The sequence below is a fragment of the Setaria viridis genome, chromosome 4 (genome assembly GCF_005286985.2).
Source record: "Setaria viridis chromosome 4, Setaria_viridis_v4.0, whole genome shotgun sequence".
In the NCBI taxonomy this organism is placed as follows: Eukaryota; Viridiplantae; Streptophyta; class Magnoliopsida; order Poales; family Poaceae; genus Setaria; species Setaria viridis.
The window spans coordinates 25485748-25539464 of NC_048266.2; the positions used below are offsets into that span (position 1 = coordinate 25485748).

Below are 53717 nucleotides of genomic sequence, written 5' to 3' on the forward strand. Positions count from 1 at the left end.
ATAATAAATCGGCCAGACTGGTCAAAGGTTCCGCCCTCAAGGCGATGTCTCCTTGCATCGGCTATATGAACACGGGTCAATAGGAATCGGTCATAACGACTCGAGACGCTATATCATCGGCTACGCGTCCACCCATATGCTAGGATAGTATCTCTTCAAATACCTTCCATTGAAAGCTCTTGTAAACTCTTCTCCTTCGATAGTCTCTAATATGTACGCATTTCCCGGAGCGCATCGGCCGATTCTATGTGGCCCTTCCCAATTAAGTGACCATTTACCGAATTTGGGATCTTTATACCCTATCGGCAGCACCAGCTTCCATACCAAGTCTCCTTGGGAGAATTGCTTGACCTTGATCTTCTTGTCGTACCACCTGGCCACCCTTTTCTTATTTTCTTCGATGCTGATCAAGGCCCTTAATCGCTGACCCGCCAAATTGTCGAGCTCCCCCTTCATGATGAGGGAATAATCATCGGCTGTCAACTGATCTTGAAGTAACATGCGTCTGGACCCCATTATTAATTCCCAAGGCAATACTGCCTCATGACCGTATACTAACTGATAAGGAGATATTTTAGTAGCTCCATGGCAGGCCATCCTGTAGGCCCATAAAGATTCAGTCAAGGATGCATGTCACCTTTTGGGCTGCTCCTCTATCTTCCTTTTGATTAACTTGATTATCCCCTTATTGGATGATTCGGCCTGACCATTGGCTTGGGCATAATATGGAGAAGAATTCAACAATTTAATTCCCATATCAGCGGTGAACTCTTCAAACTCTCCCGAAGTAAACATTATTCCCTGATCAGTTGTGATGGTTTGAGGGATACCAAACCGATAAACAATATGGTCTCTCACAAAATTGATCATAGCGGTCGATGTCACATTCTTTAGGGTAACTGCCTCCACCCACTTGGTAAAATAGTCAGTAGCTACCAATATGAACTTGTGTCCTTTGCTTGACGGAGGATAAATCTGTTCGATGAGATCTATTCCCCAACCTCTAAACGGTCATGGCTTAATTATTGGATTCATAGCTGAGGCTGGTGCACATTGCACGTTGCCAAACTTCTGGCAATCCTGACACCCTTTATAATATTTAAAGCAATCCTTGAGTATCATCAGCCAGTAATAACCATTGTTCCTGATCATCCACTTCATTTTGTGAGCTGACTGATGAGCCCCACATATGCCTTCATGAATTTCTCCCATCAGAACCTTCGCTTCTTCCGTTCCAAGGGATTTGAGCAGAACCCCATCAATCGTCTGGTAAAACAAATCATCTTCATGTAACACATATTTCATGGCCTGAAAACGTATTCGCCAATCCACTTTCTTTGACGGATCTTTTAAGTAATCGGCGATCTCCTTTCGCCAATCGTCGGCTGCAAGCTCAAGAGTCATGGCACCTTGAATCGGCCGATACCCAGAAGCATGTTGGGCAAGCCTGTTGGCCTCTTCATTGTAATTTCTGGGAATATGCTCAATAACCCAGACTTGAATTCTTTTAACAACCGGAGGCAATCTTTGTAGTAAATCCTTAAGACATCATCTTTGCATTCAGATTTCCCCGTTAATTGATCGACAATGAGCATGGAATCCCCAAAATTCTCCACTGCATTGGCTTTGATCTCTCTCAATAATTGGATCCCCTTTAGGACAGCCCGGTATTCTGTCTAATTATTGGTGGTGGACGCCTCTATCGGCAGAGAGAAATCATAACTTGCCCCCTGAGGTGATATGAGGACGATGCCAATTCCTGATCCGGCCCCACATGAATAACCGTCGAAGTACAATGTCCATGGAGCTGGCTCGACAACGGCGATTTCCGGTCCACAATGTTGGGCCACAAAATCAGCCATAACTTGACCCTTGACAGCTTTGGCCAATTCGTACTTCAGGTCGAACTCTGATAGAGCTAGAATCCATTTTCCAATTCTTCCTTTCAAAATTGGTAATGACAGCATGTACTTTACCACATCATCTTTGCACACGACTATGCACTCCGCCGATAACAGGTAGTGCATGAGTTTGGTACATGAGAAATACAAACAAAGGCATAGCCGTTCCACTAGGGAATATCTAGTCTCAGCGTCTAGGAGCCTTCTGCTGACATAATAGATTACCCTTTCTTTTCCTTCGAATTCTTGTACCAGCGCCGACCCAATAGCTTGATCGTCGGCTGACACGTATAGTTTGAATGGCTTGTCAGCTTGTGGTGGAACCAAGACGGGCGGCGAGACCAAGTACTGCTTGATGTCATCCAACGCCTATTGCTGTTCTTCACCCCACATGAATTCTTGGTCAGGTTTTAACTTCAACAAAGGGGTGCAGGCTTGAATACGTCCGGACAAGTTGGATATGAACCTCCGGATGAAGTTAACCTTGCCGATTAGGGACTGTAGCTCGGTTTTGTTCTGCGGGGCTACAACTTTATTGATAGTGGCTATAATCTTCCGGTTGACTTCTATCCCGCGCTCATGGACCATGAATCCTAGAAATTGTCCAGCCGAAACACCGAAGGTCATTTTCAATCCATGCTTCCTTGTGCACTCCAATACTTCTCGCAAATCGGCCGGATGCTCCTGATGTCCTCTTGACTTAACCACGACGTCATCGATGTAAATCTCTACCAGGACACCAATAAGATTGTGGAAAATATAATTCATAGCTCGTTGATATGTAGCTCCAGCATTTTTTAAACCGAAGGTCATCACCACCCACTCAAATAAACCGAGGTGGCCTGGACACCTGAAAGCCGTCTTTGAAATGTCTTCTTCGGCCATTAATATCTGATTGTACCCAGCACTACCGTCCATGAAACTGATGACTTTGTGTCCTACGACGACGTCTATCAAAACATCGGCTGTTGGCATTGGGTACCCATCCATCGGCGTAGCCTGATTAAGATTCCTGAAGTCAATGCACATGCGCAGCTTTCCATTTTTCTTGTATACGCGTACAATATTGGAAATCCACTCGGCTTGATGACACTGCCGAATAAATCCTACTTCAATCAATCTTGTAATCTCGGTCTTTATATCAGGTAGGATTTTAGGGTTGCACCGTCTTGCGGGTTGCTGATACGGCTGATATCCTAGTTTTATAGGCAACTGGTGCTCGACAATGGACCGGTCTAGACCAGGCATCTCATGGTATTCCCAAGCAAAACAATCTTTAAACTCCTGTAATAAACTTGTCAATTCATACTTATACTTGGGGTCTAAACTAGCGCTAATATACGTCGGCCTTGGCTTGCTGCCATCTCCTAAGTCCACCATTTCCAATGAATCGGCCGACGTAAATCCACACGCAAGCTTCCCGTCTTCTCGGACGAACTGATCCATCTAGTCTGATTATTCAGAGCCGACTGCTTGGATCGGTTGTAGGCCAAAATCGGACACCCTTAGGAAATCGGTGTCCCAGGTTCTGCCAGATATGCACCTGACGTGTTCGCAACTCCATTGTTGCGCATCGGCCGCGACAGCACTGTAGGCAGAATCGGCGGTGACTATCTCGATATTATCACCGACCCTCTGGACGAGACATTGGTGCATTGTGGACAGAACGCAGCAATTCACGTGTATCCAGTCTCACCCGAGTAACATGTTGTAGGACCTTTTGCTGTTAATAACAAAGAAAGTAGTGGTTAGAGTCTTACTGCCGATGGTGAGGTCGACGCAGAGTGCTCCTCGGGCTGGGCACACGTTGTGCCTTCAAAATCCTTGAGCATCATGTCCGTCTTGATCAGATCCTCATCACCTTTGCCCAGTTTCCAGAATATAGCATACAACATGATATTGACCGCAGCGCCTCCATCTAGCAATAGTCTAGTATTTGGTCATCCATTGACGTGTCCTTTGAGGAACAAAGCTTTGAGATGTTGTCGTTTTTCATCCTCCAATTTCTCAAAAGTGACTGTCATTGGCTCCAAAGTCAATTGTGCCATTCGCTCCCCTGTTTCCATTGCATCGTCCCAATCAGCGGGAGCCATGAACTCCATCGGCAAGATGAACACCATGCTGACGTCAGCTGCCGACTCCTGATTGTCGTCTTCTTCATCAGTTTTTCTTCTGGGGTGCCAGACTCGAGACCTGTCATCCTTCTTATCCGTCGTCTACCTCTGTTCTTCTTCTTGTTGTTCCCATTGGCGCAGACGTTGGATTCTTCGTTTATGGCATTTGGTCAGGCCGTCCGGGCATCATCTGGGGTTCACTGGTTTGACTGGCGGTTTTGCACGCTCTCAGTCTGGTTCTCATCCTAGGGGGTTTTTGTCAGGTATTCTAGCATCGGCCATCTTCTCCAGCCGATCATGTGCGCTGGTCCTGCCCCCCAGTCGATCGCACTGGTCAACTCTGCCCCCCGGCCGATCATACTGTTCAACTCTGCCCCCAGCCGATCACGCACCAAAACACGTTGATCCTCTTGTTCGTGCCAGAATCTACTGATCGGCTCTGATCCTCGATCCCTGGAGCGTGACCTCTTAAACGGGCGACCGCTGTGATACTGACCGTTGCACTCGGGGCAATTATCGACGGATGGTAACCTGAGGTTGTTTTCCTAGCAGTGGATGAAGAACGGGCACCGCCAGTGTTCTTCGTGTCGGCGCATCATCTCTTCGTGGCGTCTTGAGCTTTCTTGCTGCTGCTGATACTTGCTGAGTAAGTATTGGGAGGTGATAGGTCTACGCGATCTCTCTAATATTTCGCCCTCGTCTTTGATTCGTCCTTTTCCTTTGACATCCCCGACCGTGGCCTGATTTCTAAGGTCCACGGTGCCGCTTCTCTTAGCCGATTCTGACGTCAGCACCTTGGTCTGGGGCACGTTCCTTCCCGCATCAACCATGTTAGTAGGGAAAGAATGCTGATCAATCTTCATTGGCTTTACTGGCTTTGTCGGAACTTCGAACTTGAGTCTGCCTTGCTCAATGGCCGATTGTATCTGCTGTCGGAAGATCTTGCACTCGTTCATGTCGTGGGACGTGGCATTGTGCCATTTGCAATACTTCATCTTTTCGAGCTGCTCCGCCGATGGAATCGTGTGATAAGGTGAAAGCTTGATCTGCCCCTCTTGGATAAGTAAATCGAAGATTTTGTCAGCCTTTGACGTGTCAAAACCGAATGCTTCTGGTTCTTTCTTTCCAAACGGGCACGATATCAGCTTTTTCCCTTTTACCCATTCTGCTAGACCGATTTCCGCTTCTTCCTTCGATTCAGACCCCTCCAAGTATGCCATCTTTTTCTGAAAATTCCTCCGTTGGTCGAAAGGGCGCACCTTTTGACCAAACAGTCGGTGGACGATCTGAATTAAGCTTTCAAAATCCTGGGAGGCGTACTTCTCTTTGATGTGTGGCAAGAGACCTTGGAAGGCGATATCAGCCAGCTGAGCGTCAGTCAGGACTAGGGTGTAGCACTTATTCCTAATCTCTCGGAACCTTTGTACGTAACTCGTCACTGGTTCGTCGCTCCTCTGCCTGAGGCTAGTCAGATCTGAGAGCTTCATCTCGTGGACTCCCGTGTAGAAGTACTTATGGAACTGCTTCTCCAGATCGGCCCAAGTGACGATGGAATTGAGCGGCAGCGTAGTGAACTACTGGAAGGCCGATCCGGATAGGGATGACGAGAATAATCGCACTCGCAGAGCATCTTGTGTAGCGGCTTCCCCACACTGGATAATGAATCTATTCATGTGCTCCACAGTTGATGTACCAATAGGGAAATGGCAATAGGTCGTAGGCAGGCGGGTATGGCGTCTTGTACGTATAGGTTTGCACCTTTGGTTTCAACCCGAATTGATCTTGAATTACTTCTGCTATCCTTGCGGTCCAATCCACCTGCTGCTGATGTATGACCGGTTGAGGAATCGGTACATGCTGCTGGACCGGTGGTGCCATGGTCGGATGATGGATCAAAGCGTGCTGCAGATTTTACGGTTGCGTAGTCGGTTGAGCAACCGATAGTTGATGGCGTAGGGAATCTGTCATTCCATCGTATAGTATCATCAGCGTCGTACCCCTGAATGTTTCTGCAGTGTCTGCCCCCCTGCCGATTTCTAACAAAGCCGGCTGATATTGTGGGACCATCGGCCGAGTAGCCAGTTGGAATGATGCTTGGACCGGAGACTTCCTGTAACTGGTTAACTGATCCGGCCCGACTATCGTTGCTGGTGCCCCTTAAGGTACTGAGTTTGAAGGCAGCGATTGCACGGAGGAAATTTGAGCAGGCTGAAACGGCGCTTGCGATTGGTAGCATGGCGCGCTGTTGTAACCTAGGGGCATTGAAGCGTTGTTTCCTCTATGTTGCGTTGGTATCGGCTGAGGTGCCGAGTGAGATGTGCTTGGTGACGCTGAGGAGCCTCTGATTGGAGCTACGATGGGCGGGGCGTACGCTGGTCCCTGATACCCCTGAGCTACTCCGTTGACCAAGGAACTGATGACGGCGTTGTATACCGTGTTGGTCATTACTGAGGATTGGTCGATCATAGCCTGGTAAACAGACTGTTGAATTATGTCAGACATCTTTCCTGAGTCCTCAGTGATGGTGATGTGGCGGGGAGTTGGAAGAGGAGCTTTCTTGACGGTCTCCCCGCTTCTGGTACGACTAAAGGATTGCAAGCATGTCTTCCTGTACTCTTCTAGGTGTTTTGCAAATTCTTCCTTCTGGTCGTCCTTGAGATCTGCTACAGTAACTTCGATGACGTTGTCTTCGGCAATCTCAGCAGCCTTCGACATGCTGGATGTTGTTTCCGTCCCTCTGGGCGTGCCAAAAGTGTGTTGGGGCTAAAAATCGACCGATGATCCTCAGCGTCGGACACACGACCCAGGAGAATCTGCTTAGCTCCTGTTCAGGTTATCGCCCTAGTACGGTTCGCGCGGCGTGCCAGCCAATCTGACCTGTTGATTGAGAAGGAAATAAAAGTATTAAATTCCAGGGGTTCCAATCGGCTAGAATTCCGATCTGTCTTCAAAGGTGTATCGGTGAATCGGCCGATTCACTGTAGTGGTAACCAGCTATGGAACAGCCGATACCGCGTAGCATTTTTAAAGAAAAGCTACCTGAGCAAACTAAACAATGCTAGAGAGACAACACTTGGAATAGATCTAATCGGCTGTATGATAATAGAAAAGGAAAGGAATAAAAGCCGAAAATTCGTATCTCAAGCTGGATAACTGGTGATAAAAACTAAAATAACAGGTAGAACCTACGATCTAGTTATTATTGATAACTAGTGAATAAATCTAAACGAAACAACAGCGATGCGCCCAAAGTTAAAGCTTAGATATTACTCGGTAAACGGAACTTACAGAATTGGTCGGAGATCGTGTCGATGCAGCCCTGTCAACCCGTACGAACTCGTGAAAGAAAAAGTATTTTGGCGAAGTCGCCAACTTGAAAGTAAAGTACGATGGAAAAGTAGATTGGTTGTATTGATTGATATGTGTTCTTTACAAACCTCTAGAGGTGGCTATTTATAACCTGTTACAACTGATTTCCTAACCGACTAGGATCTATCTCTAATTTTAAATAATAAAAATGAATATTTACAAATACAACTTGTATCGGAGTTGGTTATCATATCCCACGGGCCAACCTTCTTCTTTAGCTAATCTTTTCTCCGGCCCACTTTTAGACCCATACTGGCTAAGCCGCTCGCAATCGGCCAATCCTTGCTGACCCCATTGTCAATCGGCCAAAACACTGTAGCTTCAATCGGCCGATTCCCAATCGTAGTTTTAAGCTTGCCGCATCGGCCAATCTTTTGCTCCTTTGATGCCGATTCAAAACACGTGTCGAAATCCGGCGTCAATAGCTTCACTCTGGTACAGGTCCTGTAAATCGCCGCGCGTGGTGTGCGCGGGCGTGCCAGTCAGTTTGACCATTCAACTGACAAGGTGAAGATGATCCTTCTAAAGTTCGAGGCAACCAGCCGATCGGACCGATGTGATCCTGGCACCAGCAATGATAATGGTGTAGCAAAATAAAGCATGATGAATAAATATATTAGCTATGAAGTCGATTCCAGTATCTTGATGAGCGTGAGTGGTTCATCAGCTATCTAGCCAATTTAATATAATTTAGCAACAACCATCCGCTACAAAGCCGATAGGAAACGGAGCCTAACATGCTAACAGTCAATTGCTTGGTGTAAACAGATACATAGACTCATCAAGTCTTCCCTATTATCCTTAACAGTGGGGTTCGATCGGGTCGATGGCAACCATAATAAAGATAATAGATTAAACCTTCAAAGTAAATAAATCTATCTATACTTCAACAGAGTCCTGGAAGCATGACTTGTGCATTAAAGCACATGCGATCGGCTGAACAGCCGATGCAGGCTACCGGCTAGAAAGCCGATAGGAGACAAAGCGCTGCTAAGCTCTTGCTCCATCATAGCTAAAGCCACAAGCCGATGAGATCTAAACCAACATCACCACCAATATTTCTAGGTGAAACCACAGCGATGCGCCCGGTAGTTGCAGCCTAGAAACACTCAGCAGGAGGTCAGTCTAAACCCCGCCAGCCGATAAATCTAATCACAACGGAACTTAATTCCGACGACACTCAAGGGGTAACCAAGATTAAGATGCAACAGGATATTAAGCGATGTGTCGTCTATGATGAACCGATCTAAAGCTAATTAAAGCAAACTGAGCGGCAAGATGATAGAACAGATAAATATCAGTCGATGCAAGCTTAATCAAGGCAGAATAACTGTTGAATACCGTGGATTGAAACAGAAGTGATGCGCCGTAAGTCAAAGATCCAAGATACTCGATAACTGGTAGATAAAACTAGACGAAACCACAGCGATGCGCTCGGTGGTAAAAGCCTAGAACACCTGGTGATGGGAACTTGCAGCTTGCCGGAGATCAAAGTCGATGCAGCCCAACTTACTAGAAGGAACTCATCGAAAAGAAAAATCTACATTACTCCTACTCCTAATGCGATGTCGTGAAGCTGAAAAGGTAGATGTGTGGTATTGATCGAGAGATGAAAATTACAATGACCAGGGGTACATATTTATACCCTAGACTAATAACTCGTGGCTGAGCCGTACACAAACTTGCCTAACACTAAATATCTAAAAAGAAAATATTAAGATACATGGACTCTAGTTCCCTTTCAATAGAATCCTTCCCGATGAAGCTTCTATCTCGTCCCTTGTATTTGTCTTGGGCCAAGGCAAGGATCGGGAAATATTTTATTCCCAATTAGCCGAAATACTACCACGTAACTATTCCAAAATTCCCTTGAAGGAATCCGACTCTCATAAGGAGAATATGCTGACATCATGATCCCGCGTGCTGCTTTATCCTTAATTATCTTTCCTTGCTTAATTTAATCAATCCGGCCACCCTGCAGTCTGATGTAATTTTCCAATATATGTGTGCATGCAAGTAATCTTCATGACGTATGCAGCCACTATCTCCCCGCATGTCTCTGCAAGTCTGTACGCCATACTTGCATGCCTCTGGAAAAGTAAATAAAATCATCGGCTTGGTTCATCTCGCTGCCAGTGATCCCCAAAAATGTACCTCAGCAGCCGATCATTTTTCTTTACTCTGAACCATCTGGATTTGACCAAAATTCGGTGTCAACAGTACAACAATTTATTTAGCTCATATTTGTAAATGACTAAACTATGAATAAATTATATTTTTTCTCACAATTTATTTAGCTCATATTTGTAAAGAGCTAAACTATGAAATTAATCTCTCCATTATTCCTCTAACCTTATTGATCAATTTGTTTAAATAATACGAAACATAGCATCCAATCCATTGTAGTTCAAACATATATAACATATGCATATAAATGAAAAATTTCTCCATTATAGCTTACTCTAAAAATCACATATTATTCTACCTCTAAAGTATAAAACCTAGTATACTAACCATGTAACAAGGGAGGATGAAGTTTCTAACCTTTAGAGCACGTCAATGAGTGAAATCGCCTTGGAAGGATGAAGCTCGAGCTGTGGTGGGTGGCTCGGGCATGAGGAAGAAGAAGCCGGATTTACATGATGGACGTTAGTACCGGGTGGAGGCTTCACCCCTTTACTATCGGGTGAAGCCTCCACCCGGTACTAAAGGGAGTCATGGGGCTCCCGGGGACTAGTCGTTAGGCCCGGTACTAATGCTCACATTAGTATCGGATCCAATTGCAAACCGGTACTAATGCAGTGGATGAAATATATACAAAATTACATTAACAAAAAATACCACAACATGTTACAAATAAAGAAACTAATAGAAGTGACGGTCGTTCATATATGTCTAAGGTTACGTATATCATTTAAGTGTTACTAGCAGAAATGCCCGTGCGTTGCTACGGGTCATTACTTGCTGTCACGTTATTATACGTTTGTTCGTACCATTTTTGAACTTTGAACAAGAATTTTCATTTGCAAGACCTGCGCTCTCTGTGCCCAATGTTGCCCATCAAGCTTAGCACAAATAAATAATCGAAAACAATCAATGGAGTATTTTTCAGACATAAGGAAGTAATTTTCCCAATAAAAACTTTTTGTCACTTTAATTACCATCAGGGACACTTTTCTTGTCTATCTTTACATATTTCCCATCAATGCTCTTCTTCCCTAACAGCAAGCAGACAACAAGGAAATCCATATGTTTCCGAGTACAGCAATCAAGGCATACCATTTAGAAAGTGTGTTTTTTTTGTTTGCAGGAGAATCACCTATTTGAAACAGAAATAATAAATGTCAACAACAGTTATCCCACACATTCACAAAACCGGCATGAGGAATGCTCAGAAAACTTACAAAAAGCTGAGGCGAGGAAGACTTGCAATCGTTGCAGGAATTCTGTCCCTCTACAAGTTGCTCGACAAGTACTTATTTGGTGAGGACCTCTGAATACACTATATTCTTCGTGTATCTATCGGTTGTGTCTTTTTGATTCACCTCTTTCTTATCTGACATGTCGCTTTTGCTCTTCCTTTTTTTCTTTTTCTTATTTTTCTCTGACGGCTTGATTTTGTTGTCCTGCTTCTGGTTCTCATCTTCATCATCATTTTCAGCTGTTAGTATCTTTATGTTCTTGGCCGTTGTTGCTCTAGAAAGCGCGACATATAATTGACCGTGAGAGAAAACCGGTTCAGGCAGGTAGATGCCTACATTTGGTATTGTCTGTCCTTGTGCTTTGTTTATTGTCATTGCGAAACTTAGTCTGACAGGAAATTGTTTCCTCTTAAAACGGAATGGGAACATCTCATCATCAGAGGGGCATAGCGGGATTCGAGGCAAGAAAACTCGTGTCCCATAATGTTGTCCTAGTACAATCTCTGCATCGATTGCATTTTTCTGGAATCCTCGTACCACCAACCTTGTGCCATTGCATAGTCCATTAGCTGGGTCGATATTTCTAAGTAGTATTATTGGACAGTTAACCTTGAGGTTCAGCATATGTGGTGGTAGTCCATTTGGGGTTAGTGTGTTTAGGAATTCCGGGGGATAGTAGTTATGGGGGTCATCTTCTACAGTATCAAAGCTGTGATAGACCATCTCTTCTCCTTGGAATCGTTCAATCATTTTCAGATTAATGCGGTCTACACAGTCATTACGCGTGGATAAAATGGCTCTTGATGTGATGTAATTTGGATCCTCTAGGCAAGCGCTGTTCATTTGATAGACGCTGTCGATGAGTCTATCAAGTCCGGAATCATCCATCGTGCGTGGAATACATATATTTTTGGGCAGACGTATCTCGCCTTTATTGTTTGTCTCCTCAGTGCCATTGCCGATGCGCAGTAGGTATTCTGCAAACCATGGGTCATTTTGAGCCCTCATGTTGCGCACAAGCTTCATGTGACGCATGCAATTCCAGAGTTCAGATCTGCGTAGTGAGGCATCTACTATTTGTGATCCTGTACCCTTTCGTACAACCGGTAGAACTTGTCTAAAATCTCCCCCAAATACCACTGTTTTCCCACCGAATGGAAGATTTGGTATATCCATTATGTCACGCATGCTTTTGTCCAGTGCCTCTATTGCCTGCCTCTTAGTCATCGATGCTTCATCCCAAATGATTAGCGATGTTGCCTGAAGTAGCTTGGCTGTCCCACTTTGTTTTGTGAATGAACAAATAGCCCCATCATCTATCCTTAGTGGTATCTTGAACCTTGAGTGCGCTGTCCTTCCTCCGGGCATTATGGAAGCTGCGACACCAGAGGTTGCTGTTGCTAAAGCTATTTTTCCTTGTCCACGGACTGTTGCAAGCAATGCCCTGTATAGAAAAGTTTTCCCCATTCCTCCCGGTCCATCTACGAAGAATAGCCCTCCTCCATCACGGTCAACTGCTGTTAGAATTTCATTGTAGGCGGCCTTTTGCTCATCATTTAGGTGTTTAGGCAATTCCATGTCCTCAGGGTCCACCTCGATGTTGGATTCCTCGGTGATCTCCCTAGGTGTATTGTCTTTTGTGTCATTTTGCTCATCGATCTCTGGAAGAGGAAATGATCGTATGTCTTTTCCCATCGATTGCAGCATATCCCTAATATTTATTAATACCATCTGTTCGACCGTTCTTGCATTTTTGCAGTTTCGTCGATAGTCTTCCGACATTGCCTCGATGTGATTGTTCCATAGTGCACGGATGTCGTGGGGCTCACAAAACACAAGAATCGTCACAAATAGCCTTCGTAGCAAGGATGGCATCCGAAATAACTCTGCTTCCGTCAGGCAATCATCTAACGTGTTGTCTGCCTCAATGAGGCCCCTTCTCTCTGCAGCTTCACGAAATGATGGCAATATTTGGCCATCAATTGTTCGTAGCTCTTCGTAGCAGGTTGTGCCTTTCACATGGTTCAGGAGAACTCGAAGATAGTATCTTTCTCCTTCGGCTGGATGTGCTGAGACGATCCTCCCAACCTGGTACAACGTTTTCCTTTTCCTCTGTTGCCAAAACTTCCCCTGGGTTTGCCAAGTATAATGTTCTAGAAAATCACGGTACAGGATGCCTCGTGCTTTTTCGTGTGTCCTGTTAGCTTCGAAGTATGCCGTTAGCATTGACTTCTCAACACCTTCGCGGTTGATTACTTCCGTGATTTCTTTTTTTCCATGGTATGAAACCATGTGCATGTTTGGAAGATGAAGCTGCAATTGCATGACTGGAGGATTTGTCTTGCTTAGTTCAAAGCCATATATCCTCCATAGTGCCTCTGGTGGTGTCACCCATCTCGCGTCTCTGTATTGTCTAATCTCATCGATATCTTCTTTTTCACTTGTCCCATTTACACATATAGACGTGCGGTCATGTCCCTTGTAGATGTATTTGTATAGGTATTTGACAGCTTTTATGCTTGAGCATACCTCGACATTTATGTGGCAATTGAACATTTGCAGGAGGTAAGGGTTGTAAGGAACTACCCACCTGTTATCTAGTTTGTGCCCTTGGACTATTTCATTATGGCCGTCATCTCGTCGCCTGTATAATGGGTAAGAATCCTTGCCTTGAATGGTAGTAGCGTTAAATTGCCTTGGATAATAGTTCTTGCATGATTTTCGATTCTTCGTGCATGGACAGTTCTTATTCAATGTACCGCAAGGTCCATGCATCATATGTTTGATAACCATCTTGTACAACTCTGGGTACTTTTGTTTGTTTGGGAGCTCCGCCGAGATTAGTCTATCATATTGCTCTGGACAAGTTAGCTTATATTTTCTGGTCATTATAAGCAAGAAATGAGCGTGCGGTAGACCTCTCTTTTGGAACTCTACAACATAGGTATAGGCCTTCACCTTGCCTAGGATGTGCTCTTCTAACAACTGCTTTTTCATTTCTTCTAGTTTTGCTCTGAAAACACGAACAACAAGATCAGGGCGATCTTGTGGTGTTTGACCAAACTCAAGTTCATTCGTGATCTCTTCCCAGTTGGGATTGCATGTCATCGTGAGGAATATGTCTGGTTTCCCATATTTTCTAACTAAAGCCATGGCGTCTAGGTACCGACGGATCTTGTCTCGAGGACCCCCAATAAATGATGATGAAAGCACTGTCCGTTTGCCGACCGCATCTCCCCTGTCTTGTCCCGCATGAATGCTATCTAGAAGGCCTTGGTATAGATCCGCCCTTATCTCTTTCTGATGATTCCATATGAAGTCCAGTCGTGAGCTCTCAATCTTGATGTATGTATCCACGGCGAATTGTTGGAAAAGCCGTCCGCCGTATAGTATTGGGTTAAATATGTTGTGTCGCACATGAAATTTATAGCAGTAGTATTCTCTCATGGTTACCCACATTCTACCACTTGAATCTGTGTTGGACATATAAAATTGATTGTTAGTGGCATAGGCAATTATTTCATTAGTATATGTAATTATGAAGACTAATATTTGAAATAGTTACCTGGATCATTGTTTTTGTTATTTTGATTAGCACGAGCTTTCTTCACATCTTCTGTAGTAATTCCAACCTTTGGGATATCGGCATGCCATCCCAATTCACCTCTTGGAAAGAAAAAAGGATAAGACAATGGATCATAGCATCCAGTGTATGATCAGATTCCTTGTATTTCGTTGTTGTTCCCATGTAGTATTACATTTCTGTCAAAAGTATTCCTCCGTTCATTTACTTCAATCCAAACTACAGCCACCTCAGATGTGATTGGTGCATTGTATGTCCTCTGGTCCAATCTTTGGTCAAGGTTCAATATCACTCGGTACTCCTCAAGGTTTTCTTCCTATCCCAAACTCCTAAATTGTTCAGAGTATGGATTGTTGCGTAGAGTATTGGTTATAATGAGTAATACATGTTTGTCTTGCTCGTACATTTCCTTGCGGCAATAGCGGTAATGATGCTCTAGGGTTGGATCGTCATCATAGAAGTAGAGTTCTAGATGCTTAGGATTTGAACCATCTTTTGCAAATGAGCGTATGTTGTGATAGATCTGACCATGTGCTCGAAAGGTGTAAATACCGCTGTTTCTCATGGTAGTTGTATCTCTATCGAGGCGACAGTACAAAGAAGTAAATGAGAAGTGGCCATTGAAAAACCTTATATTTTTTCGAAAATGTATTGCATCAGAGTCATTGCTCGTCCATAGTCTCATGAGCTGATGTGGTGTCTCAAGATTTGCAAGTTTGATCTGTCCTTTTTGACAGCACAGCCCCTCAGGTTCGTGGTGAAATTTTTTTGCGTCGCAATATTTGCAATTTTCAACAGGTTTCAGCATGTGTGTGTTGTCTGGTATGTTACTATAGACGATGTCATATGGATCATTGATGTTTGAATCCTCAGGAACGGTTGACTCATTTTCCTTTATTTCTACCTCCATATCTTCCCATTCTGTTGTGATTTGTAGGATGAAAGAAATTAGAGAAGTACTCACATTGTGATGTGAAAATATTTTAACGTGTTTATCATACCTTGACCAGAAATGATGTTATCCTCCTCATCGGTGTCTTCTTCATATACAACTCCATCGTCACCTGCATAGAATTATGTGAATTATATGATGTTTTCCATTGCATGATGAGAATATAAATTTAGTATATATCCTTACCATATGGTTCATCATCAATGAATGATTGATTTGGTTCTTCTCCATCCTTGCTGGCTGGACACATTGAATAGGGGATATCTGTCCATGAAAGATTGTTAACATTGTAAAAATTGATGCATGTTTTATCTGATTGTGAGAGTCATATATGCAATTGGGAGTATTACCTTCCTTCATGTTTGTTGGCTGTTTTAGAGATTCTAGATCATCTATGACTTTGGTGTTCGTAGAACAGTCTTCATCTGGTAGAGCAGGAGTTTTTTCCATTGTTCTAGCTGTGAAGTTTTCGTTACGATTTGCAGGGTTCTCCATTGCAATTGATTTTTTGCTTAGAGTGTCACGTCGTCGTGCACGATTAGCAGAAACTTGTTCTAACTTTGCTGTCTTTTGGTTTGGTTGCATGTTTGCATATCTTTCCCTCTCATGCATGCATTTTTCTGTATTTTTTGTTGCTTTTCTTGATCATTCACCTGTGAGCATTTTTTTTGGATCTGAGTTGAATTTGTACTTGTTCTTTTTTGTTGATGATAGGCTTCACGATGTTTTTTGAGTTTTTCCTACTTTTCTTGATCAGTCATCCGTGCATACCTATCTCTATCTCTTTTCCTTCTCTGCTCTTTGGGATCCAAGAGTTGCGATGGTGATTCAGTAGATAGGTTCCAACTTCCAAGTGACATGGATCCAAACCATGGGCTATGCAGCCAAGGAATTTCTCTGCATCTGGTCCTCCTTTGTTTACGTGACTTGTGTCTCAAGATCCTCCAATCCAGGGTTATTTCTTCCCACCTTTTAAGTGAAGGAAATGTTTACGTACCTTTTGTGGAAGTAGAGTAAGAAGCTTGCGGCACGTGTTGGTGTTGATGGAGGTGATCTCTGCGCGTGTTGCTGAGCAGTTTCTCGATGGCGAGGAGGTCCTGGGCTCCTGGCCACAACCCTGCAGCTATTTATACAGGCAATAACGCAACCTCGATTTCTATCCGAGTCGGCCTCGATTCCTATCCGGTTCGGTAGCGAACTCTCTTGGCAGTCTGGCCCCGAGTCAGCTTCGATTCCGAGGACTCAGGGTCGGGCGAGGTGGAGTTCCACCCTCAAGGGGTCGGGCGCATCCGACCCCGGGACCAAGGGGTCGGGCGCATCCGACCCCGGGACCAAGGGTCGGGCGAGGCGGAGTTCCACCCTCAAGGGGTCGGGCGCATCTGACTCCGGGACCAAGGGTCGGGCGAGGCGGAGTTCCATCTTCAAAGGGGATGTTCCTAGTAACCTCATCAATTATGTAGCAGTTGATGATTTATGCAAAAATTCAGAGAGAGCAAATAGCTTGACAGAATTTATAAAATTCAGAGAGGGCAAATAGCTTGACAGAATTTAGAGGCCAAATAGCTTCGTATTAACTAAATGGGTAAAGTGAGACAAACATACTTGAATAAATAGTTAAGTCTACTGAAGGCCAATTAGCTTCGTATTAACTAAATGGGTAAAGTGAGACAAACATACTTTAAAAAATAGTTAAGTCTACTGAATCTAACAGGTCGTAAGAAATGTTCAATTCTATCATCTCCGAGACAATACATTAGGATATTGGACCACGCAAGGTCTAGCCATGTGTGACATGCTAAACAAGCATACGATCTGACAACAGTCATGAGAGTAATATGTTTGTTGTATTTGTTTATCAAAATTTTCAGTGCACTGTTTTGGTTCATTTAATTTCCCAGAGTAAGGTAAAGCGAGCTTTCGTTTTTCTCATCTCATCTCCCTTGTGTTGGAGCTATTCCCAGAGTTTTGGTCGAAACCATCATCAACCTTTGGTTTAACCCAAGGAATAAAGCAAAGCCTCTTCGACAAGCAGAGCTTGAAAGCCATGGCAGGAGGGATTTTAACATTATTCTCGCGAGATCCAGATCGCGCTCATCATTGCGACTGAAGGCTAAAGTACCCCAATTAGGTTTATGGGGTTATGATGGGCCATGACCCATGATTACAGTACCGGATAGGGCTTTTCTTGAAATAGTTTCTAACTAACAAAACACTCCTATATAACTTCTTGACGGCAAGGACGGCAACATGTGCGGCGCTTGGGCGACGGCGAGGCAACGCATCAACATATTATGAAGCGAATCTAACATATTACAAATGAGCGAATAATAACTATTCCTACAAACAAAAAGGTCCAATGGTAATAATAAAACCGTTTTAATATGATCTCATACATTCTCTGTGCTTGCATAACTATTTCTAACTTTGAGTAGCATTGATACACCTAAGAAAGTCTCGAACACCAGCAGGCATATTGTCTTCACATTCATTCTCCTTGTAAGTTAATAGTTGTGCCATAAATTGCTTTCTTAGATTGTAGCCATCCTGTACATGCATATATGTATGCAAACAATGAATAATTAGCGTCATATAAGTGTGTAAATAATAAATAGTAATATTTCAAGTTCTCATGACACTGACCTTTAAAACTGGCAACTGTAGTTCTTCATCTTTCCATATGCACATGAAGAGAGAAACAAGATAACCGGATAGTTCTCTGATAAGATAAGAACATCAGTGATTATTCTAATACATATATTTTCATAATATGTTGAACACTGAAGACAGAACTACTTTTGTTTAAACAGATGTGCAGCTTTTGGGTAGAGAATATAACCAATCGTACAATAAACCGAAGAGTTACTACATATGTCCACCAAAACAAGCATTTAATTTCCTTTTTGTCTGAGAAGTAAACAAACTAATTCTGGTTACACGCTATAAGAATGCTTACCTGTTTTCGATCGGAACATCAGATAAGATTATTTGACACCATAGGAAAACATCCTCATTCCATCTAGATCCACGGCATACTTTTGACATGGCTTTTGGTAAAAATTCAGCAATACATAAAAGTTTCTTCACATATCTTGCATTTGGGTTGTATTTGTAAACAGGGTGAAGTGGAGTAGGGTCTAAAATATAGACGGTTCTTGTATCTTGGTTTAGTATTAGCAGAATAAAGGTTTTGTTGAATTGTACTATTGGTATAAGAATCTGCAAAATGGTAGTTGTTAGAGCAAGAGCATTAAAATCTACAAGACGGCTAGTAGCTATAATCGCAAGAACTGTGCTTATAGGTTGTGCTTATAGGTATAGGGAAGTGATGTCTTACCAATTTGCATCTTGAAACACTATAATTAACACCAGGCCAGCTACTAACGGTTTCTGCGAGTTGTTCCACGTCTATCTTTTTACGGAAGTTTGGGTGTCGTCCAAAATTAGTAATTATCTATAAAATAAATAAGAGGTTACAAACCTGAGGGAAAAAAATATTTAGATTACGATTATAAGAACATACCCAAAACCGCATGTCTAGATAATGCTTTGATATTGTTCCTTTGGTTTTGTTCATCATTTGGATGTCATCAAACATGAATTTTTGAATAACCAAATTGAAACAATCACGGTCCATGGGCAGATCTTCCTTCAGTATTTCTTGCAGCTTCCTGAGAGTCAAGCTAATGGAATATGGCTTGGAGTTTCGCACCCATACTTTTCTGCATTAAGACAAAAAGTTTGCTTTACACAGTCCAGACAAAGAAAAAATTGTCTTATTGAAAGTATAGATATCCATTATACTAATAACAAAACATACAAAACAAAACAGAACATGACAGGAGGAACAATACACCAGAAACCTTGCAACATGATATATGGGAACACATACACAAATAACCATGAAATAGTTAACCTAGAAATTTTTTTTGCTAAAAGCTCCCTGATAGTTAGAGCTGTTATATCGTCAGCTACTCAACTTCATTATACCACATGCAATGGGGCAGATCTGACTGGAAAGGTAAATCAAGGATCCAGTTCAGATTGCTATATAGTAGTCAGTAACTCAACCTCATTATGGCACATGTTATGTAGTCCTCTTGTTAAAGTCAGACATCTATAAAGCATATAAATTTCTTCACTCACGTATCATCTGCCAATAGGAAGCTACTTTGCAAACCAGAACACAAGTCCACTCTAAATCCTCCTGTTTGTTTCACAACGTGTGCTGTACCTGAAAACCTACCTAAATGCCACAGGTATGCAAAACCCTAGACAATAAACAGAGATGTTGTAGATTGTATTCTGCTATTAATAAAAAAATACACAGTAGTAATTAGAAGGTTCTTACTCCAATGTCTCTGGACAATTAATTGATTTGATGTAGTCACAAAGGCCGCCAACTAACTCATGTACACTGATCTTAGAAAGAACAGACATTAATGATTGGTATTTTGTTTCCTCTGATAATGAATCTGATGCCTTGGGTTCTTTTTGGCCATCTGAACTTCCCAACAATGAGATATTTTGAGGAGTTGTTTGTGCTGTGTTTGTTTTCCAACATAATAGTATACCTGCTAACTTGAACCTAAAATGATTAATATCTTCCTGCATGGTAGCAATCATTATTAGAACTTGTAAAAAATTAGCATGAAATTGACTTTATGTTATTCCATAAGATAAAAAACAAAAACCTGTGTAATAGGATGAGATAGTGAATCTCCAGTCCAGTATTCCATAAACTTAAGCATGAACAGTCCACAAGATGAGCTGCATGGTTATAAAATACTGAGTACTCCAAACAAGAAAATAAATAATCTTATATATGTTAGCATATTTTTTTGGAACATACCCATCTTTCTGCATTGGCTCTTGTAGTTGTTCTGTGATTATCCAGGAAATAACCTGGAGGTCTTTCCAGTTATGACTAATCAAGTTTTGTTGCCTTCCAATTATGTTCAAATGATATTGTAGTCCTTGTAGCTGTTAAATTATTAATATTAGTAAAAATGCATTTAAGTGTAGGATCAAGTATGAATGCTGTAGAAACTGACCGTATCAGCAAGGTCACCTCGGTTGAAGTCCCAACACAACGAGTCAAGTACTTGTATTTCACACTTCTGTGTGTTAATAATAGCCAAATACCAATGTTTTTCTTTGATTTTATTGGAATAAGAATCTAAAATGAAGAATTGAATTAGTACCAGACATGAACAGTTAACAATTAAAATCTATCAAGCTTAGAACATGTCAACTAAAGAGATAGAAATTACCATTTCATGCTTAAGATAGTTTCTCACAATCTTTGTGATATGGTTACCATCTTCACCTACTCCAATCTTGCCATCCCTTTTTACCATTACAGAAATAAAGGGATTCTCAAAGTAAAATTTAACATCATTCCTACTTTCTAAATGGGCTTGATCCTTTATGCAACATAGATACGACGCTGATGACCTACAAAGATTCAAATAACAAACCTTTATTACATAAGAAAAAAATATTGATCGAAGAGCATTCACTTGTAAGTAGTTACTTACATCATCATTTAGGAATTTTTCTGAATCTAGCAAGCATGACAATTGAGCTTGTCTGACAAAGATGTCATCTATCTTCACAAGTATATCATCTTTCAAAGATGTTTCTATTGTTATTTGACCACAGTAGTCCAGGTCGGTCATTTCATAATCTGCAAATATTCAAAAAATTTAACGTGATGTTAAAAGTTAAAAACAACAACACAGTGAATAAAAATTTCATAGAAACATACCTTGTGGGAGATAGTCATATGTTTGATCAACTTTGTATTGTTCATGTTGATCTTGATGCTTCTCGTCATCTAATAGAATTCTTCTGTCATTATCTGATTCAAAGTCAATCCATTCAGAACATGCCACTTTCTCGGCAACAATTGAATCAATAGTGTAAGAATCTTTTTCCTGAAAAAAAACCTAAAATTGTCAAATCATTAACCAATCCACTAAATTAAATGAACAGCAAAAACACTAACCGGAGATGATGATGCTAGGGTGGTTGGTGATGGAGGTGATAGTGATATGTCAAGATCATTCATCTGTTCAGATTTTTCTTCCTTCAAGGGCCGAGCATCTAAATCATAAACATTGCTTGATTCAATGTTATCACATGATGATGCTAGGGAGGTTGATGATGGAGGCGATGGTGATAAATAGCAATCATTCAACTGTTCACATTTTGCTTTCTTTAAGGGTCGAGTATCAAAACCATTAGCATTGCTTGATTCAATGTTATGAGAATCCATTTTTTGCAAAAGCAGTAAAATTGAAATTTCTCTATTCAGTAATAATATGGGATGTTCCTTTTATGACTAACCACAAACTGAAGAAATGCAATATGTTAAAATAGAGATGCAAGTAGTTGAATAACATAATTATATTGAAAACTACAGCATCTAGCCCAGCAGAAAATTCAGAGAGGGCAAATAGCTTGATAGAATTTAGAGGCCAAATACCTTCATATTAAGTAAATGCTTACGTACCTTTTGTGGAAGTAGAGTAAGAAGCCGAACACGCTAGGGCACACGAGCTGTTGGCGTCGATGGAGGTGATCTATGAGCGTGTTGCAGAGTAGTTTCTCGACGGCGAGGAGGACCTGGGCTCCTGGCAGTCTGCCACAAACACGTCAAAGATGCCCAACCCCGCAGCTATGTATACAGGCAAGAACGCAACCTCGATTCCGATCCAAGTCGGCCCCGATTCCGATCCGGTTCGGCAGCGAACTCTCCTGGCAGTCTGGCCCCGACTCAGCCTCGATTCCGATCCGAATCGGAAGCGAGCTCTCGTGGCAGTCTAGCCTCCACTCCAATCGCTGCCCGCTTCGCTGCCACCTCGAGGATGCGCTGGCCATTACCGGGTCCACACGGTCGGCGTCGCGTGGGTCCCTGAAGATGATGATGGCGTCGATGTCGGAGGACGGCGGAAGGTCGTCGGTGGACATGGGGTGGAGGGCGAAGGTGGGAAACGGCCGCAGGCCCCGGATCTGGACGGAACGGCGGCGGGATGTCGACGGAGGATGATGGCGTCGATGTCAGAGGACGGGGGGAGGTCGTCGATGGACATGGAGAGGAGGGCGAAGGTAGGAACCGACCGCAGGCCCCGGATCCGGACGGAGCGGCGGCGGGAAGTCGACGAAGGATGATGACGTCGATGTCGGAGGATGGCGGGAGGTCGTCGGTGGACATGGGGTGGAGGCCCGGACGGAGCGGCGGCGGCTAGATCCCCAGAGGGAGGGCGGCGGAGGAAGGGGAGGGGAACAAGGGAGCTGGGTGGAGGGCCAGACGGAGCGGCGGCGTCTAGATCCCCCGAGGGACGGGACCCGAGCTGGACGGAGTGCGGCGGATCTCGATCCCCCGAGGGAGGGGAGCGGAACGAGGGAGCGGAACTCTTTTCGCTTTAATCCCTCGTTTTCCTATTTTTTCCACTCGAGCCCCCTATACTCAGAATTGGATTGCGGGTTGATATCACGAAATGTCAGGGTTTTTTTTGAAAAATAGCCCAACGGACGAAAAATCCAGGCAGAAACATTACTTACTTTAATAATAGGTAAAGATACACGGGATTGGACGGAGCTGGATGAAATGAGACCCGACAGGTTTAAATTATTGGAAACAATATGCACCCCGTATGTAAAAAAAAAAAACTCTTTCATCCACCATCAGTAAGTTCTTGCCATTTCATAAAAATGTTGTTTAATGAAAATGAAATTCCCATTAAAATTTGGCTTATTAACACATTACAGAAATAATAGTTAACATCATAAGTAATAACAAGAAATTGGAACAAAGTCATTTTTTTACAATTGGTTTGCTACAGCTTTTATTGACTTAAATCGAATTGTGCATGTAAGCCAATCCATTCGATTGCATTTGCCTCCGTATATATCATCAATAGTTGACCTTACTGCAGGTGAGTCTCACCTCCACCGGCTTCCCCGGTGGTGGTGGAATTTTGCCCATTTTGACCATGGCCTTGGCGAAGTCCTTCGCGAACGCCTCGCCATCCATGCTGTACCTCTCCACCAGATGGTCCAGCGGGCCACCGCAGCCGTAGAGCTCCTGGTCGGAGGTGAGAAGGCCGCGCCGTGCGATCAGGTCCTTGTAGTAGGCGTTGTCAAACCTCATCGGCGTCTGCTCGTCGAACGGCGCCATGGCGTCGTCGCCGCCGGCCTGGCACGTCTGCCGGCGGATCTCCGCGAACGAGGGGTCGATGTCGTCGGCGCCGCCCTGGCCGTCGTAGCCGTAGACGCGTTCCCTGTAGTGGAGGCACCGCGCCGTGCCGACGCTGTGGGCGCCGGAGAGAGCGACCAGGTCCTTGGCGTCGAGGCCGTACCTCTCGAACAGCTGGACGAGGGCGGTGAGGTTGTCCTTCGGGCTGGGGAGCTCCGTCATGGCCGCGTACTTGTCGGCGGCGCGCGAGTCCTTGCGGCCGAGCTGCACGTTCCATGCCGGGCCGCCGAGCAGGGCGACGGCGTCCCGGGAGGCCAGGGCGAGGATGTCGGCGCAGGAGACGGTGGCCGGGCAGGAGTGCTCGAGGTGGGACTTGATCTCGTCGATCACGTCGAAGCCGCGGAGCGAGTCGTTGGGCTCGGCGGCCTTCTCGCTCTCGAAGAAGTGCCTGCCGTCGTCGTCCAGGAGGACCGAGGCGTCGCATCCCTGTCATGTATTCGTGGCCGACAAATTAATATGGTAACATAGCCGCGATGCAGTCACGAGCTAGCTAGAGATTAGATTAGTTGAAAAAGATCAGTGAAGAAGTAGAGACAACGTACGTTGACGAAGCAGTCGTGGAAGAAGAGGCGGAGCACTGCGGGGGCAATCGCCTGGTCGGCGGCGACCCTGGACGCCATCACGAACTGGACGATGCTCTGCACGCTGGGGCAGGACTTGTCGTAGTAGCTGACGGAGAGACGGTGGTCACCGTTGGCGACGGTGCACGAGAGAAGCACTGCAGACAGGATCAGCGGAGCAAGCCAAGAAGCTATCCTCGACGGCGACATGACTGTCGATGTGCCGGCACCGAGCTCTACGAGCAAAGAACGACGAGCCGCGACGGCCGGTGATGTATGTATTCTTTTAGTGTGGGATAATCTGAAGCAGGCGTGGAAGGTGATGAGTATGCAGGTTGAGGTTGCAGTGGATGAGTGCGAATGTAGGATGATGAGGCCTGATTATATACAGAGAGGTTAGGCATGCGCTGCAGATTCCCGGCTGCCTTGGTGTGCATACCGGCTCCCGCGCTCGTATGAGCGTGTGCACGCGCGATCGTGCGGCAGGTGTTGGAACGGTCTCTGGTCTAGCCTTCTCTCGTGCTTCGTGGCGACGTGGTCTAGATGATGAGGGGAACGAAAGAGATTATTGCCACAAGCGTAGGAGAGAAACACGGACGTACTACCTGCTACTTGTGGATGCTTTTGCCTGAAATACTCTCACATTGCACGTCAAGTGGTCTAAAAGGGTTGAGAAGACCCATTGTTTAGCTGGAATCATTCGCTGACTTCCGGTATCATATATGACCGTGTCATACAGGAGATACAACGTACTTGTGTGAGTATTAGCACAGGTCGATTTGCCCTGCAACGAACATTGAACAACGTACTTTGAATATACAGTACCGTTTGCCTACTGTGATGGTGACTGACATCTGCTTGTTTCCGTGAACTCTCTTTCTCAACTAACCATTGTTTATATCTAACGCTCCAGATAAATGCAACTAAAAAAAAGTATCTTGTGTCCATTTCCGCAACATGCAACATGAGCGTATGCATCTTTTTTTTATTTACATAAAGGAATATTTATTAAAAAATTAATGTTTCGGCCCCTACAATAATAAGCTGATACATGCACATAGCCATTGCAACGAAAATGAAATTTCACTGTGCACAGCACTGTGTAAGACGCCGAGACGCGTCTTTAGACACATAGGAGATGCATTTTTTTAGCGTCTCCAAATTTTCATCTCTTATGTGAAACTTATTGGAGACGTTGAAAATCCGCGTGTCCCATGACTCTCAGCAAAGATGCATTTTTGGTAAACTCACGTCTCCAATAACCCTCATTGGAGACGCGGATTGAGAAAAGGCATCTGCAATGAGGGTCATTGGATACGCGGATTGGTAAAACACTTCTCCAATGGCTCTCATTGACGACGCATTTTGCCAACTAGTGTCTCCCATAGACTTCGGCGGGCATGGAATCCTATCCATAGAGAGGAGAGGAAGACAAAAGAGAGAGAGAGGGAGATGAGAGAGAGAACGAGGCAAGGTAGGACACGGTTGAGAGGTGAGCCCATCCGGACATGAGTGCGTGAGCTTATAATTTTTCGGATCCATGTTCACTCATAGGAGATGCGTTTCATCCCCACAATTCTCCAATTATGGCACCTGCTATTGGAGTGTGGCAGAACCGTCCAAATTAAACCGGCTCAAGTGCCCTAACTATCCTCTTAATCGTTAATCTGGTCATTATGCACTTAGAACGACATAATCTTATGCACTTAAAATGACATAATCTGACAGCCTGTCGGGTAAATCTCGATTCACAACCACTGAATATCTCGATCGAAATGATACACCACGAGTCTCACGCGAAGGTGAGCAGAGATAATACAAACATCACTGAGTTACATAAGTTAAGATACAACACTTGTCTTTTACAAATTGGGTTCAAATACAAAAATGATACAGAGCTTTTAAACACAGAGCGAAGAGAAAATTGAAACTAGAATATATTAAGATAGACGGAAAACTAGAATGACGCCGAGTAGAGGACAACACATCGAGCCCACCGATATGCCATCAAAGAGAAGCAACACCATCTGAAATAGGGTCACAAACAACAACCCTGAGTCTACTAATACTCAACAAGACTTACCCGACTATCTTATATACTAGCTGACTCCTAGCATGCAAGGCTTTGTGGCTGCTGGGTTTGTTTTGCAAAAAAAGTCAATTTTACTCCCCTCAGCTACCTACTTTGTCCACTTAACCCCCTAAGCAAAATTTAGGCTCACTTTACTCCCTTGAACTATTTTATTTTATCCAATCTACCCCCTAATTAGATTTGTCTTTTTTGTTTCTTCATAAGAAAATTGAGTTTTAATTTCAGATTTTGCCAGTTGGATTATAACACGATGCTCTACGTTAGAAAAATACATTAGCAATTTTTCACGATTACTTTTTATACAGTTTTATATATCTAAGGTTAATTTCGTATTAAATATTCCTAACCTATGAAAATAACCATGAAAATATTTTAGTATAATTTTTTAACATAAGACATCATGTTTTTATTTGCTCACAAAATTTGAACTCAAAATTTAGCCTGTAGACAGAGAAACAAAAAAGAGAAATTTAATTAGTCAATAGATTGGACCAAATGAAATAGTTAGGGGAGTAAAGTGAGCCTAAATTTTGTTCAAAGGGTTATACGGACAAAGCTGATAAGTAAGGGGAGTAAAATGGACTTCTTCCTTGTTTTGCCAAAGAGCAACTAATTGTGTGTCCTTACTTTTATTTTAGCCAAGTTCTAAATGAGATAAACTATTCTCTAGATCTGCGTAATCACAACATTCTGTGTAGAAAAATAATTGTTTAGATAAACAATATCCATTATCAACATTATCATGTTCTACTTCTTTACTACAATGAGACAGAAAGATCAAGGTTCTCATATTCGCAAGTCATGGCGAATCAATTCGATTTTGTCTCATGCAAGGTAAACCTAATCACATGGCACATGCACCAAAAAGGCCACATGCATCAATCCATTCCCAGCTTCACCCTCGAATGTCTAAATTGACCCGCCAAACCATGGACAGCTTTGGCCCTACGTAAGACCTCCAAGTGCACCTATGCTTCGAGGTCACACCAACTGCCAGAGGTGGTGGGTAGGAGTACACACCCTGTAGCGACCCAAGTACTAATTAAGCTTACTGTTCCAACTACCACCTATTCCCAGCATGTGAATTAGTATTGTTCAATCCCCGATCAGTGTGCCACAACATTACGGTTCTCAAATGGCACAGACGGGGCAACCATCAATACAACAACATTATGATCATTCAACAAATCCGGCCCCTTCCGGTCTCCAATCATTTCCATGGTAACCATTTTTCCAAGATCCATAATCAGTGTCGACAGATCCTACTCTTGCGAGTGATATGAAATCACTCAACTTCTATCGGTCCTAATTAGCATGGCAGTTCTACGAACCTACACAAACTAGTATAAAGCAGGGAAACCTAGGGAGCATGCATCTATGGTTTCATACAACTTCTAGAAACGTAAATGCACAATACTTAAGTAAAACATTGAATAGTTTTTGAAAGTAAAGCTAATGCTCTGGGGCTTGCCTTTCAAACGGGAAAGTTAGTGCCTAACTAGGCCTTGGACCCTTCCGACCTTGGGCTAGGTCTTTGGTCTCAACCACCACTCCTACTTCAGCCTTGGCTTCGGGATCAACGGCTTTGCACTCCGGCACTTCATTCTATAGAATGAATGAAGTGCATGCGCGCATTAGAAATGATGCTACATGTGCAAATGCTCATGCAATTTATGAAAACTGGTAGACACATTCAAAATAAATTTTGCATATAACAAACAAGCTAATAACAGTAAACAACAACATAGGATTATTTAGAAAGATCATTCAATTGTTTAACTGATTAGCAATCATGGAAAAGCAACATCAAAATCACGGATTGAGTAAAAAATATGAATTAAATTGTACTGACATAGGGAAACAATAAAAGATCATGAGAGTTAGATTTACATTGAAATCAATTTTCAATATTCAAATACAATTTAAACAAGTTAAGCTACTATTAAACATATTAAATCATAAAAGGCATGTAACTAATCAAGAAAAATATGGATAGGATTTTTAAGAGATTCTACATAGAAGACTTAGTCTAACAAAACTGGTTTCATTATTTTATGACAGTTCTTCTAATTAATATGCAAATAGGAAGATTCATCTAGCAAACATGAACTAATTCTAAAACAGTATGAACAGTACAGTTTTCACGAGTTCAAGTTCCAGATTTAGTTCATGCATGACACCAGTAAACTAACGAAACTAGTTTAACCATTTTTGGAGCAGTATATGCTTTAATAAGCATTTAACAAGGTTAGCACATAATAAATCCTACAGCCAGATCTACAACATTTACATGCTCAAAGTCATTTTTGTATGAATCTAGACTTCACCAGGAAACTAACCGGAATTAAGTTTATATTAGTATAATGTTTTTGAGAGTTTATGTGGATTTCAAAAATTCACAGATGATTTCAAAGATAAATAGCAAACTAACTTTGCAATGAGACCCTTGGAAACATCTTTCTTTAACAGATATACCCTTTCTAATTTCACAGAACAGCCCTTAGATCTTCCGCTTACCCCCCTAGAAGAATTCCCACTTTGCACTTAAACCCAAACTGTTCCAGATAACCCCTGTCCTTTCTTTTCTTTCACACATCTGCCCTCCCCCCTTCATCTTCCTCCAGCCGCGCTCATGTGCACATGGCGAGCGGCAGCAACGCGGCACCATCGGCTCGGAGGCTTCACCTCCTACTCCGTTGACTACCCCGCAGGCTCCCCTACGTCTAGGCACATCTCCTCCCCTACTTCTTACTCCAAAACCCTAACCCTTCTACTATGAATTCATGGGACTTGAGCTTGCTCATAACTGAGAGCATGGTAATTCAAAGTGATTTATCCTTGCAAGGGTGTACTCTTTACCCACACGGCTCGAGGACCTTGCGGCTCGCACACCCAGCCAAAGATACACAAGGGGGTACTCATGCCAACCCTTTCCAAACTGCCCCGAACTATGAGGGTAACACGCCTAGCTTGTGTGGACGACGACCTAGTTCCACCGGGGACACCCCTAGGTTCCACTACATAGTCTGAGGACCACACATCTAGGGTTGTGCCTCATAGAGTGAGACAAGTAAGGTATTAGGCTTATTCATCCCTGTCAGATTTAGTGACCGGTGGTCCACCTAGGGCATGCCCAAGTGGTAGATTTGTAGGTGGGGGAGACCGCGAGACCAAGAACTTGAATGGTAACGCAGAGGCGTAGGGTTTAGACAGGTTCGGGCCTCCAGAGAGTAATACCCTACATCCTGTGCTATAGTGGATTGTATTGCTGGTATAGTATGCGGAGAGTTGAGATGCCCTCGGGAGGTGTCCCTAGCCGCTTTATATAGGCTGACGACCTAGGGTTACAATCGGGTAGGATCTAATCCTAGTCAGTTGTTACATGGAAAGTAACCTGAGTCGGTTTATAACAAGTATCCCATGATATTCGACTGAATCTGTTCGCCCGACCTCCGGACTTGTTCGCCCGAGCCCACTGGTCAAGGCCGACCATTATCCTGGTTGGTGGGGACCCGTGGGTACCCTTATTCCTCAAGCCCCTGAGCGATGTGGAGTTGAACAGGAACTTGACAGATGCGTAATGAAGCTTGTAAAATACTCAGCTGAAGGTATGATATCATCATAGTGATGGAGAGACTGCGCAGTGCTCAAAACAAGAAGCAAAATTGAAGCTTCTACAGGTGTTGGCGCTAAAATCGGTCGATGACCTTCAGCGTCGGACACACGACCCGGGAGAATCTGCTTAGCTCCTGTTCGGGTGATCGCCCTGGTGCAGTTCTCGCGGCGTGCCAGTCAATCTGACGTGTTGATTGACAAGGAAAGAAGCGTATTAAATCCCATGGGTTTCGATCGGCTAAGGTTTCCGATCTATCTCGAAAAGCGTATCAGCGAATCGGCCGATTTGCTATGAAGATAACCGGCTATAGAACAGCCGACGATCACACAACGATTGTAAGGAATCTATTGGAGCAGACTAGACAACGCTACGAAGCAACACTTGAAATAGATCTAATTAGCTGTATAATGATAAATGAAAATAACGGTGATAAAGCCGACAGTTCAAATTCCAAGCTAGATAACTGGTGATAAAACTAAAATAATAGATGAAACCTATAGTTCTAGTAAATATCCATAACTGGTGAATAAATCTAAACGAAATGACAGTGATGCGCCCGAAGTTAAATCTTAGATATTACTCGATAAACGGAACTTATAGAATCGGCCAGAGATCGTGTCGATGCAGCCCCGCCAACCCGTACGAACTCGTGACAGAAAAGATGTATTGGCGAAGTCGCTGACTTGAAAGTAAAGTACGATGAAAAAGTAGGTTATTTGTATTGATTGATGTGTCCTTTACAAATCTCCAAAGATAGCTATTTATAGCATGTTACAACTGATTTCCTAACCGACTAGGATCTATCTCTAATTTTAAACGAAAGCGAATATTTACGAACACAACTCGTATCGGAGTTGGTTATCATACTCCCACGGGCCAATCTTTCTTTATCCTCTTTTTTTGGCCCACCTTAAGCCCATATTGGCCCAAACACTCCAGCCTTCCAATCGGTCGACCCCCACCAACTCCGTCTGTCAATCGCTCGAAACACTGTAGCACCAATCGGTCGATTCCGAACTGTAGCACCAATCGTTCGATTCCCAATCGTAACCTTTTAATCCGCCGCATCGGCCAATCCTTCCCTTTCTTGACGCCGATCAAAACATGTCAAAATCTGGTGTCAACACATGCCCCCCAGTTTCGGAGTAAAACATGACTTTTTCTTCGAAATTCTTTTCTAACCTCTTCTCCGAAACAAACGCGGCAAAAATCTCCTTCTGCTTCGCAGTCTTCTACCTGATGATTGCAATCTTTTCGAACTGGGTGCCTGAGACAACCGCTCCCCCGAAATTCGTGTAGACGGCACGGTAAAAATCCCGCCTTTAACCCTTCTCTCGGACCGTCTTTAAATACTGGCGTCCGTGCTGCTTCTCCTCCACGAGCTCAGTAACTTCCTCCCCGGCGAATCACTTTCCTTCTCCCAGCACCCTTTTGGCTTCCAATCATATTCTCCGGCGATCCTCCCTTTGTCTGCATTCCGCCTCATCCCCTCAATGGCGGCACCATCAGCAACTCCACCGGCAACGGAGGCTCCGCCGGCAGTTCCATCAGCGACAACGGTTCCATCGGTGACCTCATCAGCAACGATGAGCTTCATCCCAGAGGTAAGCATCCGAAACTTTTCTCTTTTACTTTTTACCGCCCACGCATCTTTTAGATCCATTCTTAGTTCTTTCCTTTCTACCTTTTTTAGGCGGTCAGACACCAGATCACCATCCGCCTTTTCGAAGCTCCTGGTCTCATCTGCTTAGGCCCTATGGGGAACCCAGACCCAATTGACCTAATTAATCTAGAAACCCATAGAATCCCTTTTAAGCAATCACCTATGGATTTGAACCATTGGTCAGGCACTTTTAGATCTTGGCCGAATGAAACCCCTGGCTGGAAAGAGTGGTACCAAAGAATGGCCAACTCCAAGAGAGTTCAATGGGATGAGTTAAAAATCGGCCAGTGCATCAATCTATCTCTGTCCCTGATGGAGAAAAATGAACCCTTGGTGATAGCAGCCTCCTACTTCTATCTGACGCGCTTAATGCGTTTCTCTTCGGGCACGGACCCATGACCCCAACTCTGGCCGATGTTCTGATTCTGACCGGCCTCGATATTTCCTCCCCCGATTCACCCTTCAACTATCTTATCAAACCGACCCATCAGTTGGAAACGAAAGGAATTGGTGGGTGGAAAGGTTATATCAACAAAAATATGAGGATCGGGACGGTTTTAGAAAGAGAATACGCAGCCTTCTTGATGATCTGGCTAGAGAAGCATCTTTTCTGCGGCAGAGCAGTCAGCCCCTCTTCCAACACACAAGCTCTGGCCGAAGCCCTGTCAAGAGGATCTAGTGTCCCTCTAGGGAAACACCTGCTAGGATTGGCCTATCACATGATGCACCAGATCAATGTCAAACTATCAAAGGGAGAGCCGATTGGTAATCCTGGTGGTCCCTGGTGGTTCATCACCCTCTGGCTCAACTTGTACATGAGCAAGGTCTCCCAGCAGCAGATAGAGACCAAGACATTCCCCAACATTGAGTCAGAGGAAAACCCCACCGTACGACACCGATGCACCTCTTTCGGCGAAGCAGCATCAGCTTTCCCTGGTTGCCAGTTCACCGCCACCCAAACAGCCGAGTATTTCAGATGCTTTTACAACGGCTTTAGTGAAGAAACTACCAGTTGGTACCTGTACCAGAGAACAGAGCCACTTTTTGTGCTTCCCTTCTCTTATGACTCGACGTCCAACTCTTTCGACAACGATCTCACGGACACCTTGATCAAGCCAGGGACCTTACCAGCGAACTTCTTCTCTGGGAAGGATTCCCCAATTTATGAGTTTTACAACCCATCAGTTGTAGCACGGCAGTTTGGCCTCGGTCAGCTGCCGATTCAGGTTTACTTTGCCGACCGCGCAAAATTCCGGGACGAGCTCACCAAGGGTCTCGACTGTAATCGGCTGTGCAATCTAGTGCTAGACTCCAGTACCATTGATCTAAATAATTGGATAGTGGCCCATTTTGCTGTCCAACAATTCAAACTATGGTGGGCAGAATGGAAGCAGCACCTCTTTTGTGCATCCCCTGCAACATATTGCAATGATCTGGACCCTGACAACATCGATCCAAACGCAGCGGTAGATGCTCTCTTCTCAGCCGATTTCAATATCATTTCCTTTTATGTTACAAATTTACCGCTAATTCTTATTTTGTCTTTTACAGTCCGAAAGTCGACTTCCTCCAATGCGCAGCTGGAGTGGTAGGCCGATAGAGAATAGCTACCCATACACACCATTCCCACTCATCGGCTATCATGCCCCATCCATCGAAGACATCACCACCGGCCGATCGAGACAGACGTCAAAGAAAACCTCTTCAAAGAAAACGAGTCGCCTAGTGCGCGCCCGTATAGAACCGGCTGATCAGTCGGCGGCGGCATCGACTGAATCTTTAGCTGCGCTGACTCTGCCAATCATTGAGGAAGTCGATCCCCAGGCTGCTACAGAAGCTGGAGCTGCTGCCGCATCATTGCTGGTAGAAGCCGTTCAGGTAACTTCGTATACCTCACATCCTTCTAAGTATTCTATCGATATTAAATTCTTCTTTCTGTCAGGCTGCGCAAATCGCCGCAGTGCAATCTCCGCAGCAATCGGCTACATTCAAGGCAGAAACCGAAACGCCAGCAATTCTTCCCACCGAGGTAGAGAGTCTTTTAACTCAATTTTTTGATACTTAACCAAAAGCTAACCGATTTTGATGCAGGCTACCCTAGGCACATCGATTGTACCTTTCCAACAACCATCGGCCGGGCGACTCACAGAGGTATGGTAGTCATTATATATCATCAGACTTAATCATTTGCATTATACTTATAAAAATCTGTTTTCCGTACCTTTCCAGAAGGCTGGCCCGAGCAGGGCATCGATAATCGTTGAATCTTCTTCCTCTGATGAACCAGTCGCGCTAGCTCCCAAGATGAGGGTAGCACTCCCGCCAGCGCAAGCAGAAGAAATCCGCTTCAAAGAGGTATGAGACCTGTCACCCAAATCATCCGATTTCCTATTACCGTCGGCTAATCTATATTTTTTATTATTTTTTATTCTTTCGCAGGAGCAGGACACCCCCAACAACAGTCTTTTTTCCTTTGCGGTTGCACTTTCTGATGACGAAGAGGTCGCCTCGCGCCAAATCACACTGAGCTCGATCCCTAATGACGTCCGTGCCAAGCTTGAGAGCATACGGACCCTCCTGCAAGACGACATCAGCCGACTAGTGGAAGACGCCTTGCCAATTCGGCAACTTCTCAGTGAAATCAAAGGCCGAGTTCCAGAAGAGGTGGAAGAGGCTTTGGCACCCGCCACATACATCAAATCAATGCGGATTCCAGTGTTCAGGGCCTTACGCCACATGGCCGATCGCGCCAAACTAGCAAAAGCCCGCGAGGAGGAAGATTCCTACAAACATCGAGCCCAAGAGGTGCATCAACGAATCAGTTTCCTTGAAAGCTCTCGCCCAGATATAGTTGGTGCCATAGACCGCCTCAAACAGCGAAGGGTAGAGCTTGCCAAGGAGATGGAACAGGTGACCAAAGCCATAGCCGTTGAAGACAACAGACTCCAAGACCTCCCCTCTGTCATCGCCGAGCTGAAGCAAGATAGGCAGAGCCTGGCCCACGAAGCAATCAAGCTCCATCGCCACATGCCAAAAGTCCCTGGATCGGCCGATGATGACCAAAGGACCTTAGACTCAGCCGATCAGGTTAGGCAGCGAGCAATCACAGCTATTAATGCCCTCCTCGGGTAAATTGTAAAAGCACTTAATGCTTTGTAAAAACATTAATGTCCTTTTGCCGACGTGCGGATTCAAACTTGGACCATCCTGTTTGTTAGCCTTTCATTTATTAATCCTTTACTCCGATAGGACACGTCTTACCAACCCCTCATCCTTCTCCTTCTATAAATATGAGACCCCGTATTGTTTCTAAAGGCATTCGCATCGCCCGTCTTCTTTTTCGTCTAGCGCCCTGATTTCCATACCCCTAGACTAGACGTCGAGATGTCTTCTTCGTCTTCTTCCTTCTCCGTCAATCAGGTATGAAATCTCCCTTTGTTCCTCCGCCTGTTATTTCAATCAATCTAACGTTGGTTGGTTGTTTGCTACCTTTTCAGCCGAAACTCCTTAGCCCCAGTCTGGAACGGGCGATCGAGGTCATGCATTCCGACGAACCGTTGTCGCAAGTGGATATAGATCTGATTAGGGCTCAACACGAAGAACTTAAAGATCATATCCCCGCTGACATTCAGAAGATTCTGGACCATATGGACGCCAACTGCTCCAGGCGGCCGCCAACTGAAAGGAGTCATCCACTCCCTCGCCTAGTCACCCTCGAGGATACCACGGCAGGGACATCTCAACCGCCTCTCGACAGGAGCCACCCACTTCCTCGTCAAGTCGAGGTTGAAGCCGCCATGGAGGATCTGAAGGAAAAGAGCATCCGCCTCTTGATAGAACTAGGCTGGATCGAGAGGGAGATTAAGGAAAAGCATGGTCAATGAATGTGTTGGTACTTTTTGTTCTAAGGGTGACTCGTACCGTGTCAACCATGTACCCTGTTGTTTGTACCGAATAATAAATCAGCCAAGCTAATCGAATGTTTCGTCCTTAAGGCGAAGCTATCTTTGCATCGGCTATATCAACAGGAGCCAATAGGAGTTGGCCACATCGTCTTGATGTACCCTGTCGTCAGTTATGCATCCACCCATATACTAGGATAGTATCTCTTCAGATATCTTCTGTTCAAGGCTCTTGTGAATTCCTCTCCTTCGATGGTTTCTAGTATATATGCGTTTCCCGGAGCGCATCGGCCAATTTTATATGGCCCTTCCCAAGTGGGCAACCACTTACCGAATTTGGGATCCTTAGACCTTATCGGCAGCACCAACTTCCATACCAAATCTCCTTGGGAGAATTGTTTGACCTTTACCTTCTTGTCGTACCACCTGGCCACCCTTTTCTTGTTTTCTACAATGCTGATCAGGGCCCTTAATCGCTGACCCACCAAATCGTTGAGCTCTCCCTTCATGAGGAGGGAATAGTCATCGGCTGTCAACTGATCTTGAAGCAATGTACGCCTAGACCCCGTCCTTAATTCCCAAGGTAATACTGCCTCGTGACCATACACCAACTGATACGAAGATATTTTAGTGGCCCCGTGGCAGACCATCCTGTAAGCCCATAAAGATTCAGTTAAGGATAGGTGCCACTTCTTGGGTGTTTTTCTATCTTCCTCTTGATCAGCTTAATTATCCCCTTATTGGACGATTCGGCCTGACCGTTAGCTTGAGCATAATACGGGGAAGAATTCAACAATTTAATTCCCATATCGACGGTGAACTCTTTGAACTCCCCTGAAGTAAACATCGTCCTTTGATCAGTTGTGATGGTTTGAGGGATACCGAACCGATAAACAATATGGTCTCTTTTAAAAGTTGGAGGCAATCTTCGTAGTAAATCCTCAAGATGTCATCTTTGCATTCAGATCTCCCCATTAATTGATCCACGATGAGCATGGAATCCCCAAAAATTTCCACAGCATCGGCTTTGATCTATCTCAACAATTTAATGCCCTTTAGGACAGCTCGGTATTCCGCCTGATTATTGGTCGCGGATGCTTCTATCGGCAGAGAGAAATTATAACTTGCCCCACGAAGCGATATGAGGACGATGACGATTCCTGACCGGGCCCCACATGAAGAACCATTGAAGTATAGAGTCCATGGAACTGGTTTAACGACAGTGACTTCCGGTCCGCAATGCTGGGCCACGAAATTGGCCATGACTTGACCCTTGATAGCTTTGTCCGATTTGTACCTTAGGTCAAACTCTGACAGAGCTAGGATCCACTTTCCTATCCGTCCTTTCAAAATTGGCAGTGATAGCATGTACTTTACTACGTCATCCTTGCACACGACTCTGCACTCTGCCGATAACAGGTAGTGCCTGAGTTTGGTACATGAGAAATACAGACACAGGCACAACCGCTCTACCGGGGAATATCTTGTTTCAGCGTCCAAGAGTCTCCTGCTGACATAATATATTACTCATTCTTTTCCTTCAAACTCCTGTACCAGCGCCGATCCGATAGCCCGTTCATCGGCCGATAAGTATAGTCTAAAAGGCTTGTTAGCCTGTGGCGGGACTAATACAGGTGGCGAAACCAGATATTGCTTGATGTCTTCCAACGCTTTTCACTGTTCCTCTCCCCACATGAATTCCTGATCAGGTTTCAACTTCAACAAAGGAGTGAAAGCTTGAATACGCCCGGACAAGTTGGATATGAATCTTCTGATAAAGTTGACCTTGCCGATTAGGGGCTGCAGCTCAGTTTTATTCTGCAAGGCTACAACCTTGTTTATGGCAGCTATGATCTTCTGGTTGACTTCTATTCCGCGCTCATGGACCCTGAATCCTAGGAATTGTTCGGCCGACACACCGAATGCACACTTGTTCAGGTTCAGTTTGAACCCATGCTTCGTTGTGCACTCCAACACTTCTCGCAAATCGGCCAGATGTTCCTGATGCCCTTTTGACTTGACCACGACATCACCGATGTAGATTTCCACCAGTGCACCAATAAGCTTGTGAAAAAATATAATTCATAGCCCGTTGATATGTAGCGCCAGCGTTCTTTAATCCAAAGGTCATTACTACCCACTCGAATAAACTGAGGTGGCCCAGACACCTAAAAGCCGTTTTCGAAATGTCTTCTTCGGCCATTAATATGTGATTGTACCCAGCATTACCATCCATGAAACTGATGACTTTATGTCCTGTGGCAGCATCTATCCAAACATCGGCTGTCGGCATTGGATACCCATCCATCGGCGTAGCCTGATTAAGGTTCCTGAAGTCAATGCACACGTGCAGCTTTTCATTTTTCTTGTATACAGGTACGATATTACAAATCCACTCGGCATAACGGCACTGCCGAATAAATCCTGCTTCAATCAATCTTGTAATTTCGGCCTTTATATCAAGTAGAATTTTAGTGTTGCACCGTCGTGCGGGCTGCTGATACGGCCGATATCATGGTTTTATATGCAACCGGTGTTCGACAATGGACCGGTCTAGACCAGGCATCTCATGATATTCCCAAGCAAAACAATCTTTAAATTCTTTCAATAAATTTGTCAATTTACATTTGTACTCGGGATCCAAGCTAGCACTAATATACGACCGACGTAAATCTGTGCCCAAGCTTCCCATCTTCCCGGACGAACTGATCCATCTAATCTGAATCTTCAGAGCCGACTGCTCGGATCGGCTGTAGGCCAAAATCGGACACTTTTAGGAAATCGGTGTCCCAGGTTCTACCGGATATGCATTTGACGTGTTCGCAGCTCCGCTGTTGCGCGTCGGCCGCAGCAACACTGTAGGCGGAATCGGTGGTGACTATCTCGATGTTGTCGCTGACCCACTGTACAAGGCATTGGTGCATTGTAGACGGGACGCAGCAATTCACGTGTATCCAATTGCGATCGAGCAACATATTGTAGGACCCTTTGCCATTAATAATAAAGAAAGTAGTGGGAAGGGTCTTACTGCCGATGGTGAGGTCGACGCAGAGTGCTCCGCGGGTGGGGGACACGTTGCCTTCGAAATCCTTGAGCATCATGTCCATCTTGGTCAGATCTTCATCACTTTTGCCCAACTTTCGGAACATAGCATATGGCATGATATTGACTGCGGTGCCTCCATCGACCAGTAGCCTAGTGACAGGTCGTCCGTTGACGTGTCCTTTGAGGAACAGAGCTTTGAGATGTTGTCGTTTTTCATCCTCCGGTTTCTCAAAAGTGTCTATCATTAACTCCAAAGCCAATTGCGCCATCTGCTCTTCCATCCTTGTTGTGTCGTCCCGATCGGCGGGAGCCATGAATTCCATCGGCAAGATGAACACCATGCTGACGTCAGCTGCTAATTCCTGATTGTCGCCTTCCTCATGGTTGTTTCTTTTGGGGTGCCAGACTCGAGACCTGTCGTCTTTCTTATCCACCATCTGCCTCTACTCTTCTTCTTATTGTTCCCATTGGCGTAGACGTTGGATCCTTCATTTTTGAGATTTGGTCAATCCATCAGGGAACCACCTGGGGTTCACCAGTTTGGCCGGCGGTTTGGCGCGCTCCCAGTCTGGTACCCGTCCTAGGGGGTTTTCATCTGACACCCTAGCATCGACCATCTCCTCTAGCCGATCGTGTGCGCTGGCTCTGCTCCCCAGTCGCTTGTGCTGGTCAATCCTGCCCCCCGGCCGATGATACTGTTCAAGTCTGCCCCTTGGCCGATCATACTGGTCAACCGTGCCCCCCAGCCGATCATGCACTGAAGGGCACCGATCCTCTTGTTCGCACCAGTCTCTGTTGATCGGCTCTGGTCCTCTGTCTCTGGAGCGTGACCTCTTGAACGGGCGATTGTCGCGATATGGACCGCTGCATTCAGGGCAATTATCGGCTGATGGTAATCTAAGGTTATTTTCCCAGCAGTGGAGGAAGAACGGGCATCGCCAGTGATCTTCGTATCGGCGTACCATCTCTTCGCGGTATCTCGAACTTTCCTGCTGCCGCTGATATTTGTTGAGCAAGAATTGGGAGGTGATAGGTCTACACGGTCTCTCCGATCCTTCGCCCTCATCTTCAACCCGTCTTTTCCCTTTGACATCTTCAACCGTAGCTTGATTTCTGGGGTCCACGGCGCCGCTTCTTTTAGCTGATTCCGACATCAGCACCTTGGTTTGAAGCGCGTTTCTTCCCGTGTCAACCATGTTAGTAGGGAAAGGATGCTGATCAATCTTCATCGGCTTTACTAGCTTCGTCATGACTTCGAATTTGAGTCTGCCTTGCTCAATGGCCGATTGTATCTGCTGACGGAAGATTTTGCATTCATTTGTGTCGTGAGATGTGGCATTGTGCCACTTGCAATATTTCATCTTTTTGAGCTGCTCGGTCGATGGAATGGTGTGGTAAGGTGAGAGCTTGATCTGCCCTTCTTGGAGAAGTAAATCGAAGATCTTGTCGGCCTTTGATGTGTCAAAACCGAACGCTTCTGGTTCTTTCTTTCTGAACGGGCATGATATCGGCTTTTTCCCTTTTACCCATTCTGCTAGGCCAATTTCTGCTTCCTCTTCAGATTCAGATCCTTCCAAGTATGCCACTTTCTTCTAAAAATTCCTCCGCTGGTCGAAAGGGTGTACTTCTTGACCGGCCAAATGGTGGACAATTTGACTCAAGCTGTCAAACTCCTGGGAGGCATACTTTTCCTTGATGTGTGGCAGGAGACCCTGGAAGGCGATATCGGCCAGCTGAGCGTCAGTCAGAACTAAGGTGTAGCATTTGTTTCTGACCTCTCTGAACCTCTGCACGTAATTGGTTACTGGTTCGTCGCTCCTCTACCTGATGCTGGTCAAATATGAAAGCTTCATCTCGTGGACTCCCGCGTAGAAGTACTTGTGGAATTGCTTCTCTAAATCAGCCCATGTGACGAAGGAATTGGGTGGTAGCGTAGTGACCACTGGAAGGCCGATGTAGATAGGGACGATGAGAATAAACGTACACGTAGAGCATCTTGTGTGGCTGCCTCTCCACACTGAATGATAAATCTCTTTACGTGTTCCACAGTTGAGGTGTCATCTAGCCCCGAAAACTTGGTGAAGTCGGGAACCTTGTACCGATGGGGAAACGGCAGCAGATCGTAGGCAGGTGGGTATGGCGTTTTGTATGTATAGGTCTGTACTTTTGGCTTCAACCCAAATTGATCTTGAATCACCTCTTTAATCCTTGCTGTCCAATCCACTTGCTGCTGATGAACGATTGGTTGAGGGATCAGCACATGCTGATGGATCGGTGGCGGGATGGCCGAGTGATGGATCAAAGTGTGTGGCGAATTTTGCGGCAACGTGGCCGGCTGAGCAGCTGACAGTTGGTGGCATAGCAAATCTGCCATCCCATCGTATAGCATCATCGGTGCCACGCTTCTGAGTGCTTCTGCAGCATCTGCCCCCCTGCCAACTTCTGACGAGGCCGGTTGATATTGTGGGACCGTCGGCCGGATGGCCGATTGGAACAGTGCTTGGGTCGGAGAGTTTCCATAACCGGTTGATTGGTCCAAACCAGCTGCCGTTGCTGGTGCCCCCTAAGGGACTGAGTTTGAGGGCACGGAGGAAAGGTAAGCAGGCTGAGCCGGCACTTGCGTTTGAAAGCATGGCGCGCCGTTGTATCGTGGAGGCATTGAGGTGTTGTATCCTCCATGTTGTGTCGGTATCGGCTGAGGAGCCGAGTGAGATGTGCCTGGTAAGCTTCTGACTGGAGTTACGATAGGTGGGGCATACACTGGCCCCTGATATCCTTGAGCCACTCCGCTGACCAGGTAGCTGATGATGGCATTGTATACCGTGTTGGTCATCACTGAGGATTGGTCGATGAAAGCCTGGTAAACGGACTGTTGAATCATATCGGACATCTTGCCCGAGTCCTCAGCGACGGTGATCTGGCGGGGAGTTGGAAGAGGAGCTTTCTTGATGGTCTCCCCACTTCTGGTACGACTGAAAGATTGCAAGCATGTCTTCCTGTATTCTTCCATGTGCCTTGCCAATTCTTCCTTCCAGTCGTCCTTGACATCTGCTTCCGTAACCTCGATGACGTTGTCCTCGGAGATTTTGGTGGCTTTTGACATGTTGAATGTTGAGGTGGTCCCACCGGCCGTGCCAAAAGTGTGTTGGCACTAAAATGAGTCAATGACCTTCAGCGTCGGACACACGACCTGGGAGAATCTGCTTAGCTCCTGTTCGGGTGATCGCCCTGGTGTGTTTCGCACGGCGTGCCAGTCAATCTGACCTGTTGATTGACAAGGAAAGAAGCGTATTAAATCCCAAGGGTTTCGATCGGCTAAGGTTTCCGATCTATCTCGAAAAGCGTATCAGCGAATCGGCTGATTTGCTATGAAGATAACCGGCTATAGAACAGCCGACGATCACGCAGCGATTGTAAGGAATCTACTGGAGCAGACTAGACAATGCTACGATGCAACACTTGAAATAGATCTAATCGGCTGTATAATGATAAATGAAAATAACGGTGATAAAGCCGACAGTTCAAATTCCATGCTGGATAACTGGTGATAAAACTAAAATAATAGATGAAACCTATGGTTCTAGTAAATATCGATAACTGGTGAATAAATCTAAACAAAATAACAGCGATGCGCCCGAAGTTAAAGCTTAGATATTACTTGATAAACGGAACTTACAGAATCGGCCGGAGATCGTGTCGATGCAGCCCCGCCAACCTGTACGAACTTGTGAAAGAAAAGATGTATTGGCAAAGTCGCCGACTTGAAAGTAAAGTACGATGAAAAAGTAGGTTGTTTGTATTGATTGATGTGTCCTTTACAAATCTCTAAAGATGGCTATTTATAGCCTGTTACAACTGATTTCCTAACCGACTAGGATCTATCTCTAATTTTAAAAGAAAATGAATATTTACAAACACAACTCGTATCGGAGTTGGTTATCATACTCCCACAGGACAATCTTTCTTTATCCTCTTTTTTTAGCCCTCCTTAAGCCCATATTGGCCCAAACGCTCCAGCCTTCCAATCGGCCGACCCCCACCAACTCCGTCTGTCAATTGCTCGAAACACTGTAGCGCCAATCGGCCGATTCCCAACTGTAGCACCAATCGGCCGATTCCCAATTGTAACCTTTTAATCCACCGCATCGGCCAATCCTTCCCTATCTTGACGCCGATCAAAACATGTCAAAATATAGCATCAACAATAGGCGTATGACCAAATGTGCATGGCTATGCGACTGCCAAGCTCCGGGATGTCTGGCATCCTGTAGATCGAAGGGAAGCACATGGAGAGTGTCGCAAGACGCACTCCATATGGACTAGCCCCCGAGCATTGAAGCGATTAAAGTAGTTCATCCAATGGTCATGGATCAGTTGTATTGTTTCTATCATAGAAGGGATCTAAATACAGCGCCCAACCCCCGAGCGCGAGGAAGGCACACCGACCTAAAATAGGCACCCAACCCTAGAGCGCAAGGACTAGCGGAGCCACAGAGTCACTCCGACCTGAAATAGGCGCCCAGCCCTCTAGCGTGAGGACTGGTGGAGCCAAGGAGGCATGCCGACCTGAAATAGGCACCCAGCCCCCAAGCGAGAGCACTAACGGATCCAAGGAGGCACACTGTGAGACTTAACGGAAAACCCACGGATTCTGTACATCGCTTGCACCATAACAGGGGACCTGCAGATTCTGTTGCTAGGTTTACACCATCAATGCCTTCAAAAGCTGAAGAGGCGTGGTTTCCATTTCATTTCCACTCCACTCGCCCCCAAGCGCCAACGCAGCCAACAACATCGCCGTCGTGCCTGAGAGCCCTAGATCGCACCGTCGCGTCTGCGAGCCGCATCCACCGCTGCTCCGCTCGAAGGCTGTAGTCACCGCTGTCGCACCGCCATTCCCCACCGCATGCAAACCAAGAGGCCCACCTTCATGAGATGTGTGTCCCGAGGAATATAAACCAAAAAAATGGCGGCGGAGCAGGCACTAGATCCAACCACGTATGGGTGAAATCTCTGATGATGGAGGAGAGGATTGAAGCCCTTGTCGACCATGGCCTGCTTTGTCCCAAGTCCCTCCTGGAGTGAAAGGCGACCGTAGGCTAGGAGTTCCCCCACTTAGGACAAGACCAAAGCCGTCGTCTTTGCGGTGTTCTTCTAGCCGAGATTTGGGTTCCTGACATGGGATTTCTTCCGCGGGTTGCTGGAGTACTACAAAATTGACTTAGTGCATCTGAACCCCAACTCCATGCTGGACATCGTAGTTTTTATCCACCTTTGCGAAGCTTTCCTCGGCATTCCACCCCATTTCAATCTGTGAAGATATCTCTACTAGTTGAAAATTGTGTCGACCAAGAGGAAGCTAAGAGTGATCGGTTGTTGTGGATTTTCGCTGTAGCCAAAGAAGGTCCTGTAGTATTTTGATCTAAAGCTAAAGGACTCAAACAAGGGGTGTCACAAGGAATAGTTCCTCATTGGCAATTTGAAGCCCGAGCTGCCACCCCGCCTTGGGTATGCATCCATGACAATGACGGAGTTGTCGAACTAGTCGACCTCTGTGAAAATTGTCCAAGCGAAGCAGCTGCTGAAAGAGATTTCCGACCTAAAAGGTCATGGGTTCATAGTCGGGGCTGTGAGCATCAACTTTTGCCGGAGGCTAATGCAGTCGACCAATGATTGGGTCCACCAAGCATATGAGTACTCAAGGTCATTGGCTCTGACCCAGGAGGCACAGTGGAAGGTTACCTGGGAAGAGGTCGCCGGCCGGGTTTGCGAGTTCTTCGGTGGCGTCATCAAGAATAAGTACAGCCCTAAGGCGTACTGCCTCGTAAGGTTGGCCGACCCAGTAAAATCTTGATTTCATCATTTGGTTTGCTTGCTTCTCTTTTGCGTCTATTTCTACCTGACTCTGTTTTAGTTGTCAGAGCCGAGAGTGCAAATTCTTCTATCTAGCGCTGCTCTCCGGAAGCATTGAGCAATAACGTCCTAAGATCCATCCATCCACCGAGGTTGACCAACCACCTGCAGGCCTTGTTTGGGAGTTGGACTCCTCCTTCGATGGCTCCGACGAGGACCTACCAGTCCAAGGTAGCGGGTGGAGGCGGGGAGCGCTGCTCCAGTTGGGCGGCGGATGCACCAGGCTGTGCGGAAGGTGACGGAGTCCAAGGCGTTGGAGGCAGAGAAGAAGTGGCAGAAGAAGGCTACCGCAAAGGCCGAGGCCCCGGCTGTGGCATCTACCTCCGCGGTTGAGGCCTCATCTGGGGTGGTGAGCAACGACTCCGACTTTCCCAGCCCAGCCACGAAAAAGAAGAAGGTCGAGCTCATTAAGACAACAGGCCCTGTCGGGTATAGATCCCCAGTACCCGCAAGGAAGGAAGAAGATGGACTCATACTAGGATTCCACTATAATCTTACTAGGACTCATACCATGTAATCCTACTAGGACTGCTACCTTGTACCGACTAGTAATCCCGCCCCCTGAGTATATAAAGGAGGGCAGGGGTCTCTAGATCAGTAGGTGAAGACCTCATAGAACCACAACAGAGGACCAAAACCTCAACACCAAACAATACCCAAGATCAGGGTGCAATATACAACACCCCAAATAGGACATAGGGTATTACGCTACTCCGGCGGCCCGAACCTGTATAAATCTGTGTCTTGTATCCTCACTTTTACCTACGACTTCTAGATCCGGTGCGCCAGGTAGGGGTGATCGTCGAGATCATTGGGCGAGCTTGAAGGACCTCATCATCAAGATCAATCTACTCGATAAGAAGCAAGTTGCCGAGTCGGAGTTCCAAGAAGACAAATCTACGTCGAGATAGAATTGATGTGCTCTACGTTCCAATCGAAGATCAAGTCGGTTTACATCGCAAGCTACTGCATGTGGCTTGTCGATCAAGTCATGTGCAGATTGAGGCAAATAATCAAGTTGCAGATAGCTACTTCGACTACTTATCTCAACTAGAAAACTAGTTGAGGATGGACTACTTCGACTACTCGTCTTGACTAGAAAACTAGTCGAGGACGGTCTACATCGACTACTCATCTCGACTAGAAAACTAGTCGAGGGAGGGTTCCACGTGATCAACAACTAGTCGGAATCGACTTCGACTAGTTGGCTTCATCAACAATTGACACGGCTTCATCGACAATCATCCACGAATCAAGCTAAGTCACTTTTTTAATTATTTTATATAAATTTTCAGGCTTGTTTTCCACATGCAGGGCAACACGCCGACTACCTATCTGTGTATGTCTCTCGGCGGGAATTACCCTCCAGAGCTACACTTCACCGACTACTCTTGGGTGATGTTGACTAATAACCACATGCTTGGTACACCGAATTATGGAGGCTATGGCCACCGGTTTGGTGCACCGAGTTCCGGAGGCACCACCACGGGTTTGATACATTGAATTTCGGATGCTATGGCCACGAGTTTGATGTACTGAGCGCTGGAGGCTCACATCAGCTGCACCCTAAGGAGGCACAAATACTGTGTGTGGCAACACGCGCTATCCTTGCCAAAAGGTAGAAAAAGTCTTAACGGCTACTTTAAGTGCAATCGTGCTCTCTTTTTATTGTCGCAATGTTGACTACTTATTTTCAATGTCTCCTCTTGGTGGTCACTAATCTTCTCGAGCAGAACACGCCTTAATCCGTGAAAGCCTCGGATCTTCTATCATGCCTAAATGCTAGGATGCGAGACAAAGATTTCCGTAGCAGCAGCGCCAGTACGCGTACACGAGACAAAAATCTCATACGCAGTGGCAATGGATAAACAGGGACTGAGAGCCTAAATGTAATAGCCTAATTACTCGGGAAAAATATGGCCGAAACAAGAGCATGACTAACAACATTTACATTATATTCATCACTGAATAAATTTCAGTAGTTCCAAATTCTATAAATATGCTACATAATGTATGCATTTCTTTTTTCAGGTCAAGTTTCGGCGACGACTCTCCAAGACGCTCAACGTACCTATAATAGCTCTGCTAGCACCCAGGATCGGGGGCTAACCGCAAATTACTACTTGCAATATCTCCAGTGGCTCAGTTAGGTTCCAAACTCGTGGGCTAAAGCACCAATTACTACTCAGAATACCTCCAGTAGCTCTGCTAGCACTCAATCTTGGGGGCTAAGCGCTAATAACTACTCGACGTGGCTCGTACGGTTCAACTGGTGTATAACCTCAGGGATTGGACACCGCAAAACTACTCGAATGATCACTTGTGTGAAGGCTAAAGACCCTCGGATTGATTAATTAATCATTCCAAGGCTCGGCGGCTGATAAGCTACACCCAACAGTTGAATTTTTTCAAGATGAAAAAAGAAGATTCAAGATTTTATTGACCCTCAGCCTGATTCTTCGATTCAACCTAAGGGCACTACTCCATATGGAGTGCAACTTCCACCGCCCTCCATATCATATTCCAAAGATGAAGATTACAAAATTAAGACAATCAAGGGCTTGAGCACACCATAGCCTCATGGCAGCTTTGAGAAACTTTTGCAGATTTAGCCAGACAAAGTACTCGAAGAGCACCAAAACTACTTGGCAAGGATCTAAAAAGTACTCAAGGCTGCTGCATTTGACTCTGAAGCACTCGGGGGCTTGTTGGGGATAGATCCCCAGTACCCGCAAGGTAGAAAGAAGACGAACTCCTACTAGGATTCCTCTGTAATCCTACTAGGACTCCTACCTTATAACCGACTAGTAATCCTGCCCTATGAGTATATAAAGGAGGGTAGGGGTCCCTAGATCGGTAGGTGAAAACCTCATAGAACCACAACAGAGGACCAAATCCTCAACACCAAACAACACCCAAGCGCAAGGCACAATGTACAACACCCCAAATAGGACGTAGGATATTACGCTACTCTGGTGGCCCGTACCTGTATAAATCCGTGTCTTGTGTCCTCATTTTTACCTTCGAGTTCCAGGTCTGACGATCCCCCACCAACCAATCTACTACCTCGGGATACGCCTCGGTAGGTTGCCTGGTATAAAACACCGATAGCCGCTGACGTGGAAAAGGTTAAGGACCGGCTGCAGATGGAAATCTGCGGGGGAAAGTAGAAGGTGCCAACCCTGCCACCGCTAGCGCCTCTCCACCCAAAGTTCCGAGTGAAGAAGAGCATGATGTAAGTATATTCATGATGTTGTTTGTTGTTGAAAGCTTGTCTGTATACTATGTTGCTTTATCTCTACGTCCCGCTATCTGAGCAGGAAGGTGGTGATGGATGACGAGCCAAACCCGCTGGATGCTGGCGTCAAGACCCACGTAGAGGGTCGAGCGTCCAGGGGTGCATTTGCATCTGCAACTCAGGCCGGTGGTGAAAGTGGCCTAGTGATAGAGCCTGAGAGGCCCGGGCAGCAGTCACACCTGCACCAAGACATTGCGAAAGATGCTGCAGTTGCCGCGCCCGGTGACACAGATGCCAACGTCGAGGTCTAGATGGAGGAATACCTCAGGGAGGTGCTAGTTGATGCTAGGACGGCGAGCCATGAGGCCAACATCAACGCTCACGAAGAAGATGATCCCTCCACGCTAGACTTCTCCGGGATAGTTCTGGCTCAGGAGACTGCCGAGGACAAGAGAGACCTTACCGAGCTAAAGGAGGCTTCCGGCAAGGTCGTAGAGCTATTATGTGTAAGTTTGCCTACTTGATTTGATGTTAATCATCGTTCCTGGTTTCCTTCTCTGATTAGTTGGGATAATTCTTGCTCAAAACCTAGCCAAGCGCGCGCACAAGAGGGCGGACGCCATCCACCGTGCCGAGGAGTATCGTCTCAAGGCCGAGTGTTTGGAGGTCGAGCTCGGGAAGGCCAAGGAGGACACTGGAGAGCAAGTCCAACAAAAAGATTGGTAGATTGCAGACCTCGACGCCATGCTGAATGGTAACGTCTTCGATCCTTGTTATGAGTCCAGATCCACTAGATGCGACTAGCGTCTGTTCTTGAATCTCATTGCTTTGCAGATGCCCAGAAGAAAGAAGAGAGCCTCAAGAGAGACCTCAAAGAGTGCAAAGCTGCCAACACCCGACTCCAGCAAGATCATGATATTGCTATGCACCGTAAGTATGCCATGTCACAAAAACTTGCCTATGAGGCAACTTGCGCAAGGATATGGACCGGTGCTTGATTGCAGAGATGCATAGTCTTCAGCATGATCAGGTGGTGATTGAAGGGCTGGAGGTGGAGCTGGAGGACTTGAGGTTAGCCGTAGGCTACGTTATGGGCATGATCTAGCATGAGGCCAACCCTGATCAGCTAACGCCTCTACTGGACTGCCTGAAGAGTGCGCCAAGTAGGCTGAAGGCCTTGATGAAGGAGACCGCTGTGGAGTGCGCCAAGAGTGTCATGGTGCTTCCTAAGACGCACTTCCCCCAGCTGCCCATGGAGCGTGTTGGAATGGACGTTGCCGAGGACTTTGATGATGATAACCTCCCGAAGCTAGCTAAGCAATATCAACAAGCCATGGAGGACATAGTTAACGAACTAGACCTGTAATGAAAAAACTGTAAAATGTATTAATCTGTGCCGTGGGGCAAGAAAACTTGTTGAATAACTTATGTAAAGGAAAAACTGCTTCTCTTCCTTGATATGTTTGACAGGATACCGTGTGGCCTAGGCCTGCAGCCGCTAAGCGCCTAGCCTTGCCTGACCAGCACTCTGCTAAGAGCGGATCTCAAGTTTGTAGAGGGGGCGAACGCAAGGTTGTCTAGGTTTCACATGCTAGGATGCCGTCCACACTAGTCAGTCACACAACCTTGAGATCGGTGGGAGAAAAGTTTGGACCGGGAGGTCAGCGCGTAGCGGGGGAAGCCCCAGCCGCGAGGGTGTGGTCTGTCGATCAGGTCAGACAGCCCACAAGAATAAGTAAGAGCTCGGGTAAGAAAGCAAGAAGGTAGTAAGTACGCGAAGAACCTCTGAAGTTTTATTTATTCAATGTGAGAAAGTTGAAAGAGTACATAGCTTTTATATCCTAAGGTAGAAGCGTTGTAGGTGCTGGATGTTCCATGGGTTGGGAACGCCTGAGCCATCTGCCCACTGCAGCTGGTATGTACCGGGTTGAATGACCTCTTTGACAATGAAAGGGCCCTCCCGGACAGCCGACAGCTTGTGCATGTCTTTGGTGGATTGGATTCGGCGAAGCACCAGGTCGCCGATGTTGAACGAGCATTCCTAGATGTTCCTGTCATGGTAGAGTCGAATCTTCTGTTCATGCCACGCGTGCAGGATAAGAGCCGCCATGCGGTGTTCTTCTAGGCTGTTGATGTCGATTTGCCAACTCTTTTTTTCTTCCCCTTCCTTGTAGTATTCAATCCACAGTGCACCGAAGGCTACATCTATTGGCAGTACATCCTTTGAGTTGTAGATGAGGAAGAATGGGGTGTAGCCGGTGGCCCGACTCTTTTTGGTGCTGATACCCCAAATGATATGGGGTAGTTTGCGGAGCCATTTGGTGGCGTACTTGGACCATCCCATTTACACATTTTACCTAGCCGTTGCATCGTGGGTGAGCTATTGAGGAGTAGTATACGCCAATGAGGTTGTCCTGGCAAAAATCCCAGAACTCGTATCCTGTGAATTGTTTGCCCAAGTCGGTGATGATCCTGTTAGGGACCCCGAAGCGGTATGTGAGCTGTTCGACCAATTAAGCAGCTTTGGCCAAGTTTATGCTGGTGACAGCCTTAACTTCGATCCACTTTGTGAATTTATCAACTGCCACGAAGATATGGGTGTATCCACCCAGAGCGGTCTTGAAAGGGCTGACCATATCTAGCCCCCAGCATGCGAAGGGCCAGGATGGGGGGATGGTACGCAGGGCCTGCGGTGAGAGGTGATGCTGCTTGGAGAAAAATTGACACCCTTTACACTTCTGGATGAGCTCTGATGAGGACATCACTCCTTTACTTACACATGACACTCCTCCAATTGTTTAGGAGGGACCAATCACTAGAGCTTGATCTAGACAATTGAATCAACGGGTGAGCTCGTTCTTGTGTACTTCTTTTAGGAATTTTGAGAATGGATTGCTACCCAATGATGCTATTATGCTTAGGAATAATGGAGATGACCAAGCAGTACTTGAGGAGAAGCATGAAGGTGGAGAGGTCCAGCAAGGGGCGTCCAAGTCACACGGAGGCCCAATGCACATCAACTTCGAGTCCACCTCGAAGTCCAGGAGCAGTCTGCCTTAGATTGGCCGCCCAGGCCGCATACGGAGTCAGATTGCAATGTTCTATATATGGATGGGAAGATAATTTGATAGAGCTTCCAACGGTGCTGGTCCATGATAAAATTTCATCAGAGTCAATAGGAATTGTCGAAACAAGTGGATGTCCAAAATCTGTTAGGGTGTTGCGCTACCATCTTTCAGGCCGTTGGGCCGTGTATTGTGTTGGAGCCCATTAGGGGCACATCTAGGGGTTTTGCACGCCCCTAAACACTTTATATTCAGTATACTCGGCCAAGTTATGGGTTCGGGGTTCTGCTTAGATTATTTCTATCATTGACAGTCACCGTTCATCAGTTTGTGAGGCCCCCAACTTTGTGTGTTTAAATTCAAGGTTTTCTGAAATTGAGTTGTGCTCTTCCTTGCCCTTGAATGTGTTCTCAATTTGCATGTAGGGGATAACCTTCATGGCGAGGTCAACCGAGCTGTGTACGGTTGATAACCAGAGGAGAAGTGATGCTTCGATTGCAGGGTTCAGATCTTGCTGATCAGAAGCCGGATCGAGTGTGTTATTTCTCCACCATATCGAGAGTTACCCTCACTTGATGAAAGATCGGGCACCCTAGTTCCCATCAAGCTCTTTTGCGTTGATGATAGCAGTTGGCCAGTAAAAGCCAGAGCAGAACGCTTTCCCAACCAGATTGCCTGAGGTGGTGTGGTTCCTGCACGAACCTGAGTGGATTTTGTGGAGGAGTTCAAGGCCCTTGTTGCGGAGGATGCATTTCATTAGAATGCCGGTAGATGCAAACTTCTTGTACAACTTCTTACCGATCACAACGTAGTTGGTGCTACATCGTGCAAGCTTTTGGTGCTTGACTTTGTCCTCTAGGGACATGTTGTCGGTGATAAATATGATGAAAGGTGTGCGCCCATCTTCCTCCACCTCAATCATCAGGAAATCAGTGGGTGCTGGGTCGGCCTGAGCCTGGGCATTGCCATCAACTTGGTCCGGGTCCAATATCTTGATGGAGGGTTTTCTCAATCCTTAGACGAACACGCCGAACAGGACTTGGGTGCGTTTCAAGCTGAGCTTGGATAGGATGTCGGCAGTGATGTTGTGTTCCCTGGGGATGTGATAGAACTCGAGACTATTGAAGTGAGCCTCGAGTTTGTGAACCTTGGCACAGTAGGTGCCCATGGTTTCCTTGGTGCACTCCCAGGACTTGTTGACCTGCTCGATGACAACCTTGGAGTCGCCAAACACGAGGATACGCTTAATGCCGACCGAGGTGGTGATGCGGAGCCTGTCTATGAGGGCCTCATACTCGGCGCCGTTGTTGGTAGCCTTGTAGTGGATCTGGAGGAAGTACTTGAGCTGCTCGCCTTTTGGGGATATGAATAGCACCCCCACGCCAGCTCCTTCGAGGTTGAGGGCGCTGTTCAAGTACATCATCCAGTGATCGGGCCTCTCTAGGGATAGCGGCTCTTGGATCTCAGTCCATTCAACGATGAAGTCGGCTAGGATCTAGGACTTGATCACATGATGTGGGCAAAAGTCGATGTCGAATTTGCCAAGCTCCACAGACCATTTGACGACTCGGCCGTGGACATCCCTGTTGTGCATGATTTCGCCGATCGGGTAGGAGGAGACCACTCGAATCTTGTGTGCTTGGAAGTAGTGACGTAGCTTACGACAGGTGATCAGGATTGCATAGAGCAATTTCATCACCTGCGTGTAGCGGACCTTGGAGTCACTCAGGACCTCACTGACGTAATATACCAACCTTTGCACCATGTGGGCATGGCCGGGTTCCTCGCGTTCTATAACTAGCACCGTGCTCATAATGTGTGTTGTCACAGAGATGTATAGCTATTGCGTTTGTTGGTCGGCCGCAGCCGTCATGACAGGAGCGGTGGAGAGGAATGTTTAGAGTTTCTCGAGGGCCTTGCAGGCCTTGTCATCCCACTCGAACTTGTCTGCCTTCTTGAGCAGCTTGAAGAATGGGAGTCCCTTTTAGCCAAGCTTGCTAATGAAACGGCCTAGGGATGCCATCATGCCTGTGAGCTTCATGATGACCTTTTTGCCGGCCGGTTGCGCCATATTCCTGATGGCGTCCACTTTGACGGGGTTAGCTTCGATGCCGCGTTGGCTGACCATGAAGCCCAAGAGCTTTCTGGACAGGACACCGAAGACACATTTGCCTCGGTTGAGTTTCCATCGATAGATTCGGAGGCTGTCGAAAGTTTGGGCGAGGTCGGTGATGAAGTTCTCTTCATCTTTTGTCTTGACAACTACATCATCGACGTAGGCCTCTATGTTTTTGCTGAGTTGTTTTGCGAGGCAACCCTGGATTGCCTTTTGGTAGGTGGCGCTGGTGTTTTTTAACCCGATGGTAATGGTGTTGTCGCAGTAGATGCCATAGGGCGTTATGAACGCAGTCCTATCTTGGTCAGTAGCGTTGAGGGCGATCTAGTGATAGCCCAAGTAGCAATCGAGGAAACACAGCAGGGTGCAGCCGATCGTGGAATCCATGACATGGTCAATGCGAGGAAGAAGGAAGGGGTCTTTAGGGTAGTGCCTGTTGAGATCGGTGTAGTTGATACACATTCTCCATTCACCGGTCTTCTTCTTTATAAGGACTGGATTTGCTAACCAGTCGGGGTGCTTACATTCATGGATGAAACTAGCAGCTAAGAGCTTATTTATTTCTTCCCCAATGGCCTCCTCGTGATTTTGAGTGAAATAGTGAAGCTTCTGCTTGACCGACCTTGCTGCCTTGGTCAGCTCCAAGGAGTGCTCAGCCAGCTCCCACGCAACACCGAGCATATCGGATGGTTACCACGCGAATATATCTGAGTTGTCCTGGAGGAAACTTGTGAGCATGTCTTCCTATTTGGGGGTGAGGCCATCCCCAATGAGGGTCGTCTTGAAGGGGTCTTCCTTGCATAGGTTGATCTTCTTGACTTGCGGGTCGGGCTACATCACCATGGGCGTCGGGTCAACCTCTGGGATCATCAGCTGACTCTAGTCCACCTTCTTGGACTCAACGAG

The 53717-nt window shown here is 45.7% G+C and overlaps 2 protein-coding genes and 1 pseudogene across 2 annotated transcripts; all 3 read right to left on the bottom strand.

Moving 5' to 3' along the window:
* Window positions 1–10537: 10537 nt before the first annotated feature.
* LOC140222621 (uncharacterized) lies at window positions 10538–15407 on the bottom strand (annotated as a pseudogene).
* A 7653-nt stretch (window positions 15408–23060) lies between these two features.
* LOC117853288 (peroxidase P7) lies at window positions 23061–24877 on the bottom strand. The gene is made up of 2 exons (XM_034735680.2): window positions 24144–24877; window positions 23061–24027 (listed from the first exon to the last, which is right to left on the bottom strand). Exons 1-2 carry the CDS (start codon window positions 24369–24371, stop codon window positions 23260–23262), a joined length of 996 nt encoding a protein of 331 aa, XP_034591571.1. The 5' UTR covers window positions 24372–24877; the 3' UTR covers window positions 23061–23259.
* Window positions 24878–51710: 26833 nt separating this feature from the next.
* Window positions 51711–52118, bottom strand: LOC140222622 (uncharacterized). The gene has a single exon (XM_072293452.1). It carries the CDS (start codon window positions 52116–52118, stop codon window positions 51711–51713), a length of 408 nt encoding a protein of 135 aa, XP_072149553.1.
* Between the last annotated feature and the right edge of the window lie 1599 nt (window positions 52119–53717).

Excerpts from the sequence above, each read along its gene's own strand:
- LOC140222622 (XM_072293452.1), bottom strand. The coding sequence starts at position 52,118 with ATGATGTACTTGAACAGCGCCCTCAACCTCGAAGGAGCTGGCGTGGGG.
- LOC117853288 (XM_034735680.2), bottom strand. The coding sequence starts at position 24,371 with ATGTCGCCGTCGAGGATAGCTTCTTGGCTTGCTCCGCTGATCCTGTCT. Across the intron at positions 24,028-24,143 it reads TCCACGACTGCTTCGTCAAC|GGATGCGACGCCTCGGTCCT; the intron begins GTACGTTGTCTC and ends AATACATGACAG.